Source organism: Taurulus bubalis (assembly GCF_910589615.1).
Source record: "Taurulus bubalis genome assembly, chromosome: 11".
Classification (NCBI taxonomy): Eukaryota; Metazoa; Chordata; class Actinopteri; order Perciformes; family Cottidae; genus Taurulus; species Taurulus bubalis.
In genome coordinates this window covers 13,392,098-13,463,544 of record NC_136599.1, presented here as the reverse complement: position 1 = coordinate 13,463,544, position 71,447 = coordinate 13,392,098, and the positions used below count along the sequence as shown (strand labels likewise).

Genomic DNA, 71,447 nt, shown 5'->3' with positions numbered 1-71,447 from the left:
CTCAGCCATCACTGAAGATGAAGACTAGGGAAGACAGAGAAGCTGCAAAGTTTGATCGTTTCCTTGAAGGTTGTGGACAGGTAAAGTGAATTCCACTGGAACATTAGGTCCATCATAATCCTGTGGTTGTTGTTCAGATAGTGTGTCTTCCTGCTTTCAGCTCTTGCCTTCAAATGATCAGAATTACTTTGACCAGATGGTTTTTATACGCAAACATGCATGCACTTCTGTGCACACACAGCAGGGGTACACTCCATGGAGACGCCATCTGTATTTCATCATTGTGTGAGAATCATTTTCTCTCTCTGATAAACGAGCCTCAGAAGAGGAGAGGACCTCTGAATGAACAGGTGTGTTTCAGATCATTTACTCCTTTACAAGTATTCAGACTACAATGTAGAAATACGGAATAACAAGTAAAGCTAAATGTTCTTCAATATAAAAAAAATCTCTTTTATGGTACCTATTTTATTATTCATAAACAGAGTTTTAATGTTGTAACTGTTTGCACAATTTGAATTTGACTCAATATGCTGCCGGGTAGTTTGATTAATCATAATGCATCATATGTTATAAATTGATCATATATTTGATATATAAAATCTAAATCTGCAAAGTATCTAGTACCTAAGCTGTAAATGTAGTGAATTAAAATATTATATTCTTCTTAAAAATGTAGAGTAGTAGCCCAGTCCTATCCTATATCCTATCCTGTGGTCAGGAATGAGAGCCCCTGTGTGTTGAATATTACATAATGTGGTCCTCTGTCCCCTTGTTATCAGCATGTATGTGTGTGGCCCCATCATTTGACTATGGAAATTAAATTGCTTTACTTTGGCAACGTCAAACAAAGTAACATCTCTAATGTGTCTGTGTTTGTGTGTCCTTTTACTATGGAGGGCTTTTCACCCCGGGCTGAGTGAGCTGTTAGCCTGGAGCTGAATGAGCAGTTCAGCCTGTGACTAAGAAAGCTTTCACACTGGCACAATCCTGGCACAAACCAAAGAAACCCTGACTATAGCATATGGCTTGCTGGCCGTAATCTGGAGCAGGATTTGCCTCTAGTTGGTGTGGTTATCCCCTGAAAATCAACTAAGCTTGGTTCTGAATTTGTCAGCGGAAACTAAACAAAGTAAACAACGGAATATGCTATATGAAAATCGCTTTTGTTGTCCAATCTGTTAAACAGTAGCCACGAAACCTTCTAGGATGTAAATCGGTCACATGTTCCGACGGACATTTCACCCAGTGTGGGTGTTTGTGAAAAGGGACAAAGTTTTCCAAGGGTCAATATGCATTGTAATAAATATATCAGTGTGTCTGAAACAGTAGATATTACAGATAAACAGGTTTGTTTCCTATTCTTTTTCAAAGCTGACTTTGCATACGGTTATGGGTGTATGTCTGGGTATGAATGTGTGTTAGATAGATAGATAGATAGATAGATAGATAGATAGATAGATAGATAGATAGATAGATAGATAGATAGATAGATAGATAGATAGATAGATAGATAGATAGATAGATAGATAGATAGATAGATAGATAGATAGATAGGTGGATGGATGGATGGATAGATAGACAGACAAAATCTATCAGGTATTCTGAAAATATTTTCATTTATTTCATCTTAATACAATTGACACAAACACATGTTTATACACGTCTATACATTTTCTTATATTTGCAATACAGAATCACAAAATCAGTAAAGCACACCTTAATTTTAAGAAGGATTTAAGTTCTACTTATGAAGTAGATATTATGTGATAACCTTTTAGATTTACGTATGTTCTACTGCCAGTCGGACTACAGTGTTTCATCCTCTAGCTTTTCAAATACTTAGTACTCATTTGTTTCGACATGCCATAGAATTAGAATCAACATAAAGGATATTGATGATGTTTTTTAGTTGAACACTAAAATATAAGACTGTACTGGGATAAAAAAAGCAACTAAAGTGTTAATAATGACATTTCTTAATACATTCATGAAAATCTGAATTTAATAGCATGAAACTGACTCAAGACGCCATCTATCATCATCCATGTTATATCAGCTCTAAACCTCGCAAAGCCAATGTTGACATAGAGTCGACCAGTTGGGACTTATCTATATCATGAAATGTATGTAGAAATAATAATGTTAACGCCCTCTAATCTGAGCTCAGACCTGGGGGTGAAGTTACACTTTAATGGGACGACCATCTGAATATCCATTGTGTTTATTCTATTTCTATGCATATATACACCCTCCATCATGTTTCCTACACTGCATTAGAGTTTCCTTGTAGGCCTCTCAGTGTCTTCTCATCAAACCGGTAGGTGAGCTTCCGCTTCACCTTCTTGATCTCACCGGTGCGGGAGTAGTTCCTCAGCGCCCGGGCCATCTTCTGGTAGGTCATGGTCTTGCGATTACCCTTTCGCTGTCCCCACAGCTGCGCCAGGCACTCCTTGTTCTGGGAGGAGAACTGGAACGTGCCAGAGGAGGATTGGACCCACCAGATGCAGCTCCGCATCGCTGGAGTCTGGAGCATCTCGAACAGGAACTGGAACAACCGCTCCTTCCTCTTTCCTGCAAAGGAGGAAGGGCATACAATTACAATTATGAGGTAACGATAACCTTTTATGTAAGTGAGAGCAAGCAACCCAACAGAGGGCTTTACACTAATTACACATATGTTGTGTAGATATTTTGAAGTTTTGTATTGTTGGGAGTTTTGGGGATGTGTGTATACCTGAAAGTGGGGCAAGAGGCAGAGAGTCTTTGTCATTCCTGCCTCCCCTGTCAGAAAATGGTGATGGGGAATCTTGGTATTCCTGGTACTGGGAGCTACTGGACAGCGAGTCTGAGTCGATGTATGCAGGCGCCACGTAGGAATACGCAATGTGGTCCTGAAGCAAATGTGTATAAAAACATATTAATACACACACAGTGATGAGTTGTCACATTTAGTTAGCGAAGAAAAAGGTAATAAAGCGTTAATTTACTAAGAGGCAGAGGTTCTTGAACTCACCCATTGGTTGTCATGGGGGCTATGCCAGGTGGGAGGCAGGGCTTGCTCTTCATATTCCTCATTAGGAGTGTGAGAGCCACAGTGCCACTCGTATGGATGCTGACCTGACCAGCTGTTCTCTATGGAGAAACAGGTAAAACATACAGTCAGATAAATGCTGTAGAAATATACAAGCAACTACATCGTCCCAGTATCATGACTCTTACCTATGATTCTGGTGCTCTGGTGGGAGAGTGCGTGCATTTGTTGCCCCATGGTGGTTGGAGGTGAAGCGGGTGTGTGTGCAGGCTGGACCTCCAGTGAGTGCTCCTGCAAGTACTCCTCGATGACCTCCAGGTCCACCTCGGGGCAGGAGGAGGGAGCCACTCTGCTCCAGGCGGCCCGACCTCCATTCAGTCTGATCTCAGTTACATAAGCCATCTGATAGACACAGAGCAGGACAGAGGCATTCAGACATCATACACACTCTGTTTTCTTTTTACTTGGGGGAGATTGTTAAGTGATGCAAAAAATGTGATGCAGAAAAAACACTTTTCTCGATGGGTGGCATTCATCTTGTATCAGTCATAGCCTGAGTTGTTGTTATCATCAGACCTCACACCTGCTATTTCTTTTTTTCATGAAAAGCCCTTGTTTTGTTGTGGTGCATACAGTGAATACATTTACTTAGGGATCTGAAGATCAGGGATGCACTCAACCATGAATTTTAAATGAGCGTTGAATCTATGAAACAACCATTTTCTACAGAACATGAAATTATTGTACATTTATACTTTTTCCCCAGCCAGCATAATTTTGATTAGACACAAGCGAATGCCATTCACATGCAGCAGTGAGCTGTATATGAGTTCTGTGTCTGGGTGTATTATTGTCTTGGAAATGAGCCAGGTAACAACACTGTGACCATGTGTATTTAGTTTGGCTGGCAAATTTATGCAAGTGTTTGTGCTTTTACTAGCAGAGATAACATTCAGGTACCAGTGTTGTGTGGCTGCTATTCTTACAAATTACCTTCTGCCCTCAGCCAACAGCAGCCACACCAATATGACATTTTAGAGTACTCTGTTACTGAAACATCCATATATATATATATATATATATATATATATATATATATATATATATATATATATATATATATATATATATATATATATATATATATATAATATGAATGATGTATCTTCGTCATGAGCTACTTAAAAACACAACAAAAAACAACACATACACAATTATTGAAATAAAGTAATATCAGACCAACCGTCTCCATTTCGGCCAGCATGCTCAAAGGATAATCTGGAGAGAGAAAAAGACACTTGTGTGAGACACAAAAACCCCAAAAGTGAGAAGTGAAAGCAGCTGTCACACATACTTCTCTAACTTATCTGATAGACAGTCAGAACCTGAATGAGCACAATGAGGATATCTGTACCTTGTTAAGTCAGAGGTGTGTGCTCCTGTGTCTGGTCCAGCAATGTAGTATCCTCAGGCAGTAGAGGGTGGAGACATGAGAATCTGAATGCCTCACCTGTGTGATGCTCCACCTGGACGTCACCTCTCTTATAGGCTTTGCACACTTTTGGCCAAACCCCCTTGGCCAGGAAAAGTTGAGGGAGTGGTTTACAATATACATGTTTTTTTTTCTTGGCAGATTGTTTGTCGATTTCATTTAGCAGTGACTGATTTTAGCTTTTGAAGTTTTATTTCATGGCATACAAACTTGCTGTGTGTCTGTGGTTTCTTATCATTTTATTCACAGCAGACGTACTGTGGAAAGTGCTGTGATGTGGCTTCATATTCTTGGCTGAATAATGTTGGGATAACTGAACCTCAGCAATGGTGAAGCTAGAGCAGAGATGGATGGCTATGAGATTATGTGAGAAATGTACAAACTTTATGTTTTGAAGAAAGATGGATGTCTTTCCAGGATGTAAACTGAAAAACTCAACACACACTCAGATATTTGCATTACAATTCATTGTAATGTACAAATTATTTACCTGTATTATATTTTTGTTTTGGCATCATTCAACGTGGTGCAGTCCACAAACCTTTATCCATATATGGGACATATTCATGCAACATTTATGTGCTGCTCATAATTGCTAAATAGGGGGGCGAAATAAAGTGCTCCCGTTAATCATCCTGCAACATGAAATTGGAACAGTTTTCTTGTTTTCCCTGGCTATAATGGCATACTCATTCATCATCAACTCCGCTTGGCACGCCATAACCACACACACATCTGACCCATAGATAACGAGCAGTATTCTAGAAATCATATTTCTTGAAATATTGCTTTGGAGAATGGTTTCACTTATATAATTAGTTATTGCGCAAAAGTCAGACATTCAAGCTCTCAATTCTGTGAACATAATTGTAACTCTGATATATTGTATTTAAAAAATCATCTTCAGGAGGCTGCTACATAACAATTGCATTGTTCTCCATGAAACATTGTGGGGAAGCGAACAGTAACAGGTGTTGCAACACACACACACACACATTAGGAACAGATGACTGCTCTTCACAGTTCACACAGCAAGTTCCTTTTTGTTTTTGTGTAGTTATTTCAGACGTAGATTCCAGTACACTACTGACACTGCAACATGTGTCGCCTTTGGCAGGGCCCGGGGAGTTAAGGGATTTCCCCAAAACTTTCTAGGTCTGAGACAGACAATAGCTGTGACACGACAAACTTCACCTGACTTCAAAGAGCTTGCTGTACATACAGATATAATAGAGGACAACTTCATGGATTAGAAACCAATATATGTCTGGGATTTAGAGTTAAATGAGATAGTAAACCAATTCTGAAGCTGCTACATCAATGCAGAGGCTCAGTGCTCAAAGTGAGGGTGATGATTCAATAGTAAAATGAAGACTGAATTGGAATCCAAGCTTTGTCAGTGTCAGAATTTACTTTCCATTCAACCGCTAGTCCTATTCCTCCAAATTAGAGTGTGCATTATTGTCAGTAAAACGGTAAAAAACTGCTGGTCAGAAGTATATAGAAAAGACTCCCCATGTTAAACCTTGGGTGGAACTAGACTCTGGGTGAGCGGCCATCTGCATCAACCTGTTGGGTTGAAAAAGAGAGAGACAGAAGCATGCAAATATACATTTAACCTAAACAAATAAATAATAAAACAGCAATGGATTGTGTTAAAGGTACAAGACAAAATATTGGGAGCATAGCCAGTGGGGTGCACTAACATGCACTAATGTATGCACTAATTGCACGCATAGCCAGCAATGTAAACAACAAACCAAGGAGAAGCTTGGATAACAACACACACAGAGGGACTTCATTATCTGCACAGGTAGACATCACTACACTATATCTTTGCATTGCTAATAGTTGGTATAATAAAGATCTAAATGCCAAATATTGTTCCTTCAAAAAGGCCTTTATGAGATATATATGACCTGATAAGCAGTGTCATAATAAATCCAAATGTTGTGCCGTACTGATGATATATGACACGTATGTAATGGTAGAGGCAGCGGATGTTATAAACCCTGTGTTTTATTAATGGGCTATCGCCTCAACATGATAAAACTGTGCTGACAGGGGTGGCATCACTTTACAACTTGTCAAGTTTTGTGTAGAAACTCACAACAGTGAAATATTACCACAGGCCACTACACTGTAAACCTATCAAAGTACACAAAGAAACAACACTGGGTCATAAAAGGTCACAAAGTCAAAGTGTATCAGAAACCCAGTTGGTTTCCAGTCTTTTATACTTGATTGTAACAGAGCAGCAGCTGAGCTAATAGTGCCAGTGATTTCCCACCGGTGTGACAACCTGACCATCTGGAATATTGCAGTATTCATGAACCTCTCTCTCTCTCTCGCTCTCTCTCTCTCTCTCTCTCTCTCTCTCTCTCTCTCTCTCTCTCTTTCACACACACACAAACTGCCAAGCACTGAAATATTACTGTTCTTGTATTTACATCGTACAGCTTTTTTTTTTTTTTACCAGGTGCATATTGCTCATGTGCAACTACAAACAATAAGAACTTAATGTGCACAATTGTTATGGTTCTGGTTCATGGTTCATACATCTGATCATACATTTATTGTTCACAGTGCTGAGGTAGTCGGGGAACCTGTTCGGCAAGGTGGAGAAATAGTTTCCGATAAATATCAGAAGTGTTTCCCGTACTTCACGCACATGACACCTCTTTTTAACCCTCAGGATTCTAACTGTCTATGTAAAATAGATGAGCGCACATCCATAAGTAACAAATCAAATCATAGAGTAGCCCATAATATATATGATGTGGTAAGACATCACTTAGAGTATGTGAAATGTTTGCTTACACTGCAAAAGTTATAAATGTATTTCCCGTCACGGTAGATATAACCATTCTCAACCACCCCCACAATATGCAAAGTAATTATCTTTTCCATGAGCCTTTACCGTCTGTGACGCAGACACAACATTTTTTTAATTGAAATTGACATCATGCCAAATACATTTGGTTATAGGTGTATCTTCCTTAGACATATTAAAAAACTACAAGCCAATACTTTTGTCATTCAATAATTTGCCTTTGAAGCTTGGCCGACGGTTTTAGTTTTTACACTTGCCCAAACTTATATATATATACTTTGTATATGTACTGTTCTTTTACTATAGCCAAAACAATATCAATGCCAATACCAATACCAAGTCCTAATTCCAATCCAGTACCATACCCATACCTTTAGAAAGGCAGATGCCAATTCCAAAATAATAATACCAATACCATAACCACCACAACAGCAGTAGACAAAGTAAGTAAAGATGTAAATGTATGTCAGTATAAACCCTGAGGGATCTTTAATGTCTTGGATTGATAATAAAAATGTCTGAACACACGTTGGATATCAAGATATTTGGTATTTGTAGGAGTGGGGGTTGTTAGTAGTGGACGTAGATGTTGCAGTAACAATAGTAGTTGATGGAGAAGCAGGACAAATAATAAAAACATTTCTCAAGAGCTTTATATAAAGACTTGTTAAACGTGTTTGGAAAAACCCTGAGTGCTCAGTGAGTGACGGTTTGGATTCCTATAACTCAGCGTGCACCTGGAGGACTCAGACAATGTGATAAGACGAGAGAGACATTGGACCCTTGCAGTCTGAAACAAGTGAGGCAGGTGGAACTAGAGAAGTGTTGATTTATTAGGACATGCAGATTTGCACCATGATTTGTGTTTTTGGAACTCCTTTAAAAATGTTGTCAATCATCATTTTATTATGAGGGAATTTTGTTATGAAGCAATTTCGAGATGGTGAGATTTTGAATCCGATTCTGAGGAAATGTGCAGTCATATTGCCAAAACAAAAGACATAAGATCACTTTCTTTCTCAATCAATCGAGTGACTTGTCAGCTACTGGATACTATATATCACATTATTTCAGTATATTAATCCTCAAATCAATTTGCAATATCTGACTATCTACAGGCGCCTGGCCAGGGACCAATTTTAATATTAAAGGCACATATCCTATGTTGCTGCTGAGCATGTGTGAGAGATGTAATTTATTGTCTCTCTGTAATGCAGCTGAGTCACTTGAGATGTTTAACGGTTACAGAATGGCAGGTGAATTGGAAAACTGACTACTAGATACACACACATAGACACATACACACTTTGTTGACCATTAGTGTGTAAAGCATTTGGGGGTTGTACTCACCTTATCAACACGGCCATCAGTTGCTGATGAGTATGGGGCCATGTGTGTGTGTGTGTGTGTGTGCGTGTTTGTGTGTGTGTGTGTGTGTGTGTGTGTGTGTGCGTGTGTGTGTGTGTCCAGGTGTAGCAGGTTTACAGTTATGGCCAAACCCCCTAGATTAGTGAACATACGCAAATCACCTGTACACATGCAGGTTACTGGGAATTCCCCTAACACCTAGACAAAAAAAAGGTGTGTTCGTATGTTTGTATTGTGTGTCAAGTGATTTATTTTCTTTTGTTAAATTGAAGCTTTATCTTTCAGGAATATTTCTCATTAAGAATCAAGACGGCGAAGACAACATTACAAAAAATTTCACATTAAAGAAACAATCCACAGACTTAAAACAAACAGCAAATTATACCAAACAATTAGGCAGCAGTGTTCAGTAATACAACATGTATATAGGTCAAATAGTTCCTCCATGTTTTTATAATCTTCCATGCTTAGAACATCTTCTAGTTTACGGTGACTATCACGCTCACACCAAGATGAGAGTGTGAACACTTTCACCAAAGACAGTGCAAGTTTGCAGAATGACAAACATAATGTGTCTGCATGGTGGAAGGTTGCAGTTACTGATAGTATTAGAAGTCGGAAGAGAACATAAATAAGGAGACAGTTTGTGTAATATGGACTCACAAAGAAGTCATAAAGCCATAACCCACCCAAACAAACATTAGCGTGTACTCCATACAGTTGAATATCTGAACTCAGTGGCGTGTTGAATATATTTATCATTGGACATTGCACACATTTTTGACTGAATTGCATTAAATTTGGGGGTAAAACAATCTCCTTTAATTTTGTTATTTCATGTTCCTGTAGTTAACTTAAGCATGTGTACTACTGTGGGCCTGATGATGATTTTAATGATTTGTGAGGAGCAACAGCTTTTCGAAATTCTGTTTGATGTTCACACGCATGGGCAGGGTCCCAGTGGAGGCCAGTTGAGTCAGGTGTACAATTTGGCAGGTGAGGAGGCAGTTGGACATGGTGAGGTGTTGGCATATGAGTTGTGTATCAGAGACACTGGCAAGTATGCAAAACCTGAGGTTGACCCCCCAACATCACCACCGCACCACCTCTATATTGCTCTCACACACAATATAGAGATATCATTTTCTTTTACTGTATTTTTCTTTTGTCTCTTACTTCTTTGAATTCAATGTTTAAAATATATACATATATACATATATATATATATATATATATATATATATATATATATATTTAATATTGTTTGTTCCAACTTGGAATTTTTTATATTTTTTACACCATTACTTTAGTGTTACATTTGTTATGCATTTGCAAATGGTATTCTATAATCATTTATTGATGTGCACTATACTTTCTCCTGTTTATTTTCAAGATGTTCATGCTAATTTAACTAATCTTAATAAAGTTGCAGTGTGCACATAAATACACGTCATTAACATACAGTCACTGGCAGTGCAGTGGTCAAGTGGTCCCGGTTAAAGAGGATAACATACATCCCTCATATGGGAATGCTGGAGATAAGGAATGGGATTGGGAACTGGTGGGAATTTGCATTCCCACGGATTGTTTGTGTCCTCCAGTAGGCCGTCCTACAATCTGTGGTCTCAATAAACAGTCATAAACCAGACACAGAAACGCACATAAACCCACAATCCTTATCGGAATAACACATAAACTTGAGTGCAGACTGTACATAAATCATATGTTTTCAATGTGAGATAAGCACCAGACAAAGAGAGGCAGAGCAAGAGAGTGAAATTTCTTCTGACCTCCGAGGATAAAATAAAACATTTCCATGAGACTTTCCATCTCGCTCCTAGCGTGCAATAAAGGGCCTGAGGGTCTTTGATGAGCTATTTTGAAATCAGTCCCTGTTGCACAAGGAAAAGCCCACAGGCCACACTTAGGGAAGCCATGCATATTTATCTGTAAGCACAGCTTGACCAGATCACAGTGTATTCTCCTGCTGGAGGCCCACACCTCCACTCTGCAGCTGTTGTCATGAAGGGAGGGTAGATGAAAACAATAGCTGTCTTTCTATCAACCTCCTACAGCTGAACTCTTCACCTCAAAAGCAACAAACTCATCAGTAACATCTGTATGTCGTCACGCTTCACGTCGCATGTGTCTTTCTGAGGGTGATGGTTCTTGATCTTGCTACAATGTTAACGTTACAGAACAAATTGATTTGCTGCCCGCCACCCTTCGCTAACGATACTGACGCTGTAGCGTGAACAAAAGATTGCCATGGTCTGCTGTTTGTCTGTGTGGACAGCCTTGAGCAACTGGCATCGAACATAAACTGGTGAATAACATGGAATCTGATTGACCTTGAATTGAACAATAAACAAGAATGAGAGTGAACCGCCATTCAAGCAGCTCTGTGAGGCGACAGCATCGTTGTTAGGAATCTCGCTGCTTTTCTTGGCCCTGTGTAGCACTCAAGGGCAGGCGTCAAATGTCGTTTTGCAGTTAAAGTTGAGTTGCAAATAGTTTATGCTTTCGTAAACTATTTCTTATGTCCACATCTCTGCTGTATTATGGTCTCAAGAGAAAAAATAACAAAATAAAACAATATTACAGAGAAAAAGACATCAGAAAGGGATGGAATACATTCACATCACAACAATGCACTTCATAGTTATATTTGATTAACGTTAATTCCAAGGCAACTCCATCCAGTCCGTTTTTTTCTGCTGTGATTTCTGAACCTTTAGGAGTGTCCGACAGAGCCAGGACAACTGTTTCAGCATGCGTGTCCTGTACGTTTATGGTTAGCCCGACTGCTCTAGAAAGAGCTTAGAATATTATGTCAGGGAAAAAGCTTCCTCTTTCCACAGAATACCACGTCATTGTCTGGGCGACATTTCTCACTTCTGCTTTGCTGAAATCTTCAAAGGCCAGAGTGGTCAGAAAAAAATAATGACAGGACAGTTTGTGTTGAGTTCCTGTGGTTTGAGTAGCACAATCAAATAGTTAAAGCTAGAACAGTAAAACAGTGCTAATGAAAAGCACTTTGGTCTTCATCATGTTGTATTGTTTTACAACACTAAATCACTGTTGTTGTAAAATGATTTAATGATTTGTATGTTTATTGATTAGGATGAAAAAGCCCTGAATGTGGAAGAGAATACTTTTATTAGCACATGTATTTTTTTCAAAGTACGATTGAAGCTTGACTGTCACAATTTCACAATGTAACCCGATAGACTGGGACTTGGAGGTGGCTCTCCAGCTGCGATTTAGATGACATCCACTTCTGTCTACAATCTTTCCGAAGGAAAGACCCATATCACACTGCACATTAAAATGCCTCCTCAGCAGAAAGAGATTCAGGCCTCCAGCAAGCAGGACTCTGACCAGAGGAAAACCACAGATGAACACTGACTAAAGGAAAAGGCAAGAGAAGGCAGATTATTTGTGAAGAGGGTGTGGACTCGGATAGGTTGCAATAGGCAGTTGATAGAAAAGGTGGATGCAAAGTATAGGTGGTAACCATCAGCAAGTTTAGTTGTATCTAGAGTAATGAACCTGACACTACACTGATATTGATTATATTTTCATAAATACATAATATAAACACACATTTTTTATGAGGATCCTTCTATTTCTTTAAGGAATTGTGGCCAAGATATGTATATAGTATGTATGAGTGGTTTGAAAGAGAAACTTATCATTGCTTTCAATTGAACACATTATGTAAAGGCGACACAGTTTAAAAATGCCCTTAAAAAAGTGATTTGGCATTTCTGTACTGCAATGCTATTTTAAGTTAATGTGCAAATGTATTGTCCAGGCTCTTATAAATAGTTCTGATCAGAATCAGAATCAGCTTTAATGACCATGTGTGTTTACACATACATGGAATTTGACTCCGGTTTCATTTAGCTCTTCGTACTAATACACAGCAATAAACAAGATAAATATAAAAAAGACAAAAAAGACATTAAATACAACAGTAGTCAAAAAAGTGCAGATAGTGCAGATGGAGGTGTCTGAGTAAGTGTTCATCAGAGTGAGGCCAGTGGAAAGAAGCTGTTCCTATGTCTGGTGGTGTTGTCTGCTAACTTTAGGAGTTTAACAGACGGGTCGGGTCCCCTGAGGTGCAGTTGGTGTAGAGGGAGAAGAGCAGTGGGGAGAGCACACATTTACTCTATATCAGGCTGACAATGTAACAGTAACATGCTAGACACTAGATCTTACATATTTTATAGGAATGCATTGTTTAGAGCTCACTGATACTCGTGAACTTGAATTACGTGTGACTTATCTAAGATTACAGTGGAATCAGTTGAAACTTGCTTCTTAGACACAGAAACTAGAGTCAGTCTTTGTACGTATTACACTTCCACTATTCACTGCAGACAATGATAGCCCTTATTCCCAGCAATATGTTTACATGTCAAAGGAGGAAATTCACAGGTATCATGAATACAATAACAAGTAAGCCAGTAAACCATGACCGTGTAACAGTGAGCCAGCATGCAACTTCAACCTGAGAAATGAGTCTGTATCATAAATGCAAACAAGCATGTAAATGTACCTCCAGTTAATAGCTGTATATGTTATGTTCTTAACAAATTAAGCCCTAGGTCTTTAAGAAATGAGGGAAAAAAATCTTACATTTTTTTATTATTATTTTCAGTTTAAATATTGCAGTTACAAAAGCATGAAGAAAAGATAGAAAACACGTTTTTGTTTTTTTGTACTTTTTGAGTATTTACGTTTTTCAAAAAAATACTGCTTCAATAATTGTGTATGTTTATCTCTTCGGGTTTCAATAAGCAGCTGTTTCTATCAATGTAAACATGTGACTGTGTTGCCTGTGAATTCAACAGGACATTTATTTGCAAACAGTCATAAAGATTAACCTCATCTTCTGCCATTGCATAATAAAACATAGGGAGCTACGCTATGTTAAGAATTTGGCAAACTGTGAGAGGAGAGGATTGTTGCTCCTTCACTCCTTCGCTGCTGCAGTGATGCTGTTCGGTCTTTTACCTGAAGATGGCGCCATTTCATCGTCTAAATTCAAGTCTAATCTAGAGCCCATGAAGAGCAACTCATATAATATAATGGTATGATTTAATACGATTATTGTAATCATGCTTTTGTTGATGATCCGTTTCCTTCTTCCCAGGTGTCTAATTTCTGTAATTATAGCTGTGATCTTTCGACTGCTGCTCTGTACTTTTCAGATAACTGGAATTATCTGAGTCTATGAAGCCTACAATAATAAGGTTCTTCTCTCCATCTATCACTACATTGTGTTGAGTCTCCTGCTCGTCCTATCTAGGTTCTGCATGAATGGGACTCTATGGAGACAGTCTAATACTTTCAGTCACAGTTAACATTCCACATCCGTCTCCCTCCACACTGACACGGCTGATACTATCAGGCAGGTACGACGACACAAACATTTATCACTCACACACATGCACGCACAAGTGCACAGGAACACACATACACACACAGCTGCAGACATGAACTCTAATGAATATTTAAAGGTGTAAGTCACACACACACACACACACACACACACACACACACACACACACACACACCCTCTGATCGCAGTGCCACTGGCATCGCTCACAATAGCATCAAACACAGTGGAGTGTCTATCTCTTTGGCAGTGTACAGGTGCAGACCTGTCTGCTTTAGTCAACCTATTTCACCATATTAACCCTCATACATCACACTGTGACTGCAGAAAAAACAAGCAGAGTGAAGATCAAAACCCAAGAAAGCTTTGTCTTATGACAGAGACAATTTAATGTTAAGGGATCGTGTTTGTGTGCAGAGCATTTAAAGTTATCTTCCATCTTAAGATACTTTTTTGGGGAGTATATTATTTAGCCGAGCTCAGGCATGTTTAAGTACATATATTCTCTAGATCTAATCAAATATTTAGCTTAATACACAGATATATTGATTGACATGTCAATGCAAATGTCATGGTACAAACCTCTTTGAATAATATCAAAACATACAGAGGGAGTGAGTTGCTTTTAGTTTGTCTGTGAAATAAGTTATTTTATCTTTTTTCTCACTGCTAAGAAGACACATTCTCCACCTGAATGTGTCTCCTGTTTGACGGTCCAGTGTAGGAGGGGCTCCCTCTAATGTTTATTATTAGTTATCACACCAATGAGAGTACAACAAATATTCAAGCACCAGCATAATCTATTGTATTTTTCATTGAGATTTTTGGTGATATTGTTGTTGTCCCAATTATTCAGTGGCACATTTAAACTTTTTTGGATTAAGCTTTTCCAGTACTTTCAGTAAGTGATGCAAATAATACCGTTACTATTTTACAGCCTGAAATATTTTCACATTATGCAAATAAAAACTTGTCAGAATAAACATGATCTTCTAAGCTGGGATAATGCGATATGATATGTATTGTTGTGTCTTGTAAATACAAGTGTGTGGAAAGTCTCCTAAAAGCTACTCAACCCTCTGACTATTGACAGAGAAATGCTTTTAGAAATGCTAGCATTGTGTCTCTATGGCCGAACAGTTGGTCAGCCCAGACTGAAAGATCTCAACAACTATTGGATGGACTGCGTTGACATTTTGTACAAACATTCATGTTCCTCAGAGGATAGATCCTGTTGACTTTTTCCATCCAACTCCACCATGAGGTTCAAATTTGTGGTTTTGAGTGAAACGTCGTGTCAACTATTAGATGATTTCCAAGATATTTGATTCATGTGTTTATGTTTTCTAGCACCATCCTCAGGTCAAAAATATATATATATATTTTTTTATTCCTGCAAAACTAATGACATTCAGCCTCAGCAGTACTTTGTGTCTGGTGCTCCTGAGTGAATGTTACCATGCGAACACGCTGAAACATTATATCTGCTAAACATCAGCATGTTAGCAAGTTGACATTTAGCATTAAGGTCAAAGTGTCTAAACAGAGCTTTACAGTGCTGAATGGCCGCAGATTTTTACACACTTTGTGGACGTAATATGTTTCCGCCTCACTTGTCAATCAGATACTTATTGTGGACATTGTGTGTGTGCAGTACTTTGGTCAAGTTTTAGGATAAAATGTTAACATGTATGTTACATATTGGAGAAGGTCCCATACAATTAAATGAAATACATAAATAAACAAACAGTTCCCACTGCTGGGATATATTGTGACATATCTTGGCTATCATCAGTTACAGAATTCTCAATACAGAATTCAGTGCACATCTATTGCCTCCACATAACTTTCATTATTGAGAATGCTGAGTCGGTGGCTAGAAGCTAACAGTGCAAACACCACAAACAGTTCAAACAATGGCAACGGTGCTGACAGAGCTAACAGTGTTTACATAAGAGGGAACCCGAGAGTGGGCGCTAAGCTTCCGTGAAGACCCCATCAATCAGGGCGCCGTTATCAGCAGCCCCACTATAACCAACGTTTAATAAGAAAATAATGCATGATAACAATTCTGGACGTGTGTCACAGAAAAGACACCAACCTCCGACCCTCCAGATGAGGTGGGCCTACTATTGTCCCCCACAAAATACAAACACACAGGAAAATACCTCCACCCGCTTTTTCCTACTCACCAGCACCCCCTCATCTTCAACCAACCCTGCCCCACCCTTGCATCTCATCCCCTTACCTCATCCCCCTTCCGCCGCTGCTCTTTCTTTCATTCATTTCTTTCCTTTGTACCGCGAGATGCAGAGAGGAAGAGAGGGGGGGGGGGGGGGGGCTTTTGTTGGCTTTCAGGTGGTTTCACATGAAAAGCCAGAGTACACACCTAGGTTGCCGCCACTGACGACCCACGGCGTCTCACTTGCTTCCGCCTTCAATTGCCCCTGCACGAATATAGACACAGGCCCATTTACTATAGTGAATGCATCAACAGACATGCAAGTGTGCAAAAATAGGCACATGCTTCTGTTAATTTCTTGGATTAGAAATGTTCTGGTAGGTGTTAGATGTACAGGGTGGGAAAGAGGGAGGGGGGTGGGGCACGGGATGTGGGTAAGGAGGTGAGGTGGGATGAAGTGTGTGTGTTGGGAGGGGGGTTCGATTGCACGGATACTTTCTCTGTTCTCTCCCTGAATGGGCTCTCCTTGCTGTGAGGAGCTCAGGTAGCCGTGTGTGTGTGTGTGTGTGTGTGTGCATGTGTGTGTGTGTGCATGTGTTTTTGTATTCCCAGGTAGACCATGGTGAGTGCTCTCGAGTTAGTGTCAGGTGTCAGGTAGCTACTTGTCTTTGTGTCTTCAAGGCTGCTGTTGCTTGGAAAGTGTTTACAGCCCAGAGAGGTAGGAGAGGGGAGGGAGCTCTGGCTTTGATCTGATGCAGACTGTTTGATAGTGTGTGTGTGTGTGTGTGTGTGTGTGTGTGTGTGTTAACATCCAAACGTTTTTTCACCTTACATAGTATCAAGTAAACTTCTATGTCTCTGTGTGAATTAAAAAGGCATGCTGAAAGTTAAATTACTGATGTTAAGGGGTCAGTAGCAACTCTGTCCAAAAATACATTGCCACTGCTGTGGGTCTTTAGTACTTAATAATTTGTACATGTACATATACATGTATGTATTAACCCTGTTCCTGTTACAAACACATTTTCTCTTTGTTTGAAAACGATTTCAAATCAGTTGCTGGAGTGTTTAAAAGTTATGCGAGGTCGCTGACAGGAGAAAACTCGATGAACTGACCTTCCACACGTCCATCATAAATGCCAGAGCAGGTGCAATTTCAATAAATATATAGTATAGACTCCAGTATAGCCAGTTTGTGATTCAAGGCCATAGAGAGACCAAGAGGAGAGCGAGACAGGCAGAGAAGGAGAGGCCGTAGACCAGATATGCAGGTTTTACAGTACGTGTGTTTTAAGACTTCCCCAGGGCCAGACAATTAAGAAGCATTTAAAAAGATGACAGAGAACTGTGCGCAAGAAGGGGTGAGGTGAAGAGCCGAATGTTTGCGGGTGTATGAGGAGCATGTGCATGCTTTTGGATATGAGCATGTGTGCCTCTGGGATTGTGTATGTGGCTGTAGTCGTGTAGGATCACGCAAGGTGTTGCTCTGAAGGGTCTGCATATATCCATGTTTGCATCTGACGCATAGTAAAAGAAACAAATACCATAAAACATCTCTTGAAAACAATTCACGCAACATTTTTAAACCGACAATAGACAGAGAGAGCATCAACTCACATTCCACTACAAAGAGGGAGAAAAGCGAGAGCAGAGAGAGAGAGCATGAAAGAGAGACTATGTGAAGAACAGCTCTGAAAGAGTTTTTGTGGGGCCATAACAAAGGCCCCTCAGAAAACACAGTGGCATAGGAATGTTAATTAATTAATGAGAAACTATTCAGTCTACAGAGAATGGTGGAGAAAGAAAGACAGAAGAGATAGAGAGAGAGAGAGAGAGAGAGAGAGAGAGACCAGCTGGAGCAGTAGACAAATTGAACTGTGTGCAAAGACATTTATAACTGTATAGTGTTCATATAGCATGGTGTTCAGTTATTCTATAGGTCCTGTTTTTATACAACTTTCAAAGACTGTTGGAATTTGCATGTCATACATTCTCATGTTGCATTGTTGTTCTTGGCTTTGAACAAGCGGGCACACAACATATTGTCGCCATCTATTGAGAGCCTCAGTTCCTCAAGCCTCAACCTTCCAGGAACTATAAGAGAACCTTGTTTTCAACATTGACTACCATGCATTTTTCCATTAATCCAGAGGGGTTTGAAAAGATTTTGTGAGTCAGATTTGATCAACTCATTGAAGAACATGTAATCCCTCTCTTAAACCATGAAAATCATCAAAACATGATTTATGAGGTGTGATTTAATGTTAACCCCATTAAGGATGTCCGCTAAATTTTTCAAGTGGATTGGAATCATCAATAGGTGCATTGTTATATTGTAATATGATCTACTTTTGGGCAAAGTAATTATCTCCCCTCACATAAATATCTGGCAGTATATATATAGCCATCCTTTGACTTCAGCGTATCAAGAAAAGCACAGATTTGAAAGCCACACAAACAAGAATTATGTGTTTGACTTGAGGAAATTGAGGTTGGATGAGATAATTTTCAAGATACTCAAGAAAAACTGCAAGTGAGCACACCAACTATGAAATACAGATATGCTTTAGCCCGAGGCAGCTGACACTTTACAAATCCACACTCCTCTCTCTATAGACCAGAGTGTGTGTGTGTGTATGTATGTGTAATGGATACGTGAGCGCCTTTGCGCCGGTCACTCATAATCTGTTATTTTCTATGGGTGACCCATGTGCGTGTGTGTGGTTGTGCGTGTGTGCGATCACGACATTCCAGCAGCAGAAACCTGAGAAGGTGTGACTTACGAGACACTGGATTTGGCTCTTTCTAGGGACTGAGGGGTGCTGAAGTGTCAGAATTCCAATTTCCTCCAAACAGTCACTTCCAGTCACACTCTCTCCCACTGCATCCATCAGTCTTATCCCTCAGAGCTTTCCTTTTCATCCTCTCTCTTCCAGCTATAAACACTCTCCTTCATTTACTCCCAGTACCATTTCTAAGGTCCCACACCACTGTGCTGTCACCCCTTTCATCAAACTAAACACTCACTCTTTCTTATCACATTGAGCTTTTAGGAAAAGTAAAACAAGGGGAAAGGAAGAGAGGGAGAAAGAGAGGGAAGAGTTTGAGGATTGCAGGTCCCTCCCACTTTCCGGAGATGCTCCAGCCCATCCCTAAATTGTGGACCAATGAGGGTGGCTCATTCACAACTCATGAGCTCCTTCTACAATAGGTAAGGAGAGAGAGAGAGAGAGAGAGAGAGAGATAGAGAGAAAGAGAGAGAGAGAAGGAGAGAGAGAGAGACTGTGTTTGGGGGAGAAAGAGAGCAAGAAAGGAGAGGGCAGAGTGAGAGGGAAGACAGGGAGAAGACGCAAGAAGTTACAACAACCCCCGGGGATGAAGTGGTGACTGAGAGAGATAGAGAGATGAGGAGATAGAACGTGTGACAGGGACCGATTCACAGTGTGGACAACCTTACCGGGAGAAAAGGACAGTAAGGGGCTTTTGGGAGCTGAGTATTTGGAAAAGCAAAGCAACATTGAAACCTCCTCACTTGATCAAAGCTGCCTCTTCAAACATCAGAGTCAAAAAAGAGAGTGTGACAAGACAGACATCTCTGCAGGTGTAGTTGAAGACAGGTGGACAGCCAGACATGCTGCCTGTGCTTCTGCTTCTCTGTGTGCCTGGAGGAGTTTGGGGGTCCGCCCCCGGAGTGTGGGGGTACGGACGGATCCAGGACAGACAGGGGCCGGCGGCAGCGCTGTGCCCGTCTCCGTGCCAGTGTGAAGAAGATGGGATCTTTGTCATGGTGGACTGCTCGGAAATGGGACTATCATCTGTACCGACCAACCTCAGCCCTCTCACCACTTACCTGTGAGTACCACATGTTCACAGTTTGGGACTTCCTAGTGTGTTATCTTGTCTCATTTCCCTTTAACCTTTCCAGCTCCAGGCCTTTCACTGACCGTCCCTTCGACCCCAATCATGCTTTTCTTGTTTTTCTTTTTTTTTTTTTGCAACTGCCAATCTTGATCGTTCATTTGTAATTGAAAAACAGCTCGTCAAGCTGGGATTCCTCTAGAGTAGAAGGCAACAGTCGCTTAGATGTGTGACCAGGAAACAGCAGCAGAATCTGCATGTAGCCTCCACAAAAACAGACCAAGAGGGAACATGTGTGTGTGTGTGTTGACCACTATGGCAAAATTACTGGACCCCTTCTTTCAGTGTCAGGTTTCTGAGCGCCAACTAGAGACCCAGTGCGTGTGTGTGTCTTTGTGTACATATATGCAAGTGTGTTTGTGTGTGTGAAACACAGATGTCTAAATGTGAGTGAAGTTTAATGACTATGTCATGTCACTTATTTGTATCTCACTATTGTTTGATACCAAAATGGTTAAACAGATATAAATTATTATGGCAGAAATGATATTCTTGATAACCTTTTTCTTTGAAGGACTTTCTTTCCGTCGTTTGACTGAATATTGTTAAATCTGATAATTGATGATGTGTTTGAAAGTCTGGCTAGATAAAAGGCACATGCAATTAGAAACATGATAATTGACGTTACTTATTAATAACCTTTTCCATAAAGAGTTGCAAAAATTAGGCCCACTTGACTTTTTTTTACGAGCAATAAGAGTCTTGAGACTTATATCATGTAAAAGACAGCAGATCTGATCAGTTTCTTACAACACCCTGCTGTGGCTTGAAGCCAGATCTTTCAAATTACTTTACTAAGTAAAATACTCTGAGGACAGATTAGAGACACTTTGTGATACCTGATATTGAAATGATAGAAGTCAAATCCAGGAAACAGGGTGTCATAGAGAAGTTGCTCACTAGGGGCTCTACAAGTATTGCACTAGTGGAGGGACTGGATTTAGATCGAGGGAGACACATATATTTGAATGATGCCTGTGAGTGTGACGGCCATATTTCACTGAATTTTCCAAGAGATAAAACACGTAGAGTTTATAGAAGTGCAATACAGTCTCTAACTCCATCCAGGAATCCCTCTACCTATGAGAACATCGGTAGGGTTGGCCCAACAGATATACACACAAACACACTCATTCCCTACAAACACAAGAGTAATTGCTCATTTCCCCCTCGTTACCTAACAGTGGAACTGGACCAATTAGTGAGTTTGGGGGCTGATTTAGAATAAGATAAATAAACTCAGAGACCAACCGCACATGCCCACACACAGTGACACACAACTAAGAGGGGAGAAAAGAGAATGTGGGACAGCAGGAGAGATGCCGTAACAAATTAAGATAAGGGAATCACAGATTTCTCTTATGCCTCGCTGATATAAAATCATCAAACACAAACAGAGCAGCCTCCCCTTCCTAACCCTGCCTACATTCTCTCTCTCTCTCTCACACACACACACACACACACACACACAGCAGGCTACAGTTTCTCATTTCGTCCTGGAGTATAAAAGGTTACAACAGCGGAGAGCTGGTCCAAACCCCGACAGGATCTGTCGAACTGTCCAGCACGCCCCGCTGTGCAGTGGAGGCTGGATTAGCCTCCCAGCACATACTGTAGGCTGTCGAGGTCACAGGGATTTGCTTGGGAACAGTCCACATTACAAACCACATCCACACAATGCTGTGAAAGTATATGACATCATTCACCCGTGTCATCGGAGAGCTCTTCAAAGTGAGCTCAACTGTTCATGCTATAGTGGCCGAGAGGGCAATCCAGGCTGTGCATGATTCACTCTACTTTCTAGTTGGTTGTTTTTTTTGCTCATTTGGACGACCCCACTTCATAAAGGCAGATGCATAATGGGAAACAAATGAAACTAAAACAATTATATTTACAACACTGAAGCCAATGCAGGTTGACTCAATGGAATGTAAAGGTGCTCCGAGCAGAGTGGGTAAAGATTTATGACAATAATCATTTCCGTGGGCAACACATGAAATGAGCTGTCATGTGAGAAGCTTCGAAAGACCTCTTTGATATCAGATGAGAGAGGAAAGACAGTGCCCAGGGGTGTGTGTCTCTGTGTGGGTGTGTTTGCAAGTGTGTGGAGTTTGAGAACACTCCTTACAGTATGTACATCGGGGATCGGGACTGTTTTATGTGTAGCTGCAAGTCAGGTAACCTGTCATATGAGAAGTCTTCAGAGGGACACCATAGGTACCTGTCTGGTACAAAGGTTAGCTGGGAGCAAATTAATGGATGAATAGACATAGGCTATACATATTCATAGCAAATATTTAAGATTGAAAACTATTGTTGGAAAATAATAATACTGTACATAGACTGTTTCTAAGGTTGTCAGGTGTACATGTTCTCACATCTCACACTTCCTTCCGTGGTCATCAGTGTGTGCATGTGTGAGTAAGAGGAAAAGAGTGTGTGGATCTTGGTCTGGTCTGTGATGGACTCGAGCAGCGATTAGGTGATGCTTTGTGGTAGCGGCGAGCGTGGTGAACTTCGAACGGTATTTTGGCCGGGGACAAGAAACCACAGCTAGTGCATTACTAGACTGTGTGTGTGTGTGTGTGTGCAAAGACCACCCAGACTGCCAAGGTTTTTTTCTTCTAGAAAGTGGAAGTGAAGCAAGTGGAACAAAAAGGGAGAGAGGGAAGATGAGAACAGGGGTGAAAATTGACGAGGAAAAGGGGACAAAGAAATGTGGATTTAAAGATTTTGAAGGTTAAGCAGGCATGCAGGCATGCAGACACACACACACACACACACACACACACACACACACACACACACACACACAAGGGACAACATCCTGCCCCTTTATGCTGGCCGTGACTGTAACAGTCGTGTGCGTGTCATTTAGCCATTATGTTGATGGAATGATTCCTATCACGAGCGACCGGGGTCACACTGTAAACATCATGTCTGAGAGAGAGAGAGATAGAGAGAGAGAGCGATAGGGAGAAAGAAAGAGAGAATATGTAAGGGATGAAGGGAGAGGAGGATTTGTGAGGAAAAAATTAACACAAATAAGAGAATTTCAGAAAAAAAAGAGAACTGTGTGCATGTGCATGTGTGCGTGTTCTGTCAGTGGAGGGTTCTCTATTTAGCAGCTATCAGCTCCAGCATCAGTGTCCTGGCTCCAGACATCTCTGGTAGGCCCCCCGCCCCGCCTTAACTGAAATATACTGCCCGCCCTCTCTTTCACTATGTCTGTCCTTCGTTCCCCACCTATCTCACCTGTTTCCTCTGGCCTCCTCTTTTAGATAGAACAATAATTCATACATTATGTTCTTGAGTGTGTGTGTGTGTGTCTTCAAAGCAGGTGTTGACGCTTGTCCTGCAGCACTAAATGAAAATGTATAATCTTTGATGTGCAATGTGCTTTTCTAACATCTAAATGAATGCATAGCTCAAGGCAGCGGATGAAAGTGAAGGGTGTGTACCCAACACAAATGGTAAATGTTTTCAAGGTGTGTGTGTGTGTGTGTGTGTGTGTGTGTGTGTGTGTGTGTGTGTTGGTTGAGGGAGGAGGTGCTTTGGCGACAAGCCAACTGACTAGCAGCTGTGATCAGAGTTGGGGAGAAGAGGTAAAGGCATAATAAAGAGAAAGAACACATTGACATCAGGGCTGGGTAACATATGGCTATCGATATTATATCGGTATCATGATAGGAGAGAAGATATCTTCTTAGATTTTGGATATTTCATGAGAGCGTTTTCCTGGTTTTAAAAATGCACTATAGTTGTGATGTAATTTTCTGAACTTGCCCGACTGTTGTAGGCTTTCTATTATTTGCCTTTACAGAGTCATTTGTCATTATAGCCACATTACTGATGTCTCATTGTATAAATGTTTGTGAAAGCACCAATGGTCAAAACTCTAAAAATTATCGTAACAATATCGATATAAAAAATATTTGCGATATTAGATTTTATCCATATCGCCCAGCCCTAAGTGAAATACTGTATGTCATCAAAGTTAATCTATACACAAAGTATTTCCTTTCTCCATTCCATCCCCTACTACTTTGTTTCTTCCTTCCTTGCTGCAAACTTGAAATGTTTGCCTCAGGTGCCAATTCCTCAGCTCTCTCCTCGATTCCCGGGAGGCCCAGCGGTGAACACCAGCAGAAAAAGCAGCTTCGGCCTGCTACGAAAGTGATATTTGTGCCAGAAGGGTGTTGGAGAGAAGGGATAGGCAGTTAGCGCTGGATAGTGATGCGGTTTGTGGTTTCCTGAGAGCAACCTGGGAGGCTTTTAAATGTCGCCCAGGGACAGACGGCAGGTAGGCAGGTAGAGGACAACAATGGAAACAATGACGATTCCCTCAGGAGCGGCAGGCGGAGAAGACACAGAGGCCATAGTGTGCTCTACCGCTCCATATCCTGTCCTTTTGAAAAAAGCAGAAAGCAATCACGACACAAGATCTTAAAAGGAACTAGGGTGAAGATCGGGGAAGTAAAGTGGGGAATATGTTTGGAGAGTATATGCACAGCCTGCATGTGGACTAAACACAATCGTGGTTGGTATTTGTTGGGGTCAGACCTGTGCCAACCGACTAAATATGTAAATCTGTATGTTTCGTGTGATAGCAGCATGACACAAGTATGACGCAGGACCTAGGAATGTGCTTGGTGCGACGTGTGGTTGAGGGGTGAAGGGCTGCTTCTGACTGAGAGGATTCAGAATGCCTGCATGGCCCAGATTCCTATTCAGCCCCTTCCCAACCCTGGGAATCCATGGGAATGTTTGTGTGTATGCGTGTGTGAGTGTGTGTGTGCGTGTGTGTGTGTGTGTGTGTGTGTGCATGAATCTGTGCACTAGCCCTCTCTTTTCCACTACAGAGAAGGCATTGTCCAATCCTGGGCCAGGCCACGACAAATGTCCCAAACTGTTCACATGCATATACAGTACATATGTGCATCCATGACCTGCAACTTTGCGAGCTGTCATTTATGTCAGTGTATGTGGCTCAGGTTACATAACACATAGATGCAACTACTTATGTTTGTTTGTATATGAGAGTAAAATACCACATTTTCTTAAAAGAAGCAGATTGTTTTTTATCCACGAAAGTTGTTCACAGTTTACTGAAGTTTGCTGCAAACAAGGTCCTCTATTGCGGTTGTTGCTTGTCCAATTTTAAAGAGAAACAAGATCAGTGCAAACATTACTAATTAAAAATCATGTAGAAATGCATTTTTTTGTCTCTAGCTTTCTTTTGATCGTACACCGTTATATTTTGTGGTTTGTATAGTTTGCGCTTCTATTTCGACATATTCTTTTCTTCCTTCTGTAGAGCACAGAAGTATCTGTGAAAACGAATGAAGCGTAACATGACACAAATAGTGAGCTTGAGACATAAAGGAGGATGTTTACACAAGTTTTGATAGCATTGAGTGGAGGACATAGTTGTCCAAATTCCCCCTGTTTCTTGATATAGGTCTGTCTGTCTCTGTCTGCCTGCTATCTTTGTGATCGCTGGCCAGGCCTGCCGACTAAAGTGGTTCATGTTTGGCTGGCAGTGTGCAGGTGATGACTAGTGAGAGCTAATGATACTTAATGCCCTTTCCAACAATGTACACTCACCCCCACAAACACACACTCACTACACACAAGGAAATACGTTGCACAAGGATGATGTATGCATGCATGCTTGCTTGCACACACACGCAGCATCAAAGCATCCCTCAGAGCAGTGCTGATACAGCGATGCTAGCAGGGATTAGATGGGGAGAATGGACCACTGGGACGGGAGTTAGCTAACGGGAACAAAGAAGCGATCACAGACACACTTAAAATTCACGCATGCACACACCTCAGGACACACACATACACGTAAAGCCAAATGGCGGTACTGCACAGGAATGTCCAGAAAGTGAAATAGTGGATGTAGAAAAGAGAAGGTGGAGAGATGAATAAAGTTGGGAGAGAAAGACATGACTCTTCAGGATATAGTTAGGTGAACTGATCTGAATGCAGAAACAACAGTCAGGTCACTATGATGGAATAAGGCAATAGTATAATTCCTGCTAAGACTGGACTTCACAGGTGTATTTTCCATCTGCTGTAAAGAGAGGCTGGAGGGAATTCTGCCACTTCAGAGCCTTTGCAACTGCAGCCAGACTTACTCACGTCTCTATTACATGTCTGAGAAGCAGCAAAAGAGGAAATCTGGAGTTTTTACATGCATGGCAAGAGGCCAAACTAAATCTCTTTAAACCAACAGCAGCCATATGTCCTCATTGGTATGGGGTAAGATTTCATCAAGTGCTGATCTAAGTTCAGGTCTAGATGTTATCCGTGGATACTGTTAAATATATGGAGCAGACGAGCTGATCATCTGTGAGTGCGGAGAGGAGTGAGCCAGGAGTGGATTTGAGCAGTCCTCTAACTAGATCCAGTGTCCTCCTGTTTCTGCCATTCAACCAAATGAAGTCATAATAGAGCCTGACACTAACACTCATCGGGTTTCATCTACTGTTGTATCCACTGCTGAGAATCTGCTGAGAATCAGTGTGCAGGAAAGGACACCTCTGTAAGAGATACCTTTTCAGGATGTGTGGAAAAGTGGTGAAATTTGTAACCCTTTTCCACACATCTTTGCCATTATGTTGAACAGATTTCTGTGGCAAAGTGGTTGTCCTATGCTCATGAAACATTTCCTTCATGTGGCATAAACTGTCAGCTTCGATCTATGAAGAAACCTAACACTCTGTCCATGCAAGTCATGTAACAAACATATATGAAAGCCAGACAAAGTGTACATGCCAAAATAACAGATTAGTGGACTATGCACAGGGCTATGAATGCCTTTTGCTCCCAAAGCTATGTCCTACCCACAACAGCTGCCTGTCAGTCCTGTCCACATGTTGGAGGCAGTTGTATGTTGTGTAGTGCCGACTGTTCCAACACTTCCTGTTCCATTACTGAAGTGCTTGACCCCCACGCCCCCCGCCGTGTCTCATGGCAGGGTGTGTGTGGGAGGACGGGGAGCGGACATAGAGTGTGTACATGCACATGTGTATGTGCAGTATACCAGGGTATGAGTAAGTCCCAAAGGGAATGAATATGTTTCCCATGACATGGCTTCAGACTAAACAGACGTTTTCTCCACCCAGACATCCGCCTGTCATTCTCCCCTAAACCGCAGCGAGCAGAAAAGAGCATACAACATGGGAAGACAAAAACACAGACGCATCTCCCTTTTCTGTCTCGTTATCTCCTCTTTTCTATTCCTCCCTCCCTCTCTGTTCTTTTGTAGCCAAGTCCTCCCCGTGGCCCTCCTTATCCAGGTGAAAGACTTCTCCTCGCCCTCTCCCTTGCTCTTTGTGCCCTGTGAATAAGAGAAAGAGAGAATAAGAGAGGGAAAGATAAAGAGAGACTGCCTTTGGACACAAAGGGCAGTGTACCCCTCCCAGGAAGTCTGGGAGGAAGAAAAAAACCCACATCTTTAGAGGAAGGAGGAGGGGAGGACAGCATTGTACCCTCCTTCCTGACTCTTTGTGTGTGTGTGCATGCCTGTGTGTGTGTGTGTGTGTGTGTGTGTGTGTGTGTGTGTGTGTGTGTGTGTGTGTGTGTGTGTGTGTGTGTGTGTGTGTGCAAGCTGTGTGACCATGAGAGAAACTGAATGCCAAAGCAGTCCGTCTATTCAGATTGAAAAAGCTAACACACTTAGACCTCACCCTCACACACATGTACACATACACGTTCTGCCCTCTCTCTCTCACACACACACACACACACACACACACACACACACAACCATTTAGGCACTCTTTAAGGCGGCGCCCGAGCATTGACTACCAGTTGCATTGTGTGGAATAAAAGATCCTCTTTCATCGTAGCCTTAACTGTTTCAGAGCGCTAAGCGGAGAGGATCAGACCGAAGAAATTACTGTCATAGTTACTGTAAAAGACAGCCAAGGTGTGGCTCAAGCATCGCTAATGCAGAGCTCCTGCCCTCTGGGCAAGGTTTTGGTTGTTGATTTCCACTAAAGATCTATTACTCTAATGTTCCTGATGGATAAGCCGGCTTCAAAGGTACAAAGCTTACTGCCATTATTTGCTGTTGGTTTGGTAAGAGTCTCCACCTGAGCGAGTGAGAAAGGGATTGGAAGGGAGGCAAGAAGAAAGAGAGCGAGAGAGAGACAGAGCAGGGAAGGGAAGGAAGTGAGAGGGAAGACCTCGGGGCATGGCTCTTGTGAAGTGATTTTGTGTGTGTGGGTGTGAGAGGGAGAGAGAGAGAGAGTCATGAAAAACATCGTTCTCAAGAGCAACAATGTAAGCCTGTTTGTTTGCATGCTTTTTCTGCATGATGTCCTATACCTGCATGTAATTATAAGCTTGAGCAACATGCCGGAAACTTTCCATTCAAGATTTTTTAGCTTTGTCGGATCGACACATTTCCCCATTGATGATAGAAACCGACACCTGACTGCTGATTGCATCCGTCTCATTCACAGGGAGCATTCACTCCTCAGGGTGGTCCGTCATCCATGCCACAAAAGCCACCTGGAGTGTGTACGAGTGCCTGTGGATGTTTGTCTCATATACGGGTGTTTTTATATGATGTGGCCAGTTGTTTTGAGCTAAATCAACCAACTCTTGTCAGCTTTCAGTTTGAAAGTGGCTACAACGGAGCTAGGGGCACATTCACACCCACACACTTCCTTTGATCACAGAGCCGATAGCGTACTTCAGTAGTTCTGTTGACGGCGAAGAGGAAATATGATAAATCACATTATTGTAACTACCGGACTGTGTAACCCCATGCTCCAGTTGAAATTTGAAACAGAGATGGGGAGAAAAGAGTGAGTGTGAGCGATAGAGTGGCATAAGAGAGAGGGAGAGAAAGGACCAAGGCGGATGAATGGAAATGTACCTCTGTTTCTTCATGCTTCCGTTCCCCCCTTAAGACAAGCTCCTTGCCTTGGTTACTCTATCAATCACAGCCTAAAGTAGTAAAATATCCAGTGATTTACCTTTCTTCCTGTGCCAAACCTTCCTCTCTTACATTCACATGCACAAAAGCGTACGCACTCACACACGTTGGAGAGGAAGGAATAAACGATCTATCAGAGCACATTGTGTATCTGCAAATCACGGAACGATGGAAGGAATACGAATGGAAAAATGTCAATTTCTTTCTTACTCTTTCAAATGCTGCAACATTGGCCACAATTTCACACACACTACTGTGCTTAAACACACTAAATTACATGCAGGCACATGAAAATGTAATTCCTCTCCTGGGAAAGAGAAAGAGATCACTGGGGGCTTTGTCAGTCATTCTGCGGGTTCACAGCAGATCGGGATAAAAAGAACAGTTAAGAGGCACATTTGGGATTGTGTTTGTTGAGGGATGAGCATGGGTCTCCATGTCTGCATCCTCTGCTCCGAAAACTGCTCAGGAGTCTTTAGTTCATCATTCAGCAGCAGACAGGGATCAGAGGGGAGGAGACGGCCTGTGTGCCTCTGTCGGTTGAGAGATGTGTTGTCCTGGGAGCAATATCGGGCGGCTTTTGGACGCCGCGATGGCAAAGATAAGGCAGCACGGTTCCCTACTGAATACTCGCATGAAAAATAAAGAAAAGAAACCACAGCAACTTCCTCTCTGTCCCTCTCTCACACACACACAGGCAGACCCACACAGCAATCTGTCTCCATGCCCTGGCAGCGCTCATGTATGATGTGGTGAAAACGCAACCAGGGACTGTACCCACCACATATGCAGGCTCACTGGAAAACAATAGGGGTGTGAAAATGAGCGACAGACATCTTACCACACACACCGCAGTCACCTATAAATGGGGAAAAAATATTGTACTGCACACAGTGCAAATATGTGTGTCAGTATCTGTGTCTGTCTCTCTTTCTCTCTCTCTCTGACACACACACACACACACACACACACACACACGCACGCACACATTCAAGGTGCCCATAAAATGGGGACACAGAAACCCTAATTCTAATTGTGAAACTCCCATACACTGCGGACTCTGCAAAATCTTTAAGTGCTCTCTTACTCATTTATTTTGTGTCCGTTTATTTGCGCTGAAAATATCTGCACGTCACAGTGCCAGCCGACACAATGCACATGTGGTAGTCATCAATCATAATTATCATGGTTTAAAAAAGCCACAGCTGTTATTTGATTTTAAAAACAAGCCATAGCGCAGCGCCTTCCAACGATACGTCAAGTTGTCAGCGGAGGCCTTGGCCTGCAAAGCAGAAATGTCTCTCTCTCTCTCCGGCTTCCCAATGAGCTTGTTGGAGAGCACAGCAGACCTGAGCTGCATTCAACCTTTCCCCATGACTCACCACTGTGTGTCTTTATTTTTAAACATTTTCTCTCTCCATTGCTGTGTGTTTATTCTGTCTAAGTGAGGCCGCTGTTATGGACTTCACACGTTTGTTTATGGCTTATTTAATCAGGACCAGATAATGGAGCGTTGTCTCCAATCTTGTGGCGCATCCTCGTGAGCTGGGTGATGTGTGTGTCTACGCGTGGGTCTGCATGTGAGTGTGTTGTTATGCTTTAATGATCCCCCAGGATTTTCCAATAAAGATTTTTCTCAGAATATTAGTACAGGGACAATGAACAGAATAAAGGTGTGTATTGTTCCAATGAGGTAATCGTGTGCATACTGTGTCATTATATGTGATGTCACCCAGTCTTGATTATGTCAATTTTTGGTTTGCTGTTACTGCTGGCTGTGTCATCTCCATGGCAACTTTGTTATCACTTATATTTACGCCTGACTTTAATCAAGCAATAGTGCACTACACTCAGCATTACACTTCACGTTGCATTTGTCCCCAAATTACTCCATGGACGAAAATGGGAAAAACATGAAGTAAATAATTCACATGACATCACCACGGTACTTTTACTGAGCGGGAGACCGAAGGTCAGCAAATGTGAGAAAAGAGAGTAATAGATTATACAGTATTTGTTGATTTTTTTAGATTTCTGAATTGTTATATTACTTGTTGCTTCTTAAGAGAAATAATTAGTTACGCTGCATTACATTTTGAGGAGTGCGTACGTATGTGTACTTATTAGATTAGATTATAATTAGATACGAATATTTTAAAATTGGGCTATAATATTTAAAGGTGCCCTGTGGAATTTTTATTGAAAGCAAACATTGCAACATCATATGTTTCACACCACACTGCAGTATGCATATCCTTAAAGCTCCAAACCTCCTAAAAACACTTGCAAAGCCTTTTCTGATTGTTTCCAAACTTCTATTATTTATTCTGGTTTGCGGTCTCCTTCTTATCCTCCTTTTTGGCCCATTGCTCACTTTTATTGTGCATTACCACCACCAGCTGTCAATATACATTACCCCTCTCCGCTGCATCGTAAATGTGCATAATGCCTATCGGTCTGACAACGAAAACGTCTCTGGAGGTGAGGGGCTATATTTGTAGGGGTCCGATGAAGCCAGCGGATATCCAGGCCAAGACTTCCTTTTCCCTGCGCTGCTCGTTGTTTACGGTCCGATTAGGAACTTGAGATACAAGACTTGAGTGGTAGTTGAGAGACAACAGTACAATGTGTAAATTTACATTTATTTCACAAGTAGGCAGTTGACATGCTAATTAAAAAAATGTAAAACTAAATCATCGTCAGACGATAGCTGGTGGGTTCCAAGATTTGTTTGCTCTCCACACAGACGGTTTACCTGCATTTGACCAAAGCCTGCTCGAACGTGATTGGTCAATTCTACTCAGACTACAGAAGGAATAAGCGCTGGAATAAATTCTGCATTTACCTGTAGAATCCCTACAGGTAAAATCTCTGTTTATAGAGTATTGTAGTTGCCTATCAGAACACAAGATGCAGACAATACAGGGAAATGCTATTTAAAACATAAACCAAAGTTGAGGCCAGGAATTATGATGTGGAATATTAATGTACTATTATATTCTGTTACAGACAAAAACAACCATTTCCCCCTCAACACTGAATGAAAGCATCCACCCTGCCAATTTGTCCTAGACCCTGAGAAACACCTTGAACCCCTCTATCTGCAGTCAGACCTCCCAGGAAGGGCCAGGAAATTCCTATGAAGGGATATGAACATGCCAAAAATGATGCTTGCGTGAGGAAAATATTAAATATCAGAAGAGGCTGCACACTGTAAATATCTGACCTAAAAAAATCTCAAAGCAAAAGGACACAGTTAACATTGCAAGCTCATCACATGGTGCGAACCCACCTCACCCCCAGTGACAATGGGAGTCCATCCTTGACGGTAAACCTAAGCTGTTGGTATACTGTATTTGTCTCGTCACAACTGCTAAATATTGCCTTGCAGTGCTTTTTCCACATCGTCCCTGAAGCTGAATATAGATCACGCCTGCGGATAGATTCAGCCAGCACCCCCGTCAGCTTGGCTGACTTGACAAACAAACACCCAGTGTGTCAAAACTCCCAACTGCAAAGGGCTTCTGAGAGCACGGTTTAAACTTGCTAGCCCGGTGGTCTGGCTTTATGAGCAATGGTTAGTGTCATACTCACACAGACACACGCACATACAAGCCTCACTCTTGAAGACTCTTGCGAGACCCCAAGGGCTGTGAAAGCAAAGAAGGGGTGACGTAGCACCTCCTTGCTTTCATTGTGTTTATCAAAGAGATGACCTTACATGACTCAGGCCACAAGGTTATGTATGTTTTCTACCAGAGGCTGACACATTAGTTGTCCTCATACCGTCCCAAGTGTAGAAAAGTAGGTTACGTGTGTGTGTGTGTGTGTGTGTTGAGGGAGTGAGTGTGCGAGTGTGCATGCATGTTGTATTGGAGCATCCTGCACCTCTCCCTCTTTGACCGCAACGCAGCTGCGTCAACACTCACCCCTCAGCACACCCTCTCACGTCAGCGTGTGTGTCAGAGATGCAGAGAAATGGAGTGTGTCTATGTTGCAGCCATGAACAAAAGGAAAAGGAAGTGGTCTCCTGAGAAACCGAAGGAGGAAAAAAGAAGAGGAGAGAGAGCGATAGATAGATATGGAGGGAGGCTGAGGGGTCAGATTTGAGAGAAGGTAGAGTGAGACATCTGGAAAAGAGAAAGAGTCACTGGGACGAGAAGGAAATTACAGCTGCCCAACAATGAATCATTGGGGAAAATTTCTCTTCTACATCTCCCTCTCCTCCCTCTCGTCCTCAAACCTCTCTACCTAACCTTCTAACCTCTCTGTATACTACTCCCCAGTCTTGATGATTGATCGTCCTGTGAAAACCACATTTTAATCATTTGTAATGTTACATGCCGAGAGTACCTACACGCAACATTGATAAGGTCCACATTGATTGATACGTTGATACTCATGTTTTCCCTTTTTATCTCTCTAGGGATCTCAGCATGAACAACATCAGTGAGATCCAGCCCAGAGCCTTCCACCGACTGCACCTGTTATCAGAACTGTGAGTACAAAATCATTCAGCTAACATTTAATTGATAAAACTCCATCATCACAACTCACACATGACAAGAAACAGCCATTCCCTGAGCCGCTGATACGCACAGGCCGAGTTATAGGGATTGATGACTCTGGCCTGCCTCTGATCTCTCCGACCAAGAAAGTGCCTGCAGCAATATATGAGGAAATCCTGGGATGGCTGCACAAAAGAAGGAGGCGAATATAACCTGATATTCACTCAGGGTGAATATATAGTTCTTAAGGTGTTCAGAGAGCAGGTTCTATGCTCAGCATCCAAGCCTCCTCCCCACTTTGTTTCAGCTGGACAGCTCAGCAGGAGCAGTGCACACATAGACATAAGCCTCTGCCAACCAACTCATTATAGGAGGACTTTAGGACAGAATTGGGGAAAATAAGAATGTTGTGTTTTTCTTGTTATATAACATTAAGTATGCAAACGGTTGGGTACCATTAGAAATGTTTTGATATTATTGCAGATACACTAAGAAATCAATGAAATGCCAAAACAGATAACCAAATTCAAATTAAAACAAGACAGAATTTGGACTTCCTTGACTTCTATACTTTGTGCCACAGGCACAGTTTGGTCAGTACTTCACAAAGGTATTGGTTTCACTCTCAAAGGGCTGATGAAAGCACACACGCCGCAACACAACTTTTTGAACATTTCTTCGGTCGACTTGGCCGGTATCGGATTTGACCACTCAGCAGAACTCAGCTAAGTCTCGGTTTGACAAAAGCTGCCCTCAGATATGGCCCGAGGGTGTGAATGCGTGTGTATGTCAGCCTTCACCTGATTCTTTTACTTCTGAAGCCTGCAGTGTGTGTCTGCTTGCGGTGTTTGAACAGCCCACTGTTTTCTTTGTTAATTCTTGCAGCTGCAGTCTGTGACGCATGAGCTAATCACGATGAAAGTAAAAAAAAAAAAAAGAAAAGTCGGCTGAATAACCATTCAGTCGACTCGGAGTCGCAGTAAACCGGATCTGAAGTGGAGAGCGAAAGCCGAGCAATGAGATTTTGTAACACCTTGAAGTTAGAGTCTTGATTTATTGTTGTGCATTGAGTTGCTGATCTCAACCTTTGCTGTCGTAAAAACGGTGAAGGTTAGATATTGCTGATGGCCTAATAATCAGAACCACACAGTGCAGAGTGAAGCTGAACATCAATGCTGAAATTTGCCTGCATTGGGGAAAAACAGGGTGGGGGTCTTGGATCTGCAGTGTTTGTCCGGAGACAATCCTCCCAGTGTTTTACAGCCCCGTTGATCTTGCTTCCTCTGTATCGCTCTTGTGTTCTGACACTTTATGGAGACGTTCTGTTGCTTTGTAACTCTTCCAAGGAGGATGTTCCTGCCCTAAAGCCATTTTTTTGTAGCCTGCTGACCATTTCTGGAAACATGCTGAGACGATGATGATGTTCCAAGGCAGGGAGAAGCACATCTCTGACATCCACTCCCGTCTAGGTTTAGCAAGAGGGAGCAGAGCAGGTTATGGTAAACACATTATAAATACAACAAGTTATAGCGCTTAGAAAAACAAACCAAGGCTCTAAACACAGTCGGTTTGAGAGCGATAGCTTTTGATGTGGGTCCACAGCACTTGTTGGTAGCACAGGGAGAAGCAAGGGCCAGGCATGTTGTGACTGGAAGTGATAAATTGTTTGATGTTGGGCTCTACTTCCCTGTCTGCACTCCCTCACTTTATCTCCCTCCTTTCCAATTAATTTCTACAGCCCCCCCCATCTCCATTTTGCTGCAGGCTATTGCAAGCTGTAGACACTGCCTTTGATAGTTTTTCTACTTTTTCTCTCGACACATTCTTACAAACCAAGACAAATCTGCTTATGGCAAGAGTCCAGCTTTCATCCTGTTTTACACTATGGGTAAGAGGAGGAGGAAGGACATACAGTGTCCTTTTAAAGCACCTCTCATAAACGTAAAATGTATCACGCTGCATCTTATCTCCTCGCTCAGCTCTCACCTCTGTAGTATCAAAATGCAGACAGCTAATCCCTTTTAAACTCAAACGTGGGGACTAAATGAATTCACAAATCATTTAGCAAACCTCTCTTTGCTTCAGGAGGGGTAATTACACACCTTGTTATCAATATCAATGCTGCATTACTCCTCCATTTTATGAACCTCAGACACCTCTCATTGAGCCTTCATTTAGCGCTTTGATCAGTGAATCTACTCTTAATTCAAACACACAAACCTGCACCCAGCTGTCAGTCAACATGAAGAGCATGAAGAGAGGCGACTGAGAGGCAGACTGTATGTCTATGGACTAATGAGAGGGCAACAGTGCAGGCAATCAGGTACAGACTCTAAGACTGGTTACTCATCCAATGACATATCAAAGACTTCCCCTGTATTCAATGTCCTCCTCTAATATCAAAGATGCACTATCTATTTCTTATCTAATTGCAACTTGGAACTGACAGCAGGTGTTTTCAGGGAACTCGTCACCCTAGAAGCCCTTCCTGAAAACTGCTTTTGAAGGCGATCATCCTCTCCACCTATCATCAGTATCAAAGTCCACGCTGTTTGTACCTTGAGAGATCCCATGTCACTGTGCCTTCATCCTTTGAATCCCGTCATAATCATCCGTTTGGATCAAGTCTCTCATGCTCATCTTATCATTATCTGAATCATCCCTCAACTCCTAAATACAGAGGTGAAATCAGCCCGTTCAAAGTGTCCTGATGGGAAAAACAATCTCACTGGAGTTTTTTTAAACCCTCTATGACTCTTGGCTTTGACTCTTTTTTTGACACACGATATTATCAGCAAAAGTAAAAGTGCGTGCAATATGGTGCTAGCGCTGGTTATCGGCTCAAAACTAAAACTCTGGAATGTGCTCTCCGACTATCAACTAAATTCCAAACCTAAGAGAAGAAAAGTGGCAAGTGGTGGCCAGTGCTGCCCTTCTTGTCTTCTTCATGATGGTGAGATTGTCAGCTGATAGGCCAGGAGTATAGAGTAGGTGAGGGTTAACCCTTGTGTTGTCTTGGGGTCAAAATGACCCGTGTACGAGTGTATATGTATGTGTGTTGATGGGTCATTTTGACCCCAAGACAACACAAGGGTTTACGATATTAGCTGATAGTGATACTCCAGGTGCACACAAGCTGGGCCTATCTAGGTCAATTAAAGCTTTTCTTTTTAACGCTGCCAACATTGGGTTTTGTCTGCTTTTCTCTAGCTCATACACACACGCACACACACTGTTTTCCACATGTCTATATTTTACTCAAGTAATTTCAAAGGTTAACGCCAGGTTAAGTGGTTGACCCTCAGGCTGGACCTCCGAACAGAAGGAGGGATAACATTTCTATTGATGGACCAAGGGTGAAAAAGGTCATACATGTAAATGTACTTACAGACACACCCACCCACACACCAGGCCACCCTCTCACTGACAATAAAACCGGTTTATCCTCATCTGCTTCTTTCATCGACTCTTATCAGCCATCCTGGCCACGCTACCGTTATGGTGTCCTATCACTACCTCAGATAGTATCCCAACATATGACGCTGTCTCAGCTGTCTAGGTCTTTATTCTGTCTTTATTGTTTATTATTTTGAGGCAATGGGACATGGTGATACATGGGATAATCAGCAGTTGATATGCTTCAGTGATGCCCTCACAGATCAGCTCTGATAGCAGGGTGGTCTCACCTTTGTTACCACCCCTCCCACTTCTCTCCCATACATTTGAACTACACACACTAGCCTCTGTTATTTTATCTATGAATCACGTCAATCGAGCTGAATTATGCTGAGGTGGAATTTTTATCAACCCAGTCCAGGGGCCAAGAAAAATTCCAACCATCCCCAAATCAAATTAAAAGAAAAAACTGTTGGAGCCACGGTTTGACAAGAGCAAGGCGCCTTTCATTAGAATGAGATTGATGTGGAATGACTAGGAGGCTAAGTGCGGAACATTTACTCATACGTTCGATCATTTACACACACACACACACACACACACACACACACACACACACACACACACACACACACACACACGTACACACATAAATACGCACACTGATATCATGGAAACAGTTGGTCAATGGCAACTGCCGGTGTTCTGTTGATGTCTATCAGGAACGTCTGAGCGTTTCTTTCCTTTTTAAATATCCATCTTCACTTTCGACATAATTATCCATTTGACAAATGAAGTCGGCAAAAAAAAACATGATTCCACTCTAATGCTGTTTTGGCTCCAAATGTGCGGCTAATAGAGAAAGGCTGGTTTGGCAGTAGGGTATGCACATCATACCATGGCCTTAACTACAATGTTTGTTTTCTAAAACTCTAAATTGCTGGCCCTGCTTATCCCCCCACTGAAGACATGTATTTTTCTTTGGTGCTACCTATATCTTTGTTTTGTCTAATGCGTTTGAACAGGAATCAAAAGAAAGAAATGGGCTGAGATCTATTTTACTGGTGTCAGGGCCTTAGAAAGGTCTATTAAAACAGTTACCTCTGGAAAAGTAGCTCTCCAAACGGTCCCCGGTGACCAGCTTGTGCAATTGAGGAAACTGAAATGGTATTGAAGTAGCAGACCTATCATCCGTTGAGGGACAACAAATGGGCAGTGAACATGTGTCTTTACGTGTGCTTAGTGATCTTTGTGATCTTCGTGCAAATTGAACTCCTTTATCTTAAAATAACAATGAATATTATAATTTGTGAGGTCAAAGAGCAGCAGTCACTGCAGATCAACTCTGTCATCTGGGTCTTCCATGTCTGTAATAAAACCTCATGTGACGTAGTCAAAGTCTGTTTGAATGAGTTTTGTGGTTTGAGAGGCATGACTAAATGGCACCACAATAGCTTGGATTAAGATCAGTCCATTTTGTATTCTAGTATGCCAATGTGGGTATCCATCTAAGAGTATGAGTGTGTGTGTGTCTGCTTGTGTTGATAAATAGAAGCTCTACTAGAGTTCTAAACTGGGCTGAGTGTGAGATTTGGCAGGCGCGGGAGGGGCTGTGTGGTTTGCCACCGCACAGTAATAAGACTAAGACATGTTGACATGAATATCAGATGTCAGAGGGAGTTTGCTGGGAGCTCTCGGCCATTACCATCTGGATGATAGTGGCTTGGAAAGGCAGGCAGAGTGCTATATCAATATTTCAATATTCTGGCACTGATGGAGCAACTCAGCCAAAGGCAGTCTGCATGAGACTGAAATGTCAGGCAAATGTCACCTGTAGAGCATCGGTGTGAGCAGGAGCATGCCAATGGGTGACTTTTAACCCTGTGCGTGTATGCGTGTGTGTGTGTGTGTGTGTGTGTGTGTTTAATAAAAGTGGGTGGTCTCGAGCTGTGAAGACCAAAAATGTGTTTAAACTGAGCTTCCAGCTCATGACCTTGAGAGTCACTCGGTTGGACTGAATGTTATTTATTTGGACATCTTATACACACTCACAAATGACCATTAGGTGCTGTGTTTGATAAACAAACTGATTGGATTGCTTATGTGAATGTGTGTGGTTTCTCTCCCTTGCTGTCCTCAAGGCCCCTCAGAACGGGCCCAATTTACCTCAAGGACATTGAAAATAGCACACGCATCCACACTGCACACGCATATGTGCTCGTGTGTGCGTATATAGTATGCACCTTAATATATACACACACACACACACTTGCATGCGCATAAGCAAATATACTTTCAGGCTGCACTGGTTGACCCAGTCTCTGTCTCATTCAGTTCAGTCTTTGCTCACTCATCAGAACTCCCAGGATTGGTTAAGGTTTCAGGGAGTGCTTTTGGGCCAATAGCAACCACATTGAAAGGGAATCGAATATTGTTATTTGCATACTGCCCCGGCAGTAACCCCAGAGCAGGAACTCAAGGATGAAGTCATACAGCTCAATCCAAAAACCTAGAATAAGGCAAAAGGCAAAACTTCTCTTATGAGACTTGTAAATGTTTTCTTGCATGTGCTTGAATTTCACTTTTCACTTGCATCATTTGTTTTCCCTTTTTTGATCTGTGTGTTCCTCTCCTAGGCGTATCTCAGGGAATCAGCTGAGGTATATCTCGGGCCACGCTCTCCAGGGTCTCCACAACCTCAAAGTTCTGTGAGTAACCTTATCCACCCTCCCACCCTATCGCTCTCTGGTGGTTCGGTCCACATCCCAGGAGGGTTATTCCACTCTAGCATTATGGGGTGATAGAGTTGTGCTCCTGCCTTGAATAAAACACACAGGCCATGCATCATTAACTATTATTAAAGTTTATGAGCTGGTTCCTTCAATCCCAAACAAGCCCTGTTTCAGTTGTAAGCAAGCACACACATGCACACACAGGTGTAATGCAGGGACCTCCCAGTCACACCACCCACCTAGATTACAGCAAGTGACAAAAAGAAATCCCTTTAAAATGCCATTCAAAGTGTTCTCTCAACACTACATTTCTCATAGTGTGCTCGTAGTTGGCCACCAACTGTTAGCGCTGCAGTGACATATTAAATCTGGGAAAAAATTCAAAGCAATAAAAACCAAGGCATTTTCTGACCCCTGCATCTAATGAGTTACTGCCATATTTCTACTGGGTGAGAGACAAGGGTATTAAGGAGGTTTTCATGATCCTTGGAAATGCAAGCCCTCCTCGGCCCTCGCTGAGAAAAGTTTGAGAAGCACTGCCACAGAATATAAACTTAGCTAGAGAATTGTGGTTTGTAATTTGAGGGAATTTTGATCTGCTTTCACCTTGTGTTGTGAAACTCACAGAGACAGAACCAGTGAACCAGCCATAAATCCTCAGTTATTATGTCCTTACTGCAGATGGACATACATATCCTGGACGCATACATGTCTGAAAGTATTCATGCTTGGCACTATAACATCCCAGCAAACTTTGTACGGTCTCTTTGACCCTCGGAGCAGCTGAGCTGTTGGATTCCTTCCTCAATATATTAGTTAAAGTCTGTTAATGTCACAAATGGACTGCTGACCTTGTGTAGTAGGGTAACCGCAAGCTGACTTCCTGCTGACTCACACTCACACACACACACACACACACACACACACACACACACACACACACACACACACAAGGTCATGAACCAAGAGTGGAGTACAAGCTTCCCCTCGGGAATTTCTTTGAAACAGGAAAAGGCTCAATTTGATGCATTTATCATGGCATCATCGTCCCAGTGGAAACATTCTCCCGATCCTCTAAAAACCTGAGCAGCATTTTTTTCTACACTGACTGCATTGATTGTACAGAAGACTATTGTGAAATACACTACACTACGAAAGAATGCGACACATTGAGTTCAGTAAGAATATATAGCAACGTATGCTTTTTACATCTTGAGACACCCACTGACAGTATATCAAAATAAATTAATGGATAATAAATCATTCTGATATGTACTTGGCAGTCGAGACATCGAGCTCACAAAGAAAAGATACTATATTGTTATAACAACTTTACTGCAAGCTGAGACGTTTAACTGTTGTGACACAAGGCCTCGCAGACTCACAAAGAGGCACCATGATGATCACGATACAAACTTTAAAGAATAAGGGAGCAAAAAAAGAATAAGCAAGGGAGGGAGAGGAAAGAGGGGGATATTGTTTGCTCGCCACTTCCTCCTCGCGTTTTGCTCCATTCTTCTGAGAATGACATCAGCAGCCCACCCAAGGAGCTTCTCTTTCTCTTTTCTTCTACCCTTCATTCTCTGCTTCTCCTCAAGCTTTCACCGGCCCTTTCCTTTTTGTGTCAGATTTCCCTCATGATGGAATTATTTGTTCTGCTTGATGTGCCCTCAAACACACTCTATCACTTATAGAGCTATTACCTCGACTGAATAATCTGTATGTGTCTTTCAGGATGATACAAAACAACCAATTGGAGAGACTTCCTGATGATGCTCCATGGGACCTACCCAACCTACTATCTCTGTGAGTCTCTCTTCTCACACACACACACACACACACACACACACACACACACACACACACACACACACACACACACACACCTGCAATTATGTGACTTTACCTCATCGAGCAGGGAATGAAACATCCCCAGGCCACCCACCCACACCACTCAGCTCTGACCGCAGTGCAGGTATAGAGTACTGCTAACATATTACAGACCATACCCCAATAGTTCTGCACTGTACTGCCTGACAGTAGGAGTCACAGCCTGACTTTGTCAGTGCAGTTCATGGTAGCATCTGGAAGCCATGAGGGAAACAGCAGACACTGCAGGCCAGCGAGAGCATCTCCAATGAGCTGTGAAACAACCCCATTTTCCATCAATTCCCCCTCTCTTCCTCGTCCGCTCCGCTCCTCCGTTCCTCCGTTCTTCTCCCACCACCCACACCGATATCCCCCTGGCTAATGAGAGTGTTTGGTGGCATAATTGTCTCATCTGTGGGGTCAGTGTACATGTGTGTGTGTGTGTGTGTGTGTGTGTGTGTGTGTGTGTGTGTGTCAGCGTGAATGTTTGGGCGGATGCATGTGGACCACCTCATCTGTAATTCCTCCCCCCAACACATCGCTCCCAACTTTGTACCGCACACATACTCGACAGCCCTGCTTTCCAAATTAATAATTATTTGTAAATACCCATAAAGCCATTTCCTTCATCACACAGACACACGTTCAAATTGCATGGAGTTGTAAAATTGAAGGGGCGTGCACGTGAAACGTTTTCCTGTCTGGTATTAAGCAGGCCTGCTCTCCATCAACACAGTCACCACGCCTGCACGCAATTATTACATAATTGCCTGACTATTCGTGCTGACCTTGATCAATTTGCATAACCGTTGGATTCCAGCATAAGAGAATGTAAGGCCAATGTTACAAATGTGGCAGCAAACAGAAAGCTTGGGAACAGCTGAGTGAATATACCTGAGCTCCCAATGTCAGTAAAAGAAAAACAAAGAGCTGATGGGCTCATCTCCTGATTTATCGCAGGGAGTCTCCCCTACCGGTGCAGCAGTGGGTTTGACAGCTCTGGAGGTATCAAAGTCAAAGTCAGTTTTATTGTCACTTCTTCCATTTGTGCAAACATACAGACCTGAAAATATGTTTCTCTATTGTCTGACATAAAGTGAATAGTGCAAAAACTGTATAAAAAGTAAAAAAATAGACCAACATATAACATATAAACAACATATAAACAAAGTGCAAAAACAGTTAAAAAAGTAAAAACAGTTAAAAATAGACAACATATAAGCAACATAAATTAGGAAACTATATAAGTGTGCGTTATAGCAGCGGTCAGACAGTTTAGCAGCAGACATGAGTCTAGATGTGGGTATTCTGGAGATGTCGCTTCCGTCAAGCTTTTCTTATTAGACAATTTGCATAAAATTATTTGGATGGAAACATGGTGTAATAAGAGTAGCGTGGATCATTTAAGAAATCTCTCAGTACATGCGTAGCGACTGCATGCTCAGAGCAGACAGGTGGTGGTAATCAGAGAGGAGAGAAGAAATTTACAATTAAGTTGCACGGTAAAGTAGTAAATGACCAGAGTAGCTTTCAGTTTAAAGATGAATACATGTGACAGCTCTTCAAAACTCAAGAAAGCTACATTAATCAACTGTCTTGAATCACGTTTGTGTTACGTACAGTTTAAGAACAAGCTAGTGTGTGTGTGTGTGTGTGTGTGTGTGTGTGTGTGTGTGTGTGTGTGTGTGTGTGTGGTCTCTTAATTTCTTCACATAGGGATGCTCTCAAGTAATGAAAAACAAACACACACAACAGACACACACAGAGCCAGGTAATAGAGACGTACCTTGTCATTACAGTAATGATAAGCCTAGCGGAGAAAGATTACTGGAAAGGCTTTGGAGAGTGAAGCTTGTTGGCGCCTCTCACTTACATAAAACACACTAGGTAAAAAGAAAGAGAGACAGAAAATGCGTTCTAAATTTGTATAAATGTATAAAAGAGGCTTTCATCTCAAATAAATAATACTCTTAATCTCAGACACAAATCCTTCTGTCAGCAGCGAACTGAAGATGAATCAAGAAATGTGTCTCACTGTTTGGAGTCCAATTACAACACACAATGTTGAGTACTGCTGTTGTTTAGTTATAAGGAGACAAGACTGTGCTTTGGATCCCAACCCACAGGTTAAGCAGCGTAATCACCACTGATGACTTCCACAAGCCACATAAATCAAAATATTCCTGTTTTTATAGATTTGACTCGATGGTAGTGAAACATGCTCCTTCAAGTTCCCCGTTGTATAAAATGTTGGCCATCTGGAGAATTGAACTGGGAGGCATGTCCACAGATCTCCTGGATCATTTAAGAGAACTTTCTCTTTCTGTCTCCATTTCTCTCTCCTGTAATCGTGCCTCAGACTTTGATGTGATGGACAGGAAATAGTTGCTGCTTTATTGGCTTCTGTGAAACATTCCTGGTTCTGTCTGGACCTTCTGGAGACCTGGCAGGTCCACCCAGAGGAGCAATTATTATTTTTGCCCTGGAGAACAAAACCAAGGGTCTTCCGTAGCTTTCATCCTACGCTTTGGGTCAGGGACAACCAATGTCCACAGGTGGAGTGCACAGGATGCACAAGGATGATGTTTAGCGCTGAAGAAAATGTGTGCTCAGGAAGTAGACAAGATGAAAATGTCCTGAAGCTGTTTGTGTGTGCGCATGAACACATTCATGTGTATTTACATGTATGCTGCAGGGTGTTTCCCTGTGTGTGAGCATCTGCCAGTGTATACAGTTGTATCCCCTGATGGGGATAATGCTGTTTGTTTGGTGACGCCTCCGAGGGGTGAGGAGGCTGTAGCACCAGAATCAAAGCACCACAGTAGAACATTGATAAGGGAGGATTTTTTTGAAAGACGAACAAGAGTTAAGGAATGAGACGCAAAGGGGTTTGCAGCGGCTGGGAGTGCATCAAATGAAGATGTAGGAAACAAAATGTGAGTGTGAGAGGGGCCGGAGGGAGGAAAAGGAGATTAATGAATGAGTGTGAAGGGCCAAAGAAAGAAGAATAGCGAGAGGAAGTGGTCTCAGCTTGTCAACTCTGCCCAGAGGGGATCATTCATCACTATGGACAGTGTGTATGCATGTGTGCATTTACGTGGGGGTGTGTGTGTCACAGTCCACACTCGTTGCCCGTGGGTTGAGGACACTGAGTGAAAGAGGGGACAAAGGTTTCTTAGGTTTAAAGAGATGAAAGCACATGTGTGAGAGCATTTGTGTGTGTGTCCGGTGTTGTGTTTTGTGTATGAGTGGTGGAAACGTCAAAGACTGATGGCGACAGCGGGACTCCAGTGGAAAGAATGAATGAGGGAGGAACAGCTGAAGATGCATCTTAACACTTTAAGCCCCGTATGGACCTATATAAGTCCTTTTTTAGAAATTTATTTAAACTGTGTAAAACGTTACAATAATCATGAACAAATATATTGATGCTACACTTCAAATTAAACAAGAGAACCTGGGCTAATATAATTAGTCAGCCATTTCAACACAACTCAAACACCAACTAAAATAATTATTAAAATAAAATAGTTATAATTTTGTCATGAGTCAGCCCACTCTGCATGTTTCCGGAACTAGCAGCCCGTAGCTTGGTGCTATCAGAAAAAGACAAATAGCAAAAAGCAAGACAATTCCACACAGATTCCAAGTATATTCACCAAATCCCTCTGCTGCAAAGCATCACCGAGATATGAACCAAAGAACACAGCAACATAAATCGCTGAGTCAGCAAATTTTGTAACTTTTTTTATTTTGTATTTTTAAATGCATTTCCCCCTGTAAATCCACACTGATACAAGTTTATTGAACACCATAAGTCATATGAAAGTGAAATATAAGGTTTGCTACATGAAAAAATTCAAATGTCACAGATGCGCGAAAATATGCGCAAATGTGCCGAAATGCAAATTTTGGAAACCTCGCCTGAATTCTCTCTGTACTTTACCCAATCTGACTTTGTTCTGCTTCACTTTTTCAAGTGAATACATTGCAGAGAGACTGTTCACATATTGTGCTATGATTTGGGAGAGCTTCAGGGCTTAGTGAAGCATCATTTCAAGGAGATAATCATCCTGAAAGTGCTTTTTTCTATAGGCGGACCTGAAACTTCTATTTGTTCTGTGTTTCAATCTTTATTTACTCTTAGCCAGCAACATATATACTAATATTTACACATCTGACCAAAAGCGCACAAGGGTTGCCTTTATTATAACACCAAAATTATTCAAATAGCCCTTGTGGTTGCAGAGACACACCCTTTTTAGTTTGGGTATGCTATTTCGAGCTAAATCCTAAAGAATGCCTCGGTGCTTCTTTCCGCTTTTCCAGGCATTGAGGGAAGTCTGCTCACACAAGATAATTAGGATGAGGTAGAATAAAACAGGCCCGTCACAACTGTTCCTACACGTTTGTGTTTTTCTGATCTTACATTTCATACATGTCTGTGCTGGTAAAGCTAGACATGGCTTATTTAGCATGGGAATAAATCATAATGAGACGCTTCTAAGACCCTGCAGCAAAGATGAAAGACGGAGAATAAAAGATGTGTAATTCTCATAAAAACCTTCCTGTAAGTCAAAGTGTTTCATTGCCACGACATACAACCACTAATGCACGCACAAGCACGGTTGCAGATAAGCAAACATACTGTTCTTAAACTTGGTGATTATCTCGCTGAGCTCAGTTCCTCTCACCCTGCAGGCGCCTTGATGCTAACCTGTTGTCTGAGGTTCCTGCTGGGGCCTTTAGGGGGGTTCGCTCCCTAAGACACCTGTGGTTGGACGACAACTCCCTCACAGAGATCCCCGGGATGGCCCTGGACTCTCTGGCCTCCCTGCAGGCCATGACACTGGCCCTCAACCAGATCACGCACATCCCAGATTATGCATTCACCAACCTCTCCGCCCTCGTCGTTCTGTAAGTGACATCTTGATTTGTAATACTTCAAACTCTCCTGAGTCTGGGTTTCTCTACTTACTAGATAAACTATGCATTATGTTGACTGTTTCAGTGTGGAAACATTTTAAAGACCTTCATTTCTGATTTGTTGAAAAATATTTGTGGCCTTTTTCCCAGGCATCTCCATAACAACCACATTCAGAGCATGGGTGCGAGATGTTTTGAAGGTTTACACAGTCTGGAGACACTGTGAGTATCACACACTTAATCACAGACAGACACACTCATGCATGTGCATATGCTTTTTGGATAGAAGTTGCTCTTGCAAGTTAAACTCAAGACATTTTCACTATCTCTCACTCTCTCACACACACACACACCCACACACACACACACACACACACACACACAAACACACACCTGCAATAAATGTGTTTTTATAAATCGTATGTACCTAGTGTGCCAAAGAATAATAAAGGTGCAGCGCTAAATCATAATGATGAATGTCCTGGTAATTTCAGCAGGTGTTTTCTCAAAACCATAACCAACAAATGAACGGCAGGAATGTGAAGATTAAAAGTTTCTCTATGATTATCTTGACGCAACATCAACAGACTCCTCTATGTTTTGTAAAAGTAATTGCTAAGCAGCGCTACGGCTGAGCCTGGCTACAGGAGAGTTGTTTGAGCGTACGTGCCGTAGCTCTGATAACTAGATTGAAACCACACACTAATATGGAAACCACAGGAAACTAACTGCCTTATGACAGAGGTAGAGAAAGAAAGCGAGAGAAATTCACACAGTGCAACTGTGTCTCCTGCAACATTCACGGTGGTCTGATGAAAACAGTTTCTGGCACGCTGCTTAACAACCTGTTGAAATGTAAAAAAAATCATGCGTTCCTTTTTATGGGCATGTGTGTGGGCACATGCATGTGTGTGTGTGTGTGTGTGTGTGTGTGTGTGTGTGTGTGTGCAGATAAGCAAGTACTTCTGCCTGTGCACTCAAAAGCACATGTCCAGCTTAACACTCAACTTAAAAGCCATTATCCATGCTGGGAAATGTGAGGGAACAGGGTGTAAGTCAGGGGGAGCCATGCTTAAGGGGATGAAGGGAAACTAAAGAATGAGAAAAAGAGGGATGGAGCTCTCTGGACAAGAATAGTGTGTGTTAAAGTGTTTGGGCCGTCAGCGGCGAGCAGAGACCGATGATTCAGCGGGATAAGATGACAGGTGTCATTGACGTGGGGTTTGCGCTGGTATGAGGGGTTAATCTCTCACAGCGGCTTCGCTTATGAGAAATACGAGAGACCATCTGCATGACCACAACCCTCCCCAACCCTTGTGTGTATTATAAAATCATTACTACAAGGAGCCGTCCAGGGGACTGCTGGAAAACAGAACTGCATTATGCAAAAAAAACGAGCAGACACAGACAGACAGACATTTCCCAGTATCCACTGATACTTGGCGAAAAACATAAATACATATCTAAAAGTACTGTCAAAGGGATTCACTTGAAACGAATAAAAACAAATCCAGCTGACTGTAACTCAGTACTTTTATATTTTCTTTGACCTGGGTGGCTAATCTTCTAAAACAGCACGCATACTCAGGCACATGCCTTCATATGGCAAAAGGCATACTTAATAAGCACAGACATGTACACTGCACACGTTTCCCATGTTCACAAACATCTACAGTACATACTCAAGTACAGAAAAAAAAACCTGTTCCTGCCACCTGCGTAGGAGCTGTGTCAACTAAATTGTAGCAATGATTGTTTTGATCCAGCATTTCCTTGGTAACTAATCAGTGACAGACCTAAATAGTCAGGTCAGAGCAGCAAAGGTCAAAGGTCAAATCCAAACCTCACACTCTACAGCTGTCAGCCGCTCAGAGTGGAGAGGAAATGGCTGCGCATACATATGCAATCAGGCACACTTTCTCACACACGGAAATACAGAATATCAAATATGGTTGAATTATGGTTGCAGAGAAATAAAACCTCCATCATGCCTTGGACCTTTTCCATATACACTTCAATCACCATTGTTTATCTTATTGTCTCTCTCTCTCTCAGGGATTTAAACTACAATGATCTGCAGGAGTTCCCTGTGGCCATCAGGACACTGAGTAAGCTTCAGGAACTGTGAGTACACACACACACACACACACACACACACACACACACACACACACCTGCCTGACATGACTATCATGGTTGCGTTATCCCGAGTAATCCCGTTAAGTGAATTTAATGTGGCACTCGGATACAATCTCTCTCGCCCTAAGCAGGTGCTGGCTACACACCCACGCACTCAATCGCCTGCACACACACACAAACCATGTTTTCCCTCTGCTTCAGCAGATGTTCCACACCGTGCATATGTGACACAGATACAGCATATGTGTGCGTGTTTACATCTCATTTATCCAAAAATGTTTTTCAGCTGTGCACTGGCAGGTGCAACATGAGGACACATGACTTGCCTCTCGCTCTTCTAAACTCACACACATTCACAAAATCAGAAACATATTGATAATCTCTCTGATTAACTATGTTTTTATATTTGCAGGGGCTTCCATAACAACAATATCAAAGCCATCCCTGAGAGGGCCTTCGTGGGAAACCCTCAGCTCCAAACCATGTGAGCTTAATGCTACAATGTGGACATGTTGTATTAAATAAACACATAATTGTTATTTCATGTCAACATCATGTAGAGCGCAGGTCACTCCTAAACACAAATTAAGGAATTTTCCCTTTCTTTCTTTCTTTTCTGCAGTCATTTCTATGAAAACCCCATCCAGTTTGTGGGAAAGTCCGCTTTCCAGTTCTTACCTAAGTTGCACACACTGTGAGTATGCATGCGGTCAGTAGGAACCATTCCAGTGAGTTAGCCCAAACACTGTTTAAATCATCCTCTGTCCCTAGCAGTGAGAGTTGAATGGACATGTGTAATGTCCTACTGAATGATGTTGTGTTGGTGTATTGCCGTGCTGATGTGGTAAGAGCGAGTGTGTTGTAAGAACATGTTGAATGGTGTGACTTATGATGTCTTTTGAGACAACCAAAACAGCCTGTGTTGATGTTGGAGGAAAAGTTTGATGGCTAAAATGAGCTGTTAGACAAAGTGTGTGTGTGCGCGTTTGTGTGTGTGTATGTGTGCGTGTGTGTGAGAGATTTTTCTGACACTTTTTTCCCTTGTTGCTGCAGTTCTCTTAATGGGGCAACCCAGATTCAAGAGTTTCCTGATCTGAAAGGAACCACCAGCCTGGAAATTTTGTAAGTGTTTCCTTTATCCCAGCAATCATACGCGTGGTATTATTTCATCTTGTGTGGATTCATCACAGACAATAGCAAATCATTTGAGAGAGATACAATCCTAGGAGTCCAAAAACATGAGAGAAAAAGAGAGAAGAGCGATAAGGATAAGCAGAAAGAAAAGAAGAGAGAATATGTGCTTTTTAGAATCCTAGGAGCGAAAGGGACGGTACAGGACACTCAGAAACGGGAGGGGTAAGCTAGGTATGCCAGCCAGTGACAGGTTTGGCGAACCTACACAGCTTTCTGTCGGACCAAGTTAGACTCACAGAACTGGGGAAGCCTTTCGCTTGTTTGCACTTCAACAATGATCAGAGGATTCTCCTTTTCTCTACAGGACGCTGACTCGGGCCGGTCTCTCAGCTCTCCCTCTGGATCTGTGTGAGCAGCTGCCTCGCCTCAGAGTGCTGTGAGTACACACACACATGGGAGGGAGTGGGGGTGAGAGGTATATAAACTGATACACAAAACCCAACTGTGGAGAGTTGTGCCACCAAGCAATCATTTGTACAATCACTGTGCTATGAAATCCAATCACCCTCCCCACACACACACCACCCAAATAATTACTTTCCAGCTATATTGCTTGCTCACAGAGCCCACTGTTAACTCAAATAATCCTGTCACCCCCATAATTTCCCACGCTATAAATCCACAGCTGGTCACTGTGTTTATATGTGCTTTGTGAATTGTTGTAGGGAGCTGTCTTACAACCAGATTGAAGATCTGCCCAGTTTTCACCACTGCTCTGCACTGCAAGAGATGTGAGTTCAACACCCAACACAATTGCACACACATATGTATGGAAATCAACATTTGAATCTGTTTACCTGCACTTTTTTTTCCATTATTCCCATAGTCACCACACCTGTGTATTTGTTTCCCTAACAGAGGGCTTCAGCATAACCAAATCAAGAGGATAGAGTCAAGCACCTTCCAGCAGCTCACCTCTCTCAGAGCACTGTAAGTCAACCTTTGTCTAAACTGCTCAAATACATTGTCGAGATCAGTAGTTGTCAACCTTGGAATCAGGACCCCACTAAGGGCTCCCAAGATATCTGAGGCTTCAAAAGATGAGCAACAGGAAAGGAGAGATAAAAAACAAAACATAATTCTTCACCACAACTCATCGAAGCTTTTTTCCTTGTTAATTACATGATAGTTGTACCTCTAAATATATCTTATTGAAACTGTCTGTGGAAGGAAAATCACTAGTATCACATGTAGGATGAGATGTTTTAAGAAGACGTTAGTTCATTTTATGGGGTCCAAAACCAAAAAGGTTGGGAAGCAACAGGATCAAACTATGGAGACGTATGACTTATTACTGACATCTAGTGGTGATGGAGATACAATATTCATAGTGCAAATGCACTTCCTTTCTGTCCCTTTAACTTTACTTTGACTTGTTTTAGCGATCTGAGCAGTAATATGATCGAGTGGATCCACCTGGATGCCTTTGCCTCACTTCACTCTTTGATCAAACTGTGAGTAAACACATAATATACATTTCAATCACTAAGACTCTTTCATCGGGTCCTTCTGAAGTGTCACTCTCCTCCCCTAGAAGGCATGACAAATGTATGCATCTTTAATTAAAGTGAAGCTGTGCGTCAGAGCCTTGTACAAACACCCCATACTTGACTGTGTGTGCTGCAGAAAAACATGTTGTCTTTGGCTGAGTCTAAAGAAAACACTGATATGCATTTTTGTTTGAAAAACTCCTCTGTGGGGTCAGGAGATTCATCTCAGGTCATGCCAATAAAAACTGCTTCATTGTGTGAAGTATGCGTAGCTAAACAAGGAGATATACTACATCTGACAGTAAGTGTTATCTAAAGGGAATCTGATGATCAGCCTTTTTGTTACCAAGAATGACCCTCTGCAATATGTGAAATGAAAACACATTTGGTAAACACTGACTTGGCCTGATCTGACCCCCACCCTTTTTTGTTTCTGTATTAATTTCTATTCCATATTTATCTCAGGGACCTGACGGAGAACCGTCTCAGCTCAGTGCCTGTTGCAGGTTTAGGGGGTCTCACCCATCTCAAGCTGAGGGGGAACACGGAACTATACGAGGCCTTCAGTCCTGATTACTTCCCCCGTATGAGGTAACACACGCGCACACACACATTTTTTCCCTCTTACCTAATGTTTCTTTATATTTTTCTCATCATAAACTTACGTAAGATGACTACTTACCCAGGTGTGTAACCTGTGGCTGTGAAGAAAAATTCATCACTTCCCACCCCTTCAATTATCCTTCCTCTCACAATTTTCTTATACAAAAGCAGCCATGGTTGACAATGCCCTAATTACACTGTATCCCTGCAAGCCATTCCTGAATTAAACTTCCACAATGAGGAAGCAGCAAGTTAATTCTTGTTACTAAGATCCCTGAAGGCCTGGAAAGGTGCAGTAAAAATGGAGAGCGAGTTTCAAAGATAAAGGAGATGGCAGGTAATCAAGTGGTAATGTCATTACTGTCAATCATCATCCAAAACAGAACTCCTGTGAGAGAGAGAGAGCCATTTCAAACACACTGTATATGAACAGTAGATATTTGCGTACAACCATCCACAAAAAGTTCCCTAGATAGATTATGGGTAATTTGCTGTATTTGTCCTACATACTCAATAACAGATTCATAATCACTTGGAGATGCTTTGAAGCGTTAAAGTGAACATCCAATATTGTATGTAAAGGTTAAGCTAGTAATGCTCCTGCTCAAATTCAAATGAATATGTGCACCCAGGTGGGGACAAACTGCCTACCCCAAGCGAAGGAGTTCAAGTATTTCGGGGTCTTGTTCACGAGTGAGGGTAAGGTGGAGCGGGAGATCGACAGACGGATCGGCGCGGCTGCAGCAATAAAACAGGCGCTGTACCGGTCCGTCCTGGTGAAGAGGGAGCTGAGCCGGAAGGCGAAGCTCTCCATTTACTGGTCGGTCTATGTTCCAACCCTCACCTATGGTCACGAACTCTGGGTCGTGACCGAAAGAACAAGATCTCGGATACAAGCGGCCGAAATGAGCTTCCTCCGCAGGGTGGCCGGGCTCACCCTTGGAGATAGGGTAAGGAGCTCGGACATCAGGGGGGAGCTTGGAGTCGAGTCGCTGCTCCTTCGTGTCGAAAGGAGTCAGCTGAGGTGGTTCGGGCATCTAGTCAGAATGCCTCCTGGACGCCTCCCATTAGAGGTTTTCCAGGCACGTCCAACTGGTAGGAGACCCCGGGGAAGACCGAGGACACGCTGGAGGGATTATATCTCCCGGCTGGCCTTGGAACGCCTCGGGATCCCCCAGAATGAGCTGGAAAGTGTTGCGGGTGAGAGGGAAGCCTGGGTCGGCCTGCTGAACCTGCTGCCACCGCGACCCGACCCCGGATAAGCGGCTGATAATGGATGGATGGATGGATGTGCACCTTTCTTGGAGCACTTGTTAAACCATCTGCTGTGGCATTGTTTCTCTTGGTCGATTGTCAATACTGTTTTGTCTGTTGGTTGCAGGGTAATAGAGATGCCTTATGCCTACCAGTGCTGTGTGTATGGTTCCTGTGATAGCTACAAACCAGCCAGCCAATGGGACACAGAGCAGAGCAACCCGGACGAGGACATACACAGGAGGACCGTGGCTATGTACCCTATCCACGCTGACACGCACTGTGAGAAAGCACTCCCTTCCTTGCAATGTCTGTGTGAGCACATACGCCGTATACCACACTTTGCACACACCCGGGACAGATGGGGTAAAGTTGAAGACAGGAATCTGAGCCCATATGTGTGCGCTCATTGCCAAACTATTGACACAAGCCCACTTGAAACATGTCAGTGCCTCGCTGAAACCACAGCTAAATGGCAGCTGACACACACTTACACTTGAGGAGTATAAACACGAATAAACCAAAATTAAGCTGAAATCACAACCATTATACCTACACCATTAAGACCACAAATAAACAAGTGTGCGGTGTATCAAAAGATACAATAACAAAGATGATTAAACCATGACGTATCAGCGATTAAAATGTATTCGCCTAAAGTTGTTAGAAAAACATGATGATCAAATGTCATGCAAGTGCTCATTATCTTTGACAACTATTCTTGTTTATTTCATTGCAAAAGAATGTTAAATCACCTCCTTTAGTGCACCAACCCTGTGAAGCCCGTGCCACACACTAACTAACTAACTGTGTGCTGTGTCTACGTCCATATGCAGAATACGTCATAAATAGTCATAAAACCTGACACAAACTAAGCCGGACAATGCTTTATTCCAGATGACCCTGACCTGGAGGAGTTCCAACTAGAAATAGAGGAATCCAAACTACAAACCAGTGTCCAGTGCACACCCACTCCAGGTAACTGAAATGACGCCTTCAGTGATGGTCAGCCTGTTATCAATTGGCTTGCAGATTGCTTTGTCACTACAGTGTAATGAAATTGATAGATGAATTCCCCATTTACAGTTTGTTCATCTGCAGTTGATGATTTGTGTGTTGCAGGTCCTTTCCGCCCCTGTGACTCCCTGTTGGGCAGCTGGCTGGTTCGCGTGGGCTTGTGGTCCATCTCCTTGGTGTCTCTTCTGGGGAACTCCCTCCTGCTGCTCTCCCTCTTCGGCTCGCCCGGCTACCTGTCGCCGCTCCGCTTCACTGTGGCCTGCATGGGTGCTTCCAACCTGCTGACGGGTGTGTGTACATGCACCCTGGCTCTTGTGGATGCTCTAACCTTGGGAGAGTTTGGTCACCACGGTGCCCGCTGGGAGGGGGGTCCTGGCTGCCAAGCAACGGGATGGGTCTGGGTGTTTGCGTCTCAAGCGAGTGTGTTGCTGCTGACTCTGGCAGCTGTGCAGTGTGGAGTGAGCGTGACATGTGCCCGTGCCTATGGGAAGTCCCCATCCCTTGGGAGTGTGCGCACATGTGCACTTTTCTGCCTAACTCTCTCTCTCACTCTTGCTTCTCTCCCACTAGTAGGGGTTGGGGAGTACGGGTCCTCCCCTTTCTGCCTTCCCTCCCCACTGCCGCCTCCATCCTCTCGACTACCATCCTCCCTTGGCTTTCCCTTGGCGCTTATTATGATGAACACCCTGTGTTTGCTTATAGTCACAGGTTCATACATTCGCCTTTACTGGGAGTTACTTAGGGGAGAGTGTGAGGGCTTGTGGGACTGTGCTATGATTAAACATGTTGCCTGGCTAATATTTACTAATGGCCTCCTATATGTACCAGTAGCTTTTCTCTCCCTCTGCTCCCTGCTGGGTCTCCTATCTCTGGGTGAAGAAGTGCTAAAATCAGTTCTCCTGCTTCTCCAGCCCCTACCTGCCTGCCTCAATCCCCTCCTCTTCCTACTTTTCACACGAGACCACACCCAGTTCTTCTTCTGGCCTCACCCAAAAGCACGTCCACAGCTACGCCGGGATCGCACACTGGACTCGCTGGTTTCTGTGGAGACAGAGAAAAGCTCCTGCTCCGATTCGTCGACACAGGTGTCACTTGCTGATGCCGACGCCCTTTACAGTGGGGGGTCCTCTCTCCAAACCCAACGGGATTTAATCAGGTTTTCCCACTGCTCCTCTACTTCCTCTGTTCCTCTCATCCCCTGCCAGATTCCCACAGCCAGAGATAGAGACAGGGTGACAGGAGGGAGCCTAAACGACGAGGAATGCCTCAATGGTTTAGATCAAGATGTGATTCATAACACTTGCCCCCTGTATCACTCATCCATGAGTCCCTCTCTCACCTCTCAGCCATGAGCCTCCAATCTAGCTGGACACTAAAGGACCACCATTGAACAGCAATACCCTCTCTGGGTTATCAATACTCAAGAACCTCAGAATGTGTCCACACAGAGACTGTAGAGTACTCTAGAGACGTCTATGAGAACACAACAAAGTGCCTCTGAAAATGGAGAGTGCAACTAAAAGTTCCCTTCAAAGTAAAGACTATTAAAAGGAAACACCCACAGCATGTCTGTTAAAATAAAGGACACTTCAGACACTACCCAGTGGACTGCTTGAGTCATGGACTTGCATGACAAAAAGAAAGCTCAAACAAAAGCTGTTAACTACATGGAAAATCTACGCATGAGACAAATCAATGGTTAAGCCAGGGGGAATTAAGGTAGAACCAGTAGAAATATAAGTGTAAATGTTGTTTTCTGAAATGTGATCATGAGACATGCAGCTTAGAGGTTACAGATTGTTTGGTTATATTTTAAGTGGAGTAATCTTTTTATTTTTTTAAATATAAGTTCTATGCTATTGCTAAGGTCTGTTTCAAAGAAAGAGAGTCATTATCAGACACACCAGTACTTTTGTTTTTACCAGAGTAAGCTACCATTTTTCATTCACAGAAATGTTAAAGTCAGATATTCCTTTGTAACTGTGTAATAGTCGTTATGAAAATGTATTTTTTGTGGCAGCAAAATGCAAAAGATTCATACGGTTTCCATGATTCTTTCTCAAATATGTAAATCTGCCCAATATGAGGCAAGCTGTTATACAGACTTAAAGGGATGTCGCTATCTTTCTACAGACATTAGAGTAGGCTAGCAATATGTACATACAAAGTAACTACCTCTGAACTAGCATGGTATTGACTCACTACAGATTTATGTTTGTCTCCCTTTTTATATGACAAACAGCAAATATATCATTTTATATATTAAGGAATAAATCCTTAGTTTGTAAAAAAAAAAAAAACGTGTTATTTAGGATGTAAATACAACTGGTATGCATATGTTTGAATAAAATTATTATCTTCATACTGTATATACCATCAACCACTCCGCTTATGCCATTACTGTGAAACACCTGCTCACAACACAAGAAGTCTGTAATACATTCAATTAGTTCTATCAATTAGTGTTTGAATAAACTTTAATCATCACAACAACATACAAATGTATACATATAAATACGTAGCTATTTCTGGATTAGTAGCAATACATATATAGTGACAATAAGTAGGTATTGACACTAGATTAAATTCAAAAATGTACAATTAGGTGTATAATGAATGTTTACTGGAAAAGAGAGATCTGTGGCTCTGACAAATGAGACGGAAACTACACACAAGATTTCTTTGGTGGCTCCACTGCCTCCTGGTACACCTCCAAAGCTTCTCTCTTGCGGGATGAAGCTCTCTGATCTGGAGTATTCTCTTTGTCGCCCTCTACGATTCCCTGAACAAAAGACGATAACAAACTATTTCAGACAATGACGTCACATTGATAACATATGATACATCCCAAAATTGAAAACTGGGAAATGTGGAGATCACATTTGAATATAAATTAAACAGTCTGCATCAATATGTTGGTAGTCAATATTAAGTTAGTAGACAGCATTCTATTGAGGGACAACAGCACCACCTTGTGGGCAACACATAACACAACATAGAACCAATATCATGACAGACGTTACTACAGTGCTGTGGAGCAAGTGACAATAAACATGTCACCGACGAAGAACAATGGAACCTACTCAAAGTCAATACATAATGTAATAATAATTAAACTCATTTCAATCATGTACAACAGTAAATGCAATACACCTGCTTCACCCATAAATCAGAAAGACTTACCATATTCTTCTGAATAGCATGTTCTTGTGTCCACTTCCTGGCTTTCTCCGTAAACAGCTGTTTGTTGTATTTAAACTCTGATGACTGCATTAAAAAAAATGTGAGTGTCTCTTTAAATGTGCATACAGCGGAGATACGCAATAAATCACAGTATCACAATTGAAATGCTCTCCTCAGCAAATGTTTGTGACAAGAAGTAAAGGTGTTTCAGACTGAAATCTAAAAAAATAATTTTGGCATTTAACAATAATAAAAATGCATGCTGGAAAAAGTACTACATTATTTTTTAGGTGGAAGTTTAAAGCATCGTGGTATTTAGTGCTCGGTCCTTCTAAAGTCAACAAAAAAAATGTTTTGCCAAAGCTCTACTTTCACATATACATTTGTATTAGAATATTCACACAAAAAACAAATAAAACCACTTGAGTTTCAAAATGTTGTTACTCCAGCAGACTCCAGCTGTGTGTGCATGATTGTGTGACTCACTATATCAGCCATGAGAGGGTCATCTGGATTGGGCTCAGTCATGAGGAGCTGAATGGAGGTGAGGACTGTGGAGATGTTTAAGGATGGCTTCCAGGCACCCTTAATAATAGTAATCCAAAAAGAATAATACAATCAGACCGCAGACAAACAAAACCAGATGACGTAATGTGAATTCAAACAAGGCTTGTGTGTGTTTTTTTGTTGTTGATAAATCCAACCTTTGGTGGGAGTTTGAGGGCATCATGGCAGATACGTCCTGAATTGTCGATGTTTGGGTGGTAGATGGGGGTCAAGAATCGCATTTTGGGAGGTTCAAACGGGTACCTGCAAGAGGGAAAACAGGTAAGTCTTACTAGATTGCAGCAATGGTGTGTATAACGTGAACATGGGGAGAGGGAACACACAAATGCTTAATAAACTTTGAGAAAACGTACCTATCTGGGACATTAATCTCCAAGGAGAAGAGTCCACCTTCATATGGAGTCCCGGTTCCGCCCACTATCTCTGTACGTAAAACAATAAATAAGACACGATCAGGTCGCCAGAAGACGTATTGAGCTCGTCATAAACGTGGTGAATTGTTGACAACACATCGCGAGAACACGTACGTGCCCGGAGGTCATCTATCCGCTCCTCGGTCTGCCAGCACGTGATCCCCGGAGGGGGCTCGGTGCTCAGCATCTGAAGCTCCCGCTTCAAACGGGAAGCCTTCTGCATTCTGAAGGATTGAACCGGGAAGAGCCTGAACGCAACACGAACATGAAACGTAACCTATTCGTTTTGACCAGACAGCGTAGCTCGTTGCTTTGAGCTCAAATTTGACGCTTTAACCAGCTGACATTCAATCAATGTGACGCCGTAAGCTGTTGTTTACTCGATATTAAATCACAATTACTTACTTTTATCCGGTTTCAGCAACTTCCGTCCACTGAACAGGCGCTGTTATTATAGCTCCAGAGTCCAGTCTGTTTTGGTTTTCCCTCCTCTGTTTCTTCTTCGTCTTCTCAGACGTTTATTGGTGGTTCGCGTTGCATTAGCGCCACCTGCAGGACTTGAGTGCGTGAGTCGGGACCATGCAGGGGAAATAAATAATGATTTGATGATGTCACAATAAGTCTTGCCTGCTGTTTTTTCCAAAAGAGACATGAACATTAAATGTCAGGGTGTTTTCCCTCCTTATTGCTTGAAGAAGGTGATTTATATTGATATTGGTTTCATTTTTCTACAATTATGTACATGTTTGAATGTTTCTGGTTTGCTAAGGTTTGTACATGTTCCGCTTGGGTGCTTGCATATTTAATATAATGTATGGTTCAGACCTTAAGCCTATTCTCAGACGGTTGCTGATTTTTTTCTTCCCTTCGTTTCAAGCCCAGCGTCCTCCTTTTGCCGTCTGTCTTCCATTCTGACATCAGTGAAGCCGATGTCTCTCAGAGCTGTCATGTAGGCCTCTGGGCGCCAGTTCTCCCCTGGAAACGCTTGCTTTTTTGCGATAGCAGCAACACTTGACAGCCTCAGCACGGCCACCATCACGCCGCCTGGGTGGGTTCAGGAGAAAGAAAAAAGAATGACGGTGGCCCAGAACAGCATAAATGTGGTTCGAAGTTGCACATTTGTTGGTCTTACTGACAACATCATGTCCTACCTGGTTTCATTACACGGTGAATCTCTGTGGCTCCCTTCCTGAGATCAGGCCAGAAGTAGTAGCAGTTACAATGAAAGACTATCCACAAGGTTGTCTGCCAGAGGCATTGCTGCTACATCACAGTGGTGTAGAGTCACTTTCCCACTAACCACAAGTTCCTTCAATCGCTCACTTGCCATCTGTAAGAACAGAAAGAGAGAAATAGTCTACTCTTCCAAAAGTGAGTAATATCTGCCCCGCTAAAAATAGGCAGTCCCAGACTATCGCAGCCCAGCTGAAGTTCTACCAGCTTTTGTCTGTTGTGTTCCTTACAGAGAGACTTACAGTTTGTGTGGCTAGGCATGATAGAATATGATATGTTTGTAACAATCTTCAAGACATGCATGTGATAAAGAAACTCTAATTGAAATACTTTATTCCGCTCTTGTCACTATTTATACTTCACCTGATGCATGTATGCCGAGTAATCCACCCTTTTAAGCCGGCCTGTGGGCTCTATGAGCAGTTTGGCCGCTGACTGCAGACCCAGACCAGGCCCGTGACTGTGTCCCCAGGTTGGATCTCACACAGCTGCACAGCACTCTCTTCAAGAATGTGGTTGAACACTTGAAGATACCTACTGACCAGCCACCCTGCCACTGTACGTGTCGGGTGGCCCAACTGTTTCCCAATTTGTTCAGCCCACATCACTGGAGAAATATATTTAAAAGTTGTATACAGGTGATTCCAAAACTATTTCAGAGATTAAAAACCACAAAGCATTGTAACTTGCAAAGCCAGTGACCTCATATTTTACAAACCGTGTTTATTAAGCACTGGTTTTCTTTTAAAGTAGGGATCATAATGGTCAAAATGCATTCAAATATTAGCATCACTGCTGCCGTTGCTTGCACTGTTAGTGCTGTTAGCACCTTCAGCCATTGCCATGTTGAGAGCGATGTCAATCACAATTCATCCACAACTCAAAAACAAGCAGCAATGTAACGTTATGCAAGGATTGTGCTGGAAGTCGTCTTATAATTGACTTCATACAATCGTGCCAAATCAAAAAGGTAAATTCACCAAGTTGTTTCCCCGCTTGGCAGCAGTGTGAATACTGGTAGTTCTATTAGGGGGCCGGTATTAGCGAGTGAGGAGTAAGCAGGCATCAATGGGGGTATAGAAAAGGCAATAAAGATGTTTTGAGAAAGTGTGAGTCACAGCAACCAGGAGAGGTCCTTGAGCATGCATCCACGACCCAAATGATTATGCAGTTTGGTGCAGCGGAATAGAAAATTAGCTGTGGACAAACACAGAGGTGCACTCTCACTCAGTCCCATATGACTGAACACAATACCTCTCCCTAGGCTTATGCTAGGCAGAGATAATGAAAAAACAACAAAAACGCTTTACTACACGTAATACTTAGATTACTTCAAGGAACTTCCATTGTATGCATGGTACTTACATGTAGATGTTGCTTATATAACTTTTATTAAATGGTGGTTTTGAATACTTCTTCTACCGCTTACCTAGTTAGTCGCTCAACAGCGTGCTCCTCCTGACTATAATAAACTCAGTCGTTGTTGTGGTCTTCTTCCTGTATATCTATAAGAGGAGGCGGAGCTCCGACAACTAGTTCAACTTTATTAGCGCACGCGCTGCTCTATTCTGTAGTTTGCCGTTAACTTATCCACACTCACGCTGTGCTTTATTCACTCCCAATACAATCATTTTAAATCCAGATATTCAAAACCCGAAAGCTATTTTTTCCTCATTTTCATTTATATAAGATGCAATGTATGCAACGCGCCTGTACATATGCTGCTGGATCGCACTCTTATGAAGTGCAGTCTAATGTTGTTGGAAATGTCCTCCGCCAATACTTCCTTCAATCAGCCTATTTTGCACACACCCCCTGCAAGGATTATGTTTCTTTCGTTTTCACTTCCCGGAAGGATCGAATGTGAAAATAGTCGAGTTTTAATTATTGCCAAGTTACTTTCTTCTTGTAATATGGAGTTTGGGGAGGTTTAATATGGAGTGCATTTCATTTATTGGACAAGTTATAGGTCTGCTTTTAAGGAAATCTTCCAATTGTTTCGTACAGTGTAGTCGAACAGATCGAAGGGCATTTCCATGGAGAACATATCTCCGTCACGTTTAATCAAGGTAAGGTCACAGTTGAGCAAACCGTTTAACAGTGTGTTGTCAAAAAAAACCTAACTCAAACAACTTTGGGAGATTTCTTGACAGCTTACAATTGTATTATATGGCCAGCTGCTAATGCTACTGAAAATGTAACTTTATGTAAAAAGTATCAAAATCACTGTTCATTGTTGTTTCTCTGTCAATAATGAAGTGGTGTATAAGTATACTTATTGGCAGGCGTGTGGATGTTTTTCAGCAAGAATACAGAAACAACAGTCCTCCATCCATAATGCATGGAAGGCAAGTTACCATTCCTCTCAGTGTGCATCATTCCCCCCCTAACCAGCTTCCCTTGATCAGACCTCCCACACAAGAAGACCTGTGGCATCTACCTGGACAACTGCGTGAGTCACCCTCTCTTACCTGGAAGATATATACCACTCCATCAATAGCATGCAGCAAAGTAGCAAAGTACTAAATCACAAAGGCCTCCTGTAACTTTTAATTTTGTGCATCTGTTTTCAAGGAATAAACCCATCTCTGTGGAACAAGGAGGATGTTGGCCACTGGCTCCACTGGGCTCAGAAGGAGTATTCACTGCGCCGGCCTGAAAAGGGACGCTTTGAGATGAACGGGCGAGCTCTGTGCCTGCTCACCAAGGAAGACTTCAGACGCCGATGCCCCAGCTCAGGTGAACAATTTGTGTGCATGCTTCGGCAGAGTGTGCTGAATGGTTTTAAGGCTGTGTTTTCATAATGCACTCCCTTCTTTACTACAGGCGATGTTCTGTATGAGATCCTTCAGTGTGTAAAACAGCAAAGGAGGAGTGTTGTCCGTGATCCTCCAAATTCGTCTCCCTTCCTTGAAACTGGACCCATCCAAAACCAATACAGCTGCCAGAGACCCGCTCAGAGTGCCCAAGAGCCTCCGCCTCCCACAGTCACTGATGTCCAAGGTCAGCACTTCATTTTTAAACATATAGCCGACATGATCAGTTCTCAATAACTCTAAATATAGTCAAACATATCGCAGGGAAGAAATAGCTGGAGGATACAGATACAGACATACAAAACAAAAATATCAAGCCAAATAAATATAATACAAATTTCAAAGCAAATCTATTGACTACACACAGCTCTTAACATGGTGACGGCTGAGCCAGCAACTAGCAGCAAACATAGCTAGCAGCACTTACAGTGCAAACAACTGCAACAGTGCTGACAGAGCTAACAGTGTTTACCTGAGGGGATTTTGGAGGCTGGGTTTTACGCTTCCGCAACGACGCCGTGGCTCAGGACAGCGTTTTTAGCAGTATTTAGTAGAAAACGTTTCAACCCATCAATTTATTTAAATTGAGTAGGCCTATCTTTGTCATACATAACTTGTTGGCAGAAAAATCTAGATTTCTGCTAGACAATAGGGCACAACAGAAAGACTCACATACATAAACTTTTACGCGAGGCCGGCTCGGCTACGTAAACAAAGCAAAGAGATGCTCGGGATTACATGACATTACACAGAAGCAGAGCAACTTCAGGCCCTGCTCAGGTAGATATTACTCCACCATATATTTATATTGAAAATAGTTATTATATAATATATGATATATGATATAAAATATCTGGACAACAAACTATTGACATTGAGGTCAGACTGTTATGTAGCCTACTGTATGCAGAATGCAAAGAACACACATATACTATTCATACACAGACCAAGCTGATTTGAGTTAATGGTGTGGGTGTGTGTGTGTGTGTGTGTGTGTGTATCAAATCAAACTTGTTTCTCCTGGTTAGATTGTGGGTGTGATTGGCCTACTTCCCGATCAGCAAGTGCAAACACATCATGCAGGAGTTCATACTCTCTAAATATTTCCTTGTACTTGCTTCTTATTCCAAAATTAGAAACCCTGACAAATGCATGCTCACCCTAAATCCATTTGACAAGCTTAAAAGTGGATTCTTCATTATGCCAAAACTATGTAACAGCCCTGCGTTTAAAAAAATGATATAACAGTACAATGAATGCCCTAACACTAACCCTTCTTAATTGTGAAACAGACAATTTCAGGGTGCTAAATTGCTTTCAGCAGCATTTTAATGTTGTTAATGGTCCAGATGTTGAGAAATCTCACCACACTGTACGCTGTTACAGAAGGTAGGTTAACTGACTGCAATGCGTCACATATTATGTGCTTTGTTTTGCATGTAAAACGTTTGTTTGCAGCTGCACACATCAGATAAATGATGGGGACCAAAAAGCACCAAATTTGCACAAAATGAAAATCTAAAGCACTAGCACCTCAAAGCTGTGCATGAGTACAGGTTCTGAGTAAATTTCCTTTGTTACTAGACACTTCTGGTTCGGACATTTTAGCCCTCAGTAGAAGAATACAAATGCACACAAGTTTGCCATTAAAAAAAGGTGCTTTCCATTGTAAGAAGTAGGAGTCCAAAACAATGACTTCGTGCTCCATACTGTATGGAGTGAAATGTGTGCATTGCCTTTGGTAAACCCACTGTAAAATGTTTGAGCTCTTGTAAACCCACTTTTGCTTTCAGTTTTGCTCTTTGTCACAGTTCCTCACGTTACTATTTCACAGTTTCCCTCGCTTTGACAATTGCAGTTGTTGTAACCGCTGTGACTCATTAGCTCATGTCACCTCTCAGAGATCGCCCCTTGATCTTTTGCTCTTACCCTACTGCACTCACACATTCTAGTGGGTATCACAAACACAATATTAGAAACACAGCGTCCTGCAGCTGTAATTATTTGCTGTGATGTCTGACTTTTTGTCCCTCTCTCTTTGTTTCTCTGTATCTGTCCTTCTCTCTTTATTAGATGGATCAACAGCTGTCTCTCCATTGCCTCACAACCAAGTTCAATGGCTTCCCCAAACAGAGAGTGTAATCCAGGAGCCGCTCAACCTGTCCAGTCGAGAGAAGCCAAGGAGCTCAATGCACAAAGCCAATGGCCGCATCCCAGGTAACTTAACTTATTTTCAGTTGTACTACAGTATTCATCCGGAAAATACACATAAACATCTGTATTTTGTTCGAGAGGAGGTGCACAGCTATGTTATAAGTTGCAACTCATTTTTTAAACTGTAAAAGCAAGTTTGACCACTAGGTGGCATAAACACTCTTAGACACAAGTCTGATACTCTATTCTCAGAGCAAATGAGATGCTCTTCCTTGCAAACCATATGGGTTAAGTCCAATATGTTGCTGCACCAATCAAGCGCTTTAAGAGTGACACGCTTATGGATACATGCATGCTATATGAACACATCATTGTATTTTAAGTTAATCCTTAATAGAACTTTAAATACCAACAATTGCTGATTGTAATACTAGTTTTTGCAACATATGTCTTATTGCTGTTGTAATCATGGCCAGAGTGTAGACTGCTGTGGGACTATGTGTATCAGCTTCTGTGTGATGACCGTTACCAAGAATACATCCGATGGGAAGACCGGGACAACCTGGTGTTCAGGGTAGTCGACCCCAACGGACTGGCACGTCTCTGGGGAAACCACAAGGTGAGCACCCAGGCCTGTCTGGTATATCTCACAGGGAACATGAACGCAGAGGCGGAGAGACAAAACAGCAGCAGCTACAGGACACGGTAGCAGAGTAAATGTTGTAACCCAGGCCTTTGATGGCGCGTGATCTTTTTTTTCACAGAACCGAGATAATATGACTTATGAGAAAATGTCTCGGGCTTTGCGACACTACTACAAACTCAACATCATCAAAAAGGAGCGAGGACAAAAACTCCTCTTCAGGTCTCTGCCCTTTTGTCCTTGTGTCATTCTCCCTCTGGCTTTTCCTCTGAATAGCACATTCATTTTTTGTTATTGCCTCTTCTCTGCCTTCCCTCAGATTTTTGAAACTCCCACAGGACACCAAGAAGTCACAGGCTGCAGAGTGCCAAGAACATACTCCACCTCAGGACAGGAACTTTTCAGACAGCAATCCTACACATGAGTTCTGTGAGAACCATTTTGAGGTTTCTCCTGATCATGCTTCCCCACCGCATCCACCATAGAAAACAAAATGATCTATTAAATGTCCTAAACACATGTAGAACACAACAACACAATTATCACGAAATATAATGGAGAAAATTACCCATTCATGTACAGGTTTAACAAAAGGCATTATTGTGCATTTCCTTTAGGAATAATTGCACATTAATCTTGCTTTTCATTTTGCTATTAATGTTATCAGAAATGACACTAAGGGAGAAGGGAACTTCTGAAAGTATTCAATATTCAAACAGCCAAATTAACTTAATAACTTCCATCTCCAGGGTTGCTCAACATAGGTACAAAATGCACTTGTTTTCATATAGTATATAAGTCTTGCAGATTGTTGTGACAGTAAATAGGATGGGACAGGGTCGAGTGATTTTTCGCATTCAAATGTATTGTGTTGTGGGTTTAATGACAGAACCTGCTCTGAAGCAGGTTTGAGATAAGAGATCAAAACATATAAAAGCAGTGCTTAATGACCAATCAAAGTTCGACTCACGAATCGTTAAATATTACATGAATACGAAGGTGAAGTCATAATCCAGACTAAAAACAGCCCAGTTTAAACCGACACTGCTGGCAATAAATCGTTGACTGTGTGAATGTATGAAGTATCTGCATGATTTATAATATCTAGACATCTAGAAAACGATAGATCTGTCTATAATTACATTATGTGTATGATGTGTTTCAATAAAGTGAAACGGTGTTATTCCCTTTCTGTTAAACACAACATCTAATTTCTGTAAAAACAACTCCAAAGATAAAAGTGTTTCATTAATGTGATGCTCCTTGTTGTTAGTGTTTTTTTTTTTTTTTTTTTTTTCAGTCAGTGTGTTATAAGACATCCTTTCTGAGTGAATTTGTTGCCAGTGTTGTAGTCAAACGAGCTTATTTTAAAACCTTTATGAAGTGTTTTAGTGATTTAAGTGAGTTCTTCTTCAGTTGTCCTTTTGAAAACCCATTGATGTAAAACATTATGTTTTCCTTTCTCTCTGTGCTAAAATAATAAAAGAAGGGGTCTTGTCAAATATGTTTATTAATTGGTATCCAAAGAAACCAGCCAACATCTTAGCTTTTTTTAGACAAAAAGTCACAAGAGCGCCGTATGTTGTATCTATCACATGGGCATGACCAATATAGTATGTCTAATTGAGATTGGTTTAAAACCACTGATTATGAGCCCGTCAGCCACTTCCCGTTGGATAACTCATCCCAGCCTGTTTTAACTCAGTCTGCTTTCAAGAAGTAAAGGGTTTTTTTGCCACAGACTTAATGTTTTTTACTGGCTACGACTTAAAACGTAGAACTTGATCATTAAAATCCTTTAGAAAATGGCGCCAGGAATTTCCAGTTGTCATTATCGTAACGTTCCTCCTTCCATCTCCTTTTCTGGATCTGGATTCATGGCCACCTACCAGTTAGGGGTTGCCCAGTGCTTGCTAACTTATGCACCGGGGTTACTGCGCACAGCACCTTGTGTCCTGGGTGCATCTGCAGGGTCCCTGGTAGCAGCTGCCGTCGTCTGTGAAATGAGCTTGAGTAAGTCACTCTATCTTTCTTCTGTGTCTTCTTCTGTGGAATGTAATCACAGTTTCTGACTCAACGTCTTCTATTTTACAGTTGGCATTCGGGACGAGATGCTGTATTTTGCCAAACAGATGAAGGCTTTTAGACTTGGACCGTTTAACCCCTCAATCAATGTGTTCCACTGGTTAGAGCGTATCTTACACAAACATCTTCCTTCTGATGCACACAAACTGGCCAACGGGCGTCTTTCGGTGTCCATGACACGTCTGCATGATTGCAAGCATATTGTGATGTCTGAGTTCCATTCCAAAGAGGATGTATTGCAGGCAAGTTTCACACTGCAAATTCACACCCTAAAACCTTAGCAGGCTAGAAGCAAAACAATTAAAGAATAATTTCCATTTATTTTCCCATGTTTTCCTTAGGCTTTACTATGCAGCTGCTTTGTGCCTGGGTACTGTGGTATGCTGCCTCCAAACTTCAAAGGAGAAGTGAGTTTTTGAGAGCCTTTTTACGAACTCACTTTGAGCCTTTGGTCTGATCTGTACCATAATGCATGTGATCTTATCTCACAGTATTACGTGGACGGGGGTTTCAGCAGCATGCAGCCTGTGGCGCCTGTACCCTACAGTCAAACGTTGACGGTGTCTCCATTCTCTGGAGAGATAGACATATGTCCCGCCGACACACCATGCATGTGGGACATGGTGGTGAGTGGCAGCAGCTTGAAGTGTAACATGGCGAACGGCGTCAGGATCTTTAATGCTCTCTACCCCATGGCCTTAGAGGTAAGAACACTCCTCGACGTGTTTCAAAATGACAACAGAGTTTGTGTTTTCAACAATTTGGACTCAGTTGAACACTATTCAGGAAATTAAATTAGATATTCACTCTCATGTTTTGTTGTGCTCCGTAATATATCTGTCAACCTAAATGTTTCAGTGAATTCTTTATCTGCAGATCATTAGAGGGATGACCCTTTCCGGCACATATGTTGATAAATCCTTGGGAATTAAGAACACATGTCTTACAATAACTCTGTGAAGGATAATTTTAACAATAACACTTGTATTTGTGACCTTTAGACTCTTGAACAAGCCTACCACAGCGGCTACAAGGATGCTTTTCATTTCCTTCAGTGCAACGGTGAGTCGACATGACAAAACCCTGCGTAATTGGGCGAAAGATAGCCCACTGTTAGAATGCCCACTTGGATAATAAGCCTGTCTACAGCATTATACGTTTGTTTATAGGCCATATTCAGAACATAATTATGCATATCTTGAGCCAACTATAACCACCTGGTTCCCTGCAGACCTCATCTCCTTTATAGACTACTCTAGTTGTAGCTACTGTGTAGTTTTATTACATGCAAACTGTATCTGACTAACTTTCTTTTGTCCTCTTCACGTCTTTCCCTTGTTTGCAGATGTTGGCTCATATTTAAAGATCCACAAAGAGTCTCAAATGCCCCTTAACTGTAACCAAACAAGGATGCATCTGGATACTGCCAGAGAGGAAGATAAGGAGATGAATGTGGAAAAGGATGCTGGTGCACTGACAACCTTTATCACCAATAGATATATGCAGAGAGACACCTCTGCTGAGGAGGAGTTGTACAGAACTCTACCAATTGATAAAGAACCTCTTCTCCAGTTTGACAGTGTAAAAAATGGTAAGTCTAACACACACACCTGCACAAACACATACACACAACAGACAGCGTATTACAGCCTGCTGTGATTTCTTGTTCAGATGTAAAAATAAATAAATAATTCAAATTAGAATGGGTCCGCAGTTTCTCCGAATATGTATGTAAATATAGATTTAGCGATCCACTAAAGCAATACGTTGCCACTAGTTCATTGTCTAGTTCATTTCAGATTTAAGGCATAAGTAAAACATTCAGATTGTTACACTAAGCCTTTGTGAACATCTGTGTTTCAGTTCTACTGGGCAACATGGTGACCTATCTGAGCATGTTTGGACTCCCTGCAAGAATCTTGTCCCACCTGCTCATACCTCTCATGCTGGCGTTTTACGCACTATTCCAAATAAAGCACAGGTAATACATACTGTAATATACACACAGTAGTACACATAAATATACAATATCTTGTTTAGCCTGTCATGTGCAGTATTTTCAGTCTTTTCTTGTCTCCCCCAGACTGGAGTCGTTCTTCCGGCAGGTGCCGGACTCGGGGTTCTGGGCTTGGCATGGCCTGAGACATTTTACAGTCTTCCTTTTCAACACATGTATCTGTACCCTGAAGAAGAACATACAAGACCGGTAAAACTAATTCTTAGTTAAATTATTACACTGAATATTATGTCTGATGCTTCCTCAATTACACCTTACTTATTTTATTAGACTTGATTTGATTAGATTTGACTGGATTCATCTCGTTTTAGGGTGATGCCCATCATCCTGCTGTTGCAGTGGCTGGTTACAACACAGTATGAGGCTTCATAGAGGCACACTGTTCTCAATGTAACGTTCTTTCTTCTGCCCAATGAGAAGATGTCGTTCCCCATCACAGGATACAAATAATTACAGTATATGTAGAGAGAGCTACTTTTCTTCTGAAATGTAAACATTGTATTCTTTGTATCGATGATCACATGCATTATGCCAAGTTAAGCGTTTTTGAGTGCATGTTTAAAGAGTACAACGAAATCCACTAGGTGGCCACGTGTCCTATTTGCTGGCTCTTTTTTTATCATACTGGATCTGGTCATAATCAGCTTCAATGCTCAACACCTCGTTCGTGGCTGACATGCTTCCATGACTAAATACTGTCTTTCCACGTTTGTTTTTATTCTTTTGGGTTACTTTGTAAATAAACTTGTTTATATTGCTTTTCTTCTTGTCTGGTCTCCCATTTTTGTGGATTTAACATCCCGGCTCAAACAATTGAACATTGTATTGGATATGTGGTAGAATAGTTGCACTACATTAGCTAATCGAACAGACATCAAATTGACAATCGGCATATCTAATGACCAACCGAGAGTGATTTTGGTTACCAAAAGACAACGTCACTGCTGACGGAAGAAACTTTGTGAGTAGTTCATCCGCTGATTTCCGGGGAAAATTCTCCATATGTATTAGTTGTCTAGTTTTAGTGGAACATCCCAAACAAAAACACTTTCAGTTTAAATGAAGTTATGAGTTAAGCTCCAGGGCACTCATCTAGAGTGTTCCTAATTTCAATTCCACATGATGAGGTGATAAACAGTTCATGTGCAGCATGAACACTGCAGTCTTTCTCTCCTTGTCCCTTGAGCGGAAGAATTCGCTACTTCCCTGCCTCTGTTCATTGATTTGATATTCAACCTCTTGAATGACCTCATTTCCTTTTTAGAAAAGTGACTCTAGTAGTATTGTAGTATTCTTTTGAGATATGAGGGGACATGAAACTACACCTCATACACTTCACCTATGATCAGCTAATCCACTTTTAACACCCACACGGTTAAGTTTTCGCAGAGCCGGAGAAGACTATTTGATATATGTGCTCCATGTTCTTTTAATACAGATGGCCTGTTACCTGCAGATAGATCCTCTTATATAATGAGTGTGGATGGGTCATACGGATTACACACACACATCTGCCGCTGTCCTACACCAGCCACTGATCCAGCCAGTCAGCCGGAAACCAGCTGGCTTTGTAAAGACAGACAGGAGACACAGTGTGGTGTCTGTGCGGCTGAAACATGTAGGGGTTCAAACATTCAGGATGTGCAGAAAAATATTCTGTTCATTAAAGAAACATGAATCTCCTCTCCCTTCCTCCTGGTCTATCAAAGGCCATAAAAATTTGATTTGAGGAAATTAATGACATTGCTAAAATTAGAGCACACTCTGTATTTCTCTGGCGCTGATACCTCTAATAGTACATCTCACTAATCCGCCTTGCGACAGGGTGAGCAGAGCGCATTTAGGCGATGTGATGACACATGAGCAGACTGACATTTGGTTGTCATAGTTTTTGATTCTGTTATAAAAAAAGTGTGGGTTGCTCTGTTTGAGGGAGAGCAGAGGGGGGACTTAATGCTGAGTGACATCGCCTCACTGCTCCTGATCGATGGAGATGACGTGACATAGAGACA

General features: G+C 42.1%; 7 protein-coding genes across 7 annotated transcripts in view; 3 read left to right on the top strand and 4 right to left on the bottom strand.

Annotated features, from left to right (window-relative positions):
- Positions 1-257, bottom strand: part of LOC306743299 (adenosine receptor A1) — a gene marked incomplete at both ends in the record, with an annotated part of 1,515 nt that extends 1,258 nt beyond the window's left edge. The window contains 4 exon segments of the mRNA XM_079225803.1: positions 1-24; positions 27-178; positions 181-227; positions 229-257. The exon segment at positions 1-24 is cut by the window's left edge and continues 329 nt beyond it. Of these exon segments, the coding sequence (XP_079081929.1) occupies positions 1-24; positions 27-178; positions 181-227; positions 229-257 (252 nt within the window).
- Positions 258-1,647: 1,390 nt separating this feature from the next.
- On the bottom strand, positions 1,648-4,411 carry LOC306743290 (transcription factor Spi-B). Its single transcript, XM_079225795.1, has 5 exons — positions 4,278-4,411; positions 3,223-3,436; positions 3,017-3,135; positions 2,738-2,894; positions 1,648-2,574 (listed from the first exon to the last, which is right to left on the bottom strand). The coding sequence occupies exons 1-5, from the start codon at positions 4,296-4,298 to the stop codon at positions 2,267-2,269; spliced, it is 819 nt and encodes a 272-aa protein (XP_079081921.1). The 5' UTR covers positions 4,299-4,411; the 3' UTR covers positions 1,648-2,266.
- Positions 4,412-19,935: 15,524 nt separating this feature from the next.
- lgr6 (leucine-rich repeat containing G protein-coupled receptor 6) lies at positions 19,936-55,676 on the top strand (the record flags this gene model as incomplete). Its single annotated transcript, XM_079226629.1, has 18 exons — positions 19,936-20,168; positions 33,623-33,694; positions 39,737-39,808; positions 41,567-41,638; positions 46,403-46,618; positions 46,778-46,849; positions 48,683-48,751; positions 49,179-49,250; positions 49,389-49,460; positions 49,820-49,888; positions 50,265-50,336; positions 50,626-50,691; positions 50,819-50,890; positions 51,343-51,414; positions 51,916-52,041; positions 53,435-53,589; positions 54,205-54,285; positions 54,430-55,676. The coding sequence occupies exons 1-18, from the start codon at positions 19,948-19,950 to the stop codon at positions 55,674-55,676; spliced, it is 2,898 nt and encodes a 965-aa protein (XP_079082755.1). The 5' UTR covers positions 19,936-19,947.
- An 11-nt stretch (positions 55,677-55,687) lies between these two features.
- Positions 55,688-59,032, bottom strand: ube2t (ubiquitin-conjugating enzyme E2T (putative)). The gene is made up of 7 exons (XM_079226631.1): positions 58,893-59,032; positions 58,602-58,735; positions 58,428-58,497; positions 58,212-58,317; positions 57,994-58,092; positions 57,508-57,591; positions 55,688-57,106 (listed from the first exon to the last, which is right to left on the bottom strand). The coding sequence occupies exons 2-7, from the start codon at positions 58,708-58,710 to the stop codon at positions 56,990-56,992; spliced, it is 585 nt and encodes a 194-aa protein (XP_079082757.1). The 5' UTR covers positions 58,711-58,735; positions 58,893-59,032; the 3' UTR covers positions 55,688-56,989.
- On the bottom strand, positions 58,930-60,325 carry LOC306744059 (demethylmenaquinone methyltransferase; the record flags this gene model as incomplete). The annotated part of the gene is given in 6 exon segments (XM_079226630.1): positions 58,930-59,044; positions 59,313-59,531; positions 59,639-59,718; positions 59,720-59,817; positions 60,084-60,181; positions 60,184-60,325. Coding segments are annotated over 5 exon segments (624 nt in total). The 3' UTR covers positions 58,930-59,044; positions 59,313-59,325.
- Positions 60,326-61,644: 1,319 nt separating this feature from the next.
- etv7 (ETS variant transcription factor 7) lies at positions 61,645-66,689 on the top strand. The gene is made up of 8 exons (XM_079226277.1): positions 61,645-61,789; positions 62,025-62,172; positions 62,295-62,459; positions 62,547-62,723; positions 64,610-64,753; positions 65,167-65,309; positions 65,455-65,555; positions 65,653-66,689. The coding sequence occupies exons 1-8, from the start codon at positions 61,757-61,759 to the stop codon at positions 65,816-65,818; spliced, it is 1,077 nt and encodes a 358-aa protein (XP_079082403.1). The 5' UTR covers positions 61,645-61,756; the 3' UTR covers positions 65,819-66,689.
- A 449-nt stretch (positions 66,690-67,138) lies between these two features.
- Positions 67,139-70,144, top strand: pnpla1 (patatin-like phospholipase domain containing 1; the record flags this gene model as incomplete). The annotated part of the gene is made up of 9 exons (XM_079226360.1): positions 67,139-67,346; positions 67,428-67,660; positions 67,760-67,825; positions 67,910-68,122; positions 68,420-68,480; positions 68,764-69,009; positions 69,282-69,399; positions 69,502-69,624; positions 69,747-70,144. The coding sequence occupies 9 exons, from the start codon at positions 67,139-67,141 to the stop codon at positions 69,805-69,807; spliced, it is 1,329 nt and encodes a 442-aa protein (XP_079082486.1). The 3' UTR covers positions 69,808-70,144.
- Between the last annotated feature and the right edge of the window lie 1,303 nt (positions 70,145-71,447).

What these genes read in the sequence shown, in the direction of transcription:
- LOC306743290 (XM_079225795.1), bottom strand. Translation starts at nt 4,298, where the DNA reads ATGCTGGCCGAAATGGAGACG. An exon ending in TGCTGGCCGAAATGGAGACG is followed by an intron (nt 3,437 to 4,277) that starts GTTGGTCTGATA and finishes TGTGTCTATCAG; the next exon opens with ATGGCTTATGTAACTGAGAT. An exon ending in CCAGAGCACCAGAATCATAG is followed by an intron (nt 3,136 to 3,222) that starts GTAAGAGTCATG and finishes GTTTCTCCATAG; the next exon opens with AGAACAGCTGGTCAGGTCAG.
- ube2t (XM_079226631.1), bottom strand. Translation starts at nt 58,710, where the DNA reads ATGCAGAAGGCTTCCCGTTTGAAGCGGGAGCTTCAGATGCTGAGCACC. An exon ending in CCCTCAAACTCCCACCAAAG is followed by an intron (nt 58,093 to 58,211) that starts GTTGGATTTATC and finishes ACTATTATTAAG; the next exon opens with GGTGCCTGGAAGCCATCCTT. An exon ending in ATGCTATTCAGAAGAATATG is followed by an intron (nt 57,107 to 57,507) that starts GTAAGTCTTTCT and finishes TCTTTTGTTCAG; the next exon opens with GGAATCGTAGAGGGCGACAA.
- etv7 (XM_079226277.1), top strand. Translation starts at nt 61,757, where the DNA reads ATGGAGAACATATCTCCGTCACGTTTAATCAAG. An exon ending in CACAGTCACTGATGTCCAAG is followed by an intron (nt 62,724 to 64,609) that starts GTCAGCACTTCA and finishes TCTCTTTATTAG; the next exon opens with ATGGATCAACAGCTGTCTCT. An exon ending in GTCTCTGGGGAAACCACAAG is followed by an intron (nt 65,310 to 65,454) that starts GTGAGCACCCAG and finishes TTTTTTTCACAG; the next exon opens with AACCGAGATAATATGACTTA.